This window comes from Mesoplodon bidens (genome assembly GCF_964165515.1).
Source record: "Mesoplodon bidens genome assembly, chromosome: 8".
Classification (NCBI taxonomy): domain Eukaryota; kingdom Metazoa; phylum Chordata; class Mammalia; order Artiodactyla; family Ziphiidae; genus Mesoplodon; species Mesoplodon bidens.
The window spans coordinates 92819429-92889194 of NC_138165.1; the positions used below are offsets into that span (position 1 = coordinate 92819429).

A 69766-nucleotide genomic window follows, 5' to 3' on the forward strand; every position below is an offset into this window, starting at 1 on the left:
CCAGTTAACCCCTCCCACCTCACTATACACCGGGGAACCACCCCCCACCCCTTCCCATTAAGCCCGGTGAATTCCTCCCCCTGCAGCCATCTTCCCAGCTGTGTGAGTGGATGGGACTTGGCACTTTCCTGACCTCATACTGGGGAACTCTCAGCCTCACGAGCGGCAGGTAATAATAGTAGCACGACTATCTGTTGTCGAGAACGGCATGCCAGGCAGAGAGCTAAGGACTTCACCTTGATTATTTCATTCACTCCTTACAGCAGCTCTCTGAAACAGGTACAATTATTATCACCTCCTTATTAGAGATGAGGAAACTGAGGCTCAGAGAGGGGAAGTAACTTGCCCCAAATGACGGAGCCAGGGAGGGGAGGAATTGGACACGAATGCAGACAGCCTGGCTGCAGAGCCCTTTCCCTGAACTCCTCCACCAGCCTCCAGTGCTCATATTCTCATCTGATTCTTTTCCTTTGTGTCCTCTCCATTTGGTCACTTTAGAGTCATCCAACCTGATACAGTAACTTCTAAAGGACAGGGCTACACAAAAGCCTAAGCCAGCCTCTGGGGAGAGGGATTTGGTAAAGATGTTCTGAAGACAAAGATGATGATGGTGATACGGTCAAGTTGTTGCCCTGGTACCTGAGGCTCATTTGGGAAATCATCATAAAGCATGCAGCCTTTGCCTCTTAGAGCACATTCTTCAGTTTTCATATTGCTTGGTGGAGTTTCCAGCCATTGGATCAAAAAAGCCAGAGGTCCTCTTGCCTGTTTATTTTGTTTCAGGCCGTACCGAAGAGGAGGTGGCTGACGCTGCTCTGAGGCAACTCCCAGGGGTATGGATAGAGGGTAGAGGACACTTCCTCTGCTCAAGGAGTACTCCTACCTTTTCTCTCTTCCCTTCCTGCTGAAACAGCAACTAAAACTAAAACCTCCCTAATAAAAAAAAGTGGCAACCCATGCATGCAAGATGATTTTAGGTGCTACTCAAGATGTTTAATCATGATACATGGGCATGACATTACATCACATTATATGACACAATTCCTTTTGAAAATTCCCCCTATTCTATCATTAAAAAGATGCTCAGCTTCTTCAGTCATCAGGGGACTCCAGAATAAAACCACAATCAGATACAACTATGTACCACCAGAACGGGTACATTGAGATACGACAGAAAATGCCAAGTGTTGGGGAGGATGGGGAGCAAGTGGAGCCCTCATAAACTGTTTTTTATTTTTTTTAATAAAAAATTTTATTTATTTATTTATTATTATTATTTTTTTGGTTGCATTGGGTCCTCGTTGCTGTGCGTCGGCTTTCTCTAGTTGCGGCGAGTGGGGGCTACTCTTCATTGTGGTGCATGGGCTTCTCATTGCGGTGGCTTCCCTTGTTGCGGAGCACAGGCTCTAGGCGCACGGGCTTCAGTAGTTGTGGCATGCGGGCTCCAGTAGTTGTGGCTCGCGGGCTTCAGTACTTGTGGCATGCAGGCTTCAGTAGTTGTGGCTCACGGGCTTCAGTAGTTGTGGCTCGCGGGCTTCAGTACTTGTGGCATGCAGGCTTCAGAAGTTGTGGCTCACGGGCTTCAGTTGTTGTGCCATGTGGGCTTCAGTAGTTGTGGCTCACGGGCTTCAGTAGTTGTGGCTCGTGGGCTCTAGAGCACACAAGGAAGTCCCCTCATAAACTGTTGATAGGAGTATAGGTTCATACATTTATTTGGCACAACTTTCTGGCTAGATCTACTAAAGCTAAGCACTGGGCTACTTCATGATCCAGAAATTCCACGTCTAGGTAGGGATGCCACAGAACTGTGTGCCCACACTCAGTAAATGACATGTTCTGGGAGACTAGAAGCAGCTGTGTTCATAGGAGTCAAAAAGTGGAAACTAGCCAAATGGCCATCACCAGTAGAATGGAGAAATAAACTGTGGTTTAGTCATACCGTGGCACACCCCTCAACAAGGAGAAGGAATGAACAACTACATGCAAGATCATGGACAAATTTCACAAGCCTAATGTTGAGCAAAAGAAGCCAGAGACAAAAAGACTACGTATTGTATGTTTTCATTCATGTGAAATGCAAAAACGGGCAAAACTCATCCATGCTAGTAGAAGTAAGGATAATGGTGACCCTTGGTGGGGAGGTAATCAGAAGGAAGTCTTCTGAGTTTTGTTAATGCTCTCTTTCTTCATCTGGTTACAGGGGATGGCCAATCTGAACATTCCTCAAATTTATGATATGTGTACTTTTTTGCATGTATGTTACATTTCAGTAAAATGTTTAAAAAATATTCTTCTCCATCTCCTGATGACTTAATGGAGAAAAATTTCAGCTTGGGTCTGGCTTGCATTTAATACTTCTCTGGCTCGGGCCTTCCCTGGTGGCACAGTGGTTAAGAATCCTCCTGCCAATGCAGGGGACACAGGTTTGAGCCCTGGTCTGGGAAGATCCCACGTGCCGCAGAGGAACTAAGCCCGTGCGCCACAACTACTGAGCCTACATGCCACAACTACTGAAGCCCACGTGCCTAGAGCCCGTGCTCCGCAGCAAAGAGAGGCCACCGCAATGAGAAGCCTGTGCTCGCTGCGACTAGAGAAAGCCCACGCACAGCAGTGAAGACCCAATGCAGCCAAAAATTAAAAAAGCAAAACAAAACTTCTCTGGCTCATCTTTTGTTAACCAGAAGAGTATATCAGCTTCAGAGGCTGCAATAAGCAACAGTATCCAACCTGAACTGAATAACGTTGTTGGTGGTTTTTTTAAAATTAATTTATTTATTTTTGGCTGTGTTGGGTCTTAATTGCCGTGTGCAGGCTTCTCACTGCGGTGGCTTCTCTTGTGAAGCACGGGCTCTAGGAGCACGGGCTTCAGTGGTTGTGGCACGTGGGCTCAGTAGTTTTGGTGCATGGGCTTAGTTGCTCTGCGGCATGTGGGATCTTCCCAGACCAGGGCTCGAACCCGTGTCGCCTGCATTGGCAGGTGGATTTTTTTTTTTTTTTTTTTTTTGTGGTATGCAGGCTCCTCACTGTTGTGGCCTCTCCCGTTGCGGAGCACAGGCTCCGGACGTGCAGGCTCAGCGGCCATGGCTCACGGGCCCAGCCGCTCCACGGCATGTGGGATCCTCCCGGACCAGTCACGATCCCGTGTCCCCTGCATCGGCAGGCGGACTCTCAACCACTGCGCCACGAGGGAAGCTCGGCAGGTGGATTTTTAACCACTGCGCCACCAGGGAAGCCCAATAACGTTTTGTTTTCATTTTGTTTATTTTTATGGTTGCTATCTATACATGGCCATCAATACTGCCTTTCCATTTATGGTAGTGATATAAAATTAAAAAAATAGCTTTAAGTAAAAAGGAAAAAAAAGCAAATTGACTTACATTAAAAAAATATTATGTAGGGCTTCCCTGGTGGCGCAGTGGTTGAGAATCTGCCTGCCAATGCAGGGGACACGGGTTCGAGCCCTGGTCTGGGAGGATCCCACATGCCGCGGAGCGGCTAGTCCCGTGAGCCACAACTACTGAGCCTGTGTGTCTGGAGCCCATGCTCCACAACAAGAGAGGCCACGATAGTGAGAGGCCCGCGCACCGTGATGAAGAGTGGCCCCCGCTTGCCACAACTAAAGAAAGCCCTCGCACAGAAACCAAGACCCAACACAGCCAAAATAAATATAAATTAATAAACTCCTACCCCCAACATAAAAAAAAATATTATGTAAATGATAGTACAGGTGGTACTTAGTTATGGTAAACCATGTGAGGGTGGAGTCTGTGAAACACTTTCCAAATGGAAAAAGGCAGGGATTAGGGGGAGGGGAGAAAACTAGTTTCAACCTGTCCCCATCTCTCAACGAGTCCTTACTGCTTAGTGCCCGGCACAGACAGGGCTCTCAGGCTGAAGGACATCACAGAAGAATTCATGAGAAACGTAAAGGAAAGTAAGCTCCAGGAATGGTGGGCAAAGCAGGGGCTAAAAGCTGAGAACCTGGGTTCATTCAAGATTTATCCAGCCTCTGTGTACCAGGCACTGTTCTAGGCCCTGGGTCTACAGTGATGAACAAAACGGTGGAGTCTCAGGCCAGCCAGTAACCCGCCTGTGGTCTTGGTCAAGCCCCTCCTCTTCCCGAGACTTCAATCCATTGAGGATGTTCTGTGATTGAAGCCTCAGCAGCTGCTGGCCTTTCTGGAGTAGAACTATGAACCTCAGAGTGGTTAGGAAAGGACTTGAAAAAGATGGGGTTGTTGGTGGTGAGTGGATGTGTGTACACAGGGAGGAGGGTTATTCTTAACCAGGGAATGAAGAGAAAGGAATCGGTGTAGGATCTTCAGACTCATTAGAAAGACAAATCTCATTGAGCGCTTGGCATTTGTCAAGTTAGCCTTACTTTGCCTGCTCATCTCCTGGGGTCTTGGCTTAGAAGAAGAACCTTAGGATCAAGAACCTTAAAGGAGACGGAAGGAGAATGCATCTCAGAAGGTAAGTGAGGAGCTGAACGAATGAATGAACGAGTGAATGAATGAATGAATGAGTGAATGAATGAATGCCTCTCCTATCCTCTCAGTAGATTCATGATTCATCCCTAACTTTCATCCCCAGCTGCTGGGCATTGCAATGGTGACTGAGATCGGGGCCCTGTGAGGGGTATTTCTAGAGATAGTACTTTTCATTCATTCATTAATTATTTCATTCAACACATTTATTGAGTGCCTACTAGGTGCCAGGCACTATATTTTAGACCTGTTTCCTGTCCAATCTGGCAGCTACTTGCCACATACGGCTACTGAGTATTTTAATTTTGGCTAGTTCAAACTGAAATGTGCTGTAAGCATAAAATACACCTCAGAGCTTGAGGATTTAGTGCGAAAAAAAGGAGTGTTAAATCTCTCACTAATAGTTTTTAATGTTGACTACACCTTGAAATGATACTTTGAACAAATTAAGTTAAATAAAGTATATATGAACAAATTAAGTTAAATAAAGTATATATTAAAATGGGTTTCATCTATTTCTTTTTACTATATTTTAAAGTGACTACTAGAAAATTGAACATTTCCCATGTGGCTCACGTTTGTGGTTTGCAATAGATTTTTATTGGACAGCATCATGCTAGAGTATCTCTAGTCTGCAGATGCTCAGACTCTAGTGGGTGAGACCAACAGAAACAAATGTTACTGGGCTGGCACAGTATGCCAGGGCACACGGAGGAGGTGTGCCTGGCAGCCTCCTCATGCCTGTCTCTCAGTTCTGTCAGATCTGCACTAGACACAGCTCTAGTGATTTCCAGAAGTCCAGCTCTGTCTTTCACTCCTCTGCCCAAATATGGATGCTGCACCCCCCTGCTCAATTAAATGAAGCCAAATCTCCACACAAGTCAACTGGATTTCCTGCCGGTCCTCCCCCTGCCCCCAAGCCTCCGCTGGCCAAAGTGGACTTCCTCTCTCCAACCTCGCTTTCCCACTTCCAGGTCCTTGATTTAGCTGGTCCCTCTGCTCAGGATGCCCTTGCTATGCCTGCATTTCCCCTGGTAGAATTCCAAGCTTCAATTTCAATTCTGATCTACCCCTGCAATCCCCATCACCTTACCATCTAAATATTTCTCCTCCTCAAAGCCTCTGACAACCAGTTATTTGTTCATTTCACCAAACTCTCACCCATAACAATGTTAGTTCCTTAAGATCAGGAACTTGCCTTCCTGGGGCATCTAGCTCACCTTCAGGGCCAGGTGGCCACTTGGTAAGTTGCTGTTCAGTAGAATCAAATGGCTCTCAGTTTTAAAGTTAGAAAGAGCTGGAGTGGAGGGCCCTGGTGGGGGAAGGGTGGCACGGAGGTGTTGAGAAATTATACTTGGGCTGGAGGTAGCTTAATGGTCCAACCCCCACCAAGAGAATCTCTTTGACAAGGAGCTTTGTTAGGGTCATAGGAGGGGGGTGATAATTAAAGTGGGGTCCAGCCTGGAATTTCCTGGAGTTGGGGACAGCTTGGATCAAAGAATCAATCTGAACAATGAAGGGAGGCCATTCTTGTCCATCTGCATTTATTGGAGAGAGCTCTAAATGACCTTACCCCAGGACATTCTCCCACACCTGGAAGGCTGATCTGACCTGACCCCTGAAGCAGGGTGTTCTGTCCTGCAGCAAATGCCTCGAGATCTGTGGGTGGAGGCCCAGGTCCCCAAGGGATTATTTGTGGGGGGAGGTACAGCAGAGTAGGCGGAGAGGAAGGGAGGTTTCTTAGTGTCCAGAAATTGCATTTCAGGTACTTATATGTTACCAAATGCTTGCAGGGTTGAGAAACTGAAATGGTCTCTAAGAGGGGCTGTTCGGGGTAGGCTGATCTAGAGGAAGTGAACAGCCTCCTGACTCCTAAGTCACTGTCCCAAGCAACACGTCAGCAGTGGGACCCGAGGATGGAGGGAATTGCTGGGAGGGGACTGACATCTACTTGAAGGTCATGTCTGAAGTCCTTTGCATTTCCCTCCAGCAGTGAGCCCAGCGCCGGCCACATGGGAGGCGCGCAAACGAAGCCCTTCCGAATTGAACAGAAAACAGGAGACAAAAGCACCCACTCTTGTCCACTCCCGCGCCAATCTTACCCAAACCCCCAAGTTATTCTCATCCTCCAGGAGTCAGGGAGCCCGGGGTAGAAGGGTGTGGAGGGAGAGAGGCCAGGGGGTGTACGGGACCCAGGCAGCATGCAAGGAAGTGGAGATGGGCGAGTGGGCGTGCGCGCACGCAGAGGCCCGCGCGCGGGAGTGTCGGGGGAAGGGGGTGGTCTCCAAAAGGGGGAGGGGAGAAGGCAGGGGGCGGGGAGAAGCAGGGCCCTTTAGGACCCGGCTGCGGCGGCGGGGGAGGAGAAAGAAGCGGAGGAGGCGGCTCCCGCGCTCGCAGGGCCGTGCCACCTGCCCGCTCGCTCGCCGCCGTCGCGCTCACCGCCGCCAACATGCTGCCGAGACTGGGCGGCCCCGCGCTGCCGTTGCTGCCGCCGCTGCTGCTGCTGCTGCTGGGCGCGGGCGGCGGCGGCCGCGGGGCGCGCGCCGAGGTGCTGTTCCGCTGCCCGCCCTGCACGTCTGAGAGCCTGGCCGCCTGCAAGCCCCCGCCCGCCGCGCAGCCCGCCGCCGAGGCCGGGCCGGCCGGCGACGCCCGCGTGCCCTGCGAGCTGGTCCGGGAGCCGGGCTGCGGCTGCTGCTCCGTGTGCGCCCGGCTGGAGGGCGAGCGGTGCGGCGTGTACACCCCGCGCTGCGGCCAGGGGCTGCGCTGCTATCCCCACCCGGGCTCCGAGCTGCCCCTGCGGGCGCTGGTTCACGGCGAGGGCACTTGCGAAAAGCACGGGGATGCCGAGTACAGCGCCAGCCCCGAGCAGGTTGCAGGTAATGCTGGTTGGGACAACTAGTTCGGAGAAACTTGGAGGGCAGCGGGGGAGCCTGGCTGGCGGCCCTTCTGGAGGGAAGGAATGTGTGGCGGAACCTCTGAGACCGTTTTAGCGGAGGAAGAGCGGAGTCCTGGACCGGCTCTGAGCGATTGTTGGGAGGGGGGACCAGAAAGTCAGGCCCGGGGAGGGGAACTGGAGTTCAAGCGTGCGGAAGATCCCCGGCTACTAATTTGGTGGGGAAAAATGGGGAGAGAGAAGGCATCCCTGTTACCATAGGCTTCCCCGGTGGAATGTACCCTGACTTCTTTTTTTGGAGGGGGGATTTCCTGGGGAGGAGGGTGTCGGTCAGATCGGGGTGAGTAGGAGCTTGAGGCTTATTTGGGGCGCCGCTTGAGCTGGTGACCGCCGACCGAAGGTTCCTGGAGAGGTCCTGGTGGAGGACGCCGCCGGGGGCTGAGGCTGGCGGGTACCGGTGACACCAGGGACCTCTAGTGAGAAGGGGGCGCTAGAAGAAGGCAGCGGCGCCTTGAGGCCCCTTCCTTCTGGGATTGTGAGGTGAGAAGAAAGGACTTGTTGGTACTTCGTAGGTTGGGCTGCCTAGGGGGAAAATTAAAAAGGAACGCTGCTATTTTACAGAGAGGACGAAGAAGGCTCTTGCTTTTATGTCGTGTGGAACGATAAGAGAGGGACGTTTGGGAGGCGAGGAAGAGACCCCATTCGTTGAGTCACTGTAACTTAAGCCGGGTCGCCGGCTGCGGCCCGGGGCGGGGGCAGCCAGGCCGCTCAGTTTAGCATCTGGGCCCCCGGGCGTCCGGCAGGAGGATGCCTGGGCCGGGGCGCAGCTACTCTTACCGGAGCGAGGTGTTGCCCTCCCCCCGCCCCCATCCTAATTGAGGGAGCTCTTCCTGTCCCATAGAATGGGGGCCCTGAGGTTCTTTGTACGGAGCTCGCATACCCCCAAACAAGTTTTTTGGGGGACACAACCAGCCTATAAAGATCTCTCACGTGTTGGTTTTTTTTTTGTTGTTGTTGTTTGTTATTTTTGTTGTCGGTTTTGTTTTTTAAATTACAAAAGCCTCCTGCCCCAGTGGTCTGGAGGAAGCTGTAATTATTTTCTTTCCTCTTGGAGACAGTGGTGAAATGTGTCCACTGCCTGCTGCTGTTGTTTAAAAAGCAAGTTTCTCAAACTTAGAGAAAAAAAAAAAAAGAAGGAAAGAAAGAAAAGAAAAAGTGAAAAATTCTTGCCTGCTTGTCAGCTTCTGCCGTCCTTGGCCCCCTCCCGCCCCGGACACCCCCCGGCCCCCTTCCTTCAGCCTGCTATTGTTTTTTTCCCAGTTCTCCTTGGGAATACAATTAGGAGTCAGAGTTGAAATCTTTTCTTTGTCGCATTTTGACCTTGAGTGCACAGCAAGTTAGGGCTTCCTCTGAGCGGAACCCCTCAAGTCCCTTTCTTCTCACTCCGGCTTGCTTCCCTCCCTAGCCTGCCTCGAAGTTAACCCTTTCCTCCAGCTTCTCTTAGAAAGTAATAGTAAAAGGGAAAAGACTCAGCAAAGGTCCTTTCACTGTGGGTGCCCATCCCCCCAGTCCCGCGTTCCTCCTCCTTCGCCCCCCAGCACCCCGTGGTCCACCGGGGAGGTACTGTGGTTTCTGAACTGAACTCTGACAAACTAAACATCTCCCTCAGCAGGGTGAACTTTTGTTCAAAAGGCCTCCACGTTCATAGAATCGTTTGGATTCTGACTGTTTTAACCAAGTGCGTAGCACATGTCCTTCCTAACCTTCCTAGCCTGGCTGTGTCCCTCAAAAAACTTGTTTGGGGGCATTTTGTCATTCTTCAGTCCTCTCACTCTCTGCCTGAACACCAACTGTCCTGCCTCCCAACCCCCAGAGGCAGGTTAGGGTCTTCAGAAGGGAACAGATGCTGGGAATTCTCCCATTCACTCCTCCCTGGAGTCGCCAGGGGAGCTCGGGGACAATGGGGTGAGTTCATGGGAAGAATGTCACTGTGGATTTTCTGCCTGGTTATGGGACTCCTTTCCGCCAGCCAGCCCCAGCTGCCTCCACAGCCTGCTCCCAGCGGCCAGACAGCCGCCTTCCGCATTTTTCTCCTGTGCTCCAGACTGGGAAGAGGGGACACCAAGGTTGGGGGTGGGCGGAAGCTGAGCTGGTGCCCTGGAAAGAAGTGCTAAGAGCGGGGTGCCTGAGGCGTGAAGAGGGCTGAGGGGAAGGGGGCACTGTGAAGAGGAGAGAAACCTGGGCTGGCTGGGGTGCAGGGAAGAGAGAGAGGGGCGGGTTTTGAGGCTCCTGTGCAGGAGAGGGTCTTGAGCCAGGGCGGGGATCGGGGTGCTGCGTGGGGACTGCGGGGGTCCGAGTTGGGTGGGGTGTGCCGACAAGAACGTGGCCCCGATGAAACCTTAGCACTGAATGCTGCCGCCTCCTCTCCATCTCCCATTTCTCCTCCCCCCTCTGAAGAATGACCCCCCCCCGCCCCATCCCAGCCTGCATTCCTCTTTGAGCAGGTTGCTTTTGAGAATTTTAAACATACCCTCTTATTTCGAGGCAGCAAACCCCAGCAGTTCCGGCTTTGCTGTTAGCTCTTTTGTCTTTGTTCCCTGGACTCAGGGGCTGTGTTGCTGGCTTCCTGGGGATGGCTGGGATGCAGGGGGTGGGGGTGGGCACATCAGCGGGTGCTGAGCCTGCATCCCATGGGGGTGATGGGCTGGGACTTGGTGGTTCAAAGAAACCCAGAAGTCAGACGGAGGCGCAGATTGCGGGGTGGGGGGCTTAGAGTGGGTGGGCCTGGAAGAAAAACAGGAGGGGGACCCTGAGATCTGCGTGAAGTCTGGACCTGAGAAATGCGTGGGTGTGTTTGGTGGTGGCGTGAGCAGAAGTGCCTAGAAACGTTAGGGAAAGGAAAGGAAGCAGGCCTGGGCCAGTCCGGGCCCTTTCAGAATTCAGGGCCTCGGCCGGGCCGGACTGGCTGCCTCAAGCATCTCCCCTGCCTCCTTCCCTTCCGTGTACAATGCCGGGGATTATGCCGAGGGGCGGAGCTGCCCAAGTGGCCGTCTGGCCCGCTGCACTTATAAAGGTGCTATAGAAATGTGCAGTCATTCAAAGTCCCAGGGCCGGCCGGCGGGCGGGCGGGCGGGCCTGGGGAGGCTTTGCATCTGCAGTTGCTGGGGGAGCATAAAGGGGGGCAGAGGCGAGGGCTGATTTACAGTGGTTCAGTGCAGCTTCAAAGAAGGGGGAGAAAAAGCAACGGGACTTCTGGCTCAGAGCGCTGCTTTGCATCTTGTCTTGCATAAATTTGCATACTGAGTTCAAAGTCGTAAAATAGTCTTGGGGAACGAGTGGGACCTACTGTCACTGATTGCTAGCGTCACTACCTTTCCCCACCCCCCACCCTAGACAGAATACCCAGAACGAGCTCTGCTAAGCTGCTCTGCCTGAGTGTGTTGGAAGGGGAGATGGGGGACTGGAGGGCTGCTGCTTCTGCGTCCCTCTGGGGAGACCGGAGATCTGTAGTTCCTTGACTACAGGGATTAAGCAGGGTGTGGCTCTGTGCGCTGTGGCCTTGGAAGCGGGGCTGGTCTGGAGGGTGTGACTCCACAGGTCCCGAACCAACTAGGCAGAGGCAGGCAGTGTTGGAGTCTTTGCCCGTAGTCTCCCTGCTCACCTTCCACTCCCATCCAGAGTGTTCACGGAGATCGTTCCCCATGTGTAGTGATAATGGCCCTGTCTGTTCCTTTGATGAGATATTTGAGGAAGCTTTGAGAAAAAAAAAAATCCTATTAACAGTGTCAAAAGATCTTACAAAAACAAAACCAGAGGTAAGGAGTCTCTGAGTTAGAATAGGTGTTGGAGGAGAGGGGGAAAGAAAAACCCATCTGTTGTGGACATGAGGGTCTATCTATGCAGTGGTTCTTGGCCTAATTGGAGCCTTGAGTTTCCTGGCAGGCAAAGGGAAAAGGGAGGGTTAGATGGTTCTCACTATTAGCTTACCTTAGCAGTGAGCTTTAAAATAAACTTTTCAGGCACATCATTCCTTTGGGGGAAAGAATTCCTACAGAAATGACTGCAAGGTGCCTGAGAGTCGGGATGTGTTCAATCACCAGCTGTCAGACACTGAGGGTGACTTTGAGAGCATCACTGTTCTCTAGCCCATTTATCAGGTTAGCTTCTCCTCGGTTCTCAGATTAGCTATTCTCTGCTGTAGAAAATGGGACACACAATTGCTAAGTTCTGATATGAACAGGTTCCAAAAATTCTTGGTTCTAATGAAATGCAGGACAGGAGTACCCGAGGCGGGGAGGGGTGGGCAGGGCAGGGGCTGCTAAAGGGAATGAGGGAGAAGTAGAAAATGAACAGGCTGTGCCCATGTTTGGTTTTGTTATTGGTCCTCCTCACATACTACAAAACCGTGCCAAAAAAAAAAAAAAAAAACAAGGCTTGGTTATCATTATCATTATTTTTTAAAGAGACTGCCTATCCAGGGACCGCATTTAGTTTTAGTCTCTCTCTTCTCTGTGTTCCCAGCTCCCCTTTTCCTCCTCTGCTTTCTCCATCCTGTCTTCACAACCCACTCTGGACCGTTCTCCTCTCTCTCCCATGCTTCTCCCACTATAATTCTAGCACACCTGGCTGGATGCTAAGCAGGTGGACAGGGCTCTAGAAAATGACATGGGAAATAGATTGGCCCGGCCTTCCTCAGGGATCCAAGTAGATGGAGACCACGTAGATGATTGGGGATTGGCGTGTTTGAACCAAATCTGACCCTTAAATGAGGAGGGCGGTTGGCTGGCAGTGCCGGGGCTGGGCTTCGTGGGCGGGGGTGCCTGCTAGGGCTGCTTCTGCCAAAACCAAGGCACAGAGAGGAGCGAGGTTATACTTCTAATGCGCCAGGGTGCTGGCGATCTGGTTGGCAGATGTTTGGAGCCTCTCTGCTTCTCCTTGCTGTCTCTGGCCAGCATTTGGCTGAGATGGCAGGTAGCCTCCCGTCTGTCCTCATCCTGGTATGAATTACTTCTTTGCCTGCTTTGTCTCCTGTCTTACAGCATCCCTGCAAGGGAGGCTTTTTACCTCCATTCCGCAGGTGTGGACTCGGGGGCTCAATGGAGGGGCCACCTGAGCAGCTAAGTAGTGAGGTGAGAGGCTAACCTGGCCGCCTTTCCTCTGTACCCCTCTGCCTCTGTGACCAAGCAAGTGAGTGCGGGCTGTGGGCAGAAAAAAACTTTGACCCCCGTCAGCCAGAAGGTTTGTTCCTGGACACCTGCCACGTGCAGGTGATGCTTGGGCCACCGTTCAGATATTTGCATTCCCTTGACTCTTTGGAGAGGCCCAAGTCCTAGAACTTGGGGAATTCACAAATGGAAGTGGCCCGCGTGCAGTAGTCAGGAGAGGCAGAAGGGTCCCAGGACGGGCCTCTAGAGAGAAGAGCTGGTGGGCAGTGGGTGGATGTGGAAGCAGCCTGGCCTTTGCTGGAAGATTGACCTGGGTTCCAGTGCAGGCCCGTCTCTGAGAACGTGCGTGATGACGGGCCAGGGTCTTATCTTTTGGTGAAATGGGGATGATTGTATTTCTCAAATGGGGTACATGTGAGGTCAGCTATGATAATGCAGAATGCCTGGCACGTAGTAGGTTCTCTTAGCTGCCTTAGTCTTGGCAAGCGACGTCTCCTCTCTGACACTTAGGCGGCCTTTAAAACAAAGGCCGAACTGGCTGTGTCAGGCAGGCCACCTGTCTCTGAAGGTTGTACCAGACGCTAAGGGGCCTCATCCTGGTGTGACCTGGCTTTGCTTCAAAACGCAATTTCCTACCACTGTACTTGCCACCCGAGGCAAGAGATATATTCTCTCTGAGTCTCAGTTTCCTTATCTGTAAATGGGGACTTGGTAGCGCCAACGTCATAGGGTCACATCTGTGCGTGTGTGTGTGTGTGCGTGTGTGTGTGTGTGCGTGTGTGTGTGTGTGTGCGTACAGATAGATAATACATAAGTCTGTGCACTTGGATGTTTTTCGGTTTTTTTCTGTAATGAGCCACTTGATTTCCATCTCTCCACTTATAAAATGGAAGCATCCATACCTCTGACCCATTTTCACAGACAGACTGTAGTGGAGCTGTTTGTGGAAAAGGTAATGAAACTCTTTCCAATGCAGAAGACACCCAGTTGATAATAAACAGATGGCCTGAGGTCCAAGGCTTGCACGTTTTATGGATAAGTTAGGTGGTGCTCTTTAGGGCTCATGCGCTAGGATCTGGAGCTGACCATTCTTCTGGCAGCTTCACTGTAGTGCCCGAATGGGGGTGGAGGGACTGTAGGGGGCAGAGCGGGCCCCAGAGTTTGACCCTGGGTACTCTTGCTGGCCTTGCTACTCAGAAATGGGACAGGTTGAATTGGACATTAGGAAGAACACCAGCACCCAGAAGCTGAGTCCTGCCTTCACCTGCCAGCCGACCTCTAGGACCCAGCTCTCCAGTTGCTGGAGTTCAGAGGACTGGGGAATCCCTGAGGCCACATCTCAGGGGTGGGCAGCACCTTCCTGCACGGATGGCCTCCACAGGTCACCTGCTAGGACCCAGGCTTTAGCAGAAGAGTGTCAGAACCAGTGTGTACTAACACGTTTGGTACACGGCGTGTGCCGGGTGAGCTGTGTCGTATTGTCAATGCAGCCAGTGAAGACCCCATGGTGCCCGTTTCCGGCCCCAGGAAAGTGGGCTTTCAGGTCCATCCTGTCTGGGCCTAGGGTGCCAGAAAGTTGAACATGATCCTGGCAAAGAAACTGGATGTTCTATCCAAAAAAGCGATGTGTTCTTACTACGCCGTCTCCAGCGTTGACCTCACTCCCCAGTGGAGTGGGGCCTGAGGGGTTCTCAGCAGGCATGGGGGGGTGTTTTCTGGGCCCTGGGGTTCTTCCTGATGTCTGATGCCATCTGTGGTCCCGGAAAGCCCTCTGAATGGCCCGTCTGGCCACGATGACAGGACGCAGTGTCTGTTGTCAAGCATCTGATGAAGTTGAGGCCCCAGGAAGCAGAGAAGCTGGATGCTTGAGTCTTCAGGGGTCAGCAGATGCTTGTGGTGAAACCAGGGACAATAGGGACAAAGCACAGCGTTTGCCACTGGGCATCTGGGGTGGACGGTCTTGTTAAACTCCGAGGACCTTGGTGGTGGGGAGGAGGAGTGGGGAGGAGAGGCAAAGCTCTCCTTACAGAGGGGGTGGTGGGTCCAGAGAAATGTGTTGGCTTTCAGGTTCCAGAGTAACTGCCCCCTCCCTTACCCTCTCCCCGACTCTGAATAGAGTGGATGGGCTCTAGGAGCTTTTTTTTTCCTACTGCAAAATGGACCATCTCCCTCTGTCCCTCCCCCTACTTGGCTTCTGATCCTCGACCCTCCCCTCCCCCTCCTGGGCCACTCCTGTTCCTTAACAAAGCCAAGGAAGATCTGGGCTGGCTCAGCTCCTGGGTGTCAGTCAGGACGCAGAGGGAGACCTTGCTCAGAAAGCCGGCTCCCCCGGAAAGAAATACAGAGTCGACTGTAGTGAGGAATTGTTTCCTTTCCCCTTTTTTTTGGTGGGGGGGAGGGGGGCATTTGGCAGCCCTTGGGGCCCCTTCTGGCCGCCAGCCCCACATCTCTTCCTGGCTCTTGGGAGGCAAGGCAGGAGTGAAGATTGGGGAGAAGGGAGCAGGGCCTGGCAGACCTCCAGCTGCCGGGCTGGGGAATTGGCCCACAGGCCCTGGTTAAGTTGGCCCCGAGCAGAGCCTGGGGAGGTTTCTAATTAGTGGACGGGTGTAGGTGTGTCAGCCTGTGTTCATTCAAGGAACTGAGCTCTGCGGGTGAGGAAGCCCTGTGGGGAGGGGCACTGGCCCGGGGAGGCCTTGGTAAGTTGGGGAGGAGGGGGGGAGGCTCAGGGGTTCCTTCCTGATAGGGGTCGAGGAGATGGGGGCCTTCTAGCTGGAGTGATCTGAGTTGGATTGTAGGGGTGCCGTGAGCAAAGGGTCTGCCTCACAGGGTAAATGACAAAATACAAAAGCATAATTAAAATTGCTTTTTTTCTAGATATTGTCTACTTCTACCCAAATGCCTGTAGTTCTTTGTTTTTTGTTTTTTATTTTTTTAAAAAAATATTTTGGCCACACCGAGCAGCATGTGGGATCTTAGTTCCCTGAGCAGGGATCTAACCTGCGCCCCCCTGCATTGGAAGCACGGAGTCTTCACCACTGGACCGCCAGGGAAGTCTGACTGTAGGTTTTTTGCTTTTTCTAGCTGTTTTAGCCTCAAGATTCTCCCCACTTGACAGGTGAAGAAATCAAGGCCGCATTCAGGTTCAAATGCCAAGGCAAGTACAGACCAGAATGGACGGACCAGAACGGAGTCTGGGTCTCCAGATTCTCGTTCCAGAGCTCCATTCCATCAGACTCAAACACGCAGAGAAGCAGTGAATTATATACTGCTGCTTGGAAAAGCTCCTTTTCCCTGGGAGGTAGTAATTAAGGCATAACTTCTCAAAAATGTTCCTTTATGCAACTCCCCAGGAAGTTTCTTTTAGGTCTATTGTCTTGACTTCTGGATGGAGGTGCCAAGTTGCCTGTGGATGGGGAACTTACTTTCTAAAGTGCCTGAGGCCAAGATAAAATGAAAATGACAGTTCCCCTGGGCCCTGCCCTTGCAATTGCCTGATAAGGCTGGGTGGTTTCTATAGAGACACTGGCAGGAGGTGTGTCAGGCGAGATAAAGGGGGGTGGGGAGGAATGGGTTTACTGGATCCTAAGGGCTTTGTGGGGTTGGGTGGGGGCCGCTGGCTTATGACTGATGGCTTCCTTCCCTGGGAAGATGAGGGAGGGTCCTGTAGAGATGGGAAGAGACAAGGTGATGGGGAACAGTAGAAAGGAAGCCCTGGGGTTACAAGGTCTTGGTCAGGAGTTTACCATGATACCAATGACCAATGCCATTCTGTTGGTTAAGAGCTATGGAGTTAAATAAACCACCTGGGATTTGGTTTTGGCTCTGCTGTTGCTGCTTGATTTTGTGCCACTGACTTCATACCCTGTGGCTTCTTAGTCAAGTGTGAGAGGAGATAAGAAATTATCAACCTCATGTTGTTCTGTACACAAACTACTTAGCACAGGGTTAGAAACTCAGAGAATCAGGTGAGTCGTACTGATGCTGACCCCTCTCCCCTCTCTTCTCCCTCTGATGTCAACACACAGAACAGAAGAAGGCAAATGCTTGTTTTTTAGCTGTTTGCTGATTGGCCAGGTTTATTAAGAAGGGGCACTTAAGAATCCTACAAGGAAGTGTGGCTGCTTCCACAGGGTGTGGCTTACCTGGACAGCTGCCCTTTGCTTTGGAAAGTCCAGAATGGAGTCAGTGGTGGAGGGTTTTCCAGAGGGCGGTCATGACCTTTGGTGCCGTTGTTACTCATTGTGGTTCTGCCATGGCTGACCGCGGACCAGGGTCCATTCATGCCCCTTGAGGGGAGGATTCTTACTTGAGGCCCTGCTAGTTATCTGTGGTTCCTTTGCTTCCTCTAAACCAAGAGAGCATAACCAAGGAAGACAATTGATGTGCTGCAGGTTTATATCAGACAAAATTAGTGAACTTTTAGTTGAAGGAAAAGAACGCATGGTGACCTATTTAAAGACACTTATTTATATTCAAGACACTTCTTGTGCTGGTTTGAGAGTGTGGCCGGCAATCCTGGACATCTTTGCAGGTTTTCAGTTTCTTTTTGCATCCTCTGGGTTCAATTTGTCAGGCCTGGGATAGCTGGGAGACGTCTGGGGATGGAGAAGAATTGGCAGAAGGAGAGGGTGGAAGGAGAGAGGTGAGTGGGACCCAGTGTTTATGGTCCATGGGAGCTGGTCTGTGTGGTGACATCAGAGCTGAGTGGAGGGACAGTTGTTTGAATGTGGGTCCTGGTAGAGGGAAGTAGCCTTCCTCTCCAATTCATGCTTCTGTTCGCTCAGTGCCTTTCTTCTCTCCTAACCACTCTTGCTGCTCTGGGGCTTAGATGGTGAGGGAGAGATCAGAAACATGAAAAAAAGAAGTAATATAACAGGATACTCTAGGCTCTTTGGATAGTCAGCTTTCCTAATGTTTAAACACTGATTGAGCACAGGTACAAGCTATGAGACTGACTCTATACAGATACAGTTATCATACCACCTGTAGCACGTGCTTTTTTTTTTAATTTTTATTTTATATTGGAGTATAGTCGATTAACAATATTGTATTAGTTTCAGGTGTACAGCAAAGTGATTCAGTTATACATATACATGTATCTATTCTTTTCCAAATTTTTTTCCCATTTAGGTTATTACAGAGTATTGAGCAGAGTTCCCTGTGCTATACATATACAGTAGGTCCTTGTTGGTTATCTATTTTATTTTATTCTATTTTTTGGCTGTGCCATGCAGCATGTGGGAGCTTAGTTCCCTGACCAGGGATCTAACCCGCACCCCCTGCATTGGAAACATGGAGTCTTAACCACTGGACCGCCAGGGAAATCTGGTTATCTATTTTTTTTTTTAATACAGATAGCCTTTTCAAAAATTAATTAATTAATTAACTATTGGATGTGTTGGGTCTTCGTTGCTGCGAGCGGGCTTTCTCTAGTTGCGGCGAGCGGGGGCTACTCTTCGTTGTGGTGTGCGGGCTTCTCATTGCGGTGGCTTCTCTTGTTGCGGAGCATGGGCTCTAGGCACGCAAGCTTCAGTAGTTGTGGCATGTGGGCTCAGTAGCTGTGGCTTGCGGGCTCTAGCGCACAGGCTCAGTAGTTGTGGCGCATGGGCTTAGTTGCTCCGTGGCAAGTGGGATCTTCCCCGACCAGGGATTGAACCAGTGTACCCTGCATAGGCAGGTGGATTCTTAACCACTGAGTCACCGGGGAAGTCCTGGTTATCTGTTTTAAATAGAGCAGTATGTACATGTCAGTCCCAAACTCCCAAGCTATCCCTCTCCCACAGCACATGCTGTTTGATCCTGGAGGGGAGCAAGAAAAGCATTTGAAAAAGTTGGATATTATCTAAGAAGAAACCAAGTCAGTAGAGATGTATATACATTTCATGTAAGTAAACGGGTGCTGTTTTAGCCTTTTGACCAGGGCTCTTGGGAAATCTTGATGTGAAATAATGGGACCCCTCTCTGGTGGATAAAGTTACAGAAGGAAAAGAATCTCCAGTCTTGGAAGACGAAAGCTCAATCTCTTTCTTCCAAGAAGGCAAATTGAGCACACAAAATGTCTCCCTTCCTACCCTCCTTTCATGATGTGTACTTTGTTTTACACTCTATGGAAGCTAAGTACAAGTTTGTGTCTTCAAGAAGCTCCCTCCTTTGGAGGAGGAAGGAAAAGCATGGACCCATGGCTTTGTGCCAGCGCACTCAGGCTACAGGGCTGTGAAGGAAGCCGAGTCCAATTACAAGAGTGCTTGGCCCAGGGATGCCCGTCGTCCACTCAATCGAGTGGCCTTTGGACACTTGGAGGCCATATTGTCCATCCTCCTTCCTCTTGAACGATACCAGAGGAAGATGTGTAATTTTTTTCCACCTGCAATTTGTTACTCATTTTAGTTCTTCCTGTGAAACTCGGGTGGCTTCTAACATAGATCTCTCCCATTTCGGTTTAAGGCTGCCACCTCCCTGCTCCTTAGGAAGCCAGAACAGCTGTTTCCCTTCCATTGGGCATGAGTGACCCTTGAGTGTTGATTCCTGCATCTTCCCCTCCTTGACCCTGTGACCCGCTTCCACTCTCTTCGAGTCTTTGCTCTGACTCATTTCCCAGTTCTTCATACTGCACAGACCTGGCCGGGAGCCTGTGGTCAGTCTCCGACTGGCAGGCAGGTGGCTCTTGTGACACTGGCCTCTGAGAGTGGCACTGAAGTTGGCCATGTCACTGTGATTTGGTCCTCCTCCAGCCAGCGGGGTTCAAGGGGCACCCGTATTTACTGATACCCCTGCTTGACAAGGAGGGTGAGAGGTGGATGGAGTGAGTTCCTTTTAAAAGAAAGCTTTAAAAATGCAGAGAAATACTAAGAATGACATAATAATGCCAGTCTGCCACCCACAGCTGGGAACGTTGATATTTCGTTGTCATATTTACTTCAAGTCTTTTTTTTTAAGCTTCCGCTGATGGCCCTCCCCACCAGCCACCTGTTCCCTGGCCCTCCTCCCCAGAGACAACCACTAGCATTATTTAGTGTTTCTCTTTCTTAGCTAAACAGATTTGCTAATGAATGACCAACATTTCAGAGTCATTCTCTGAGATAATGGAAAATGTACATAAAAGGTTTCATTCTGCAACTTTTCCCCCCGTCCACTTTAGGTTTTGAGATCTATGCATGTCGATAGACACAGGTCAGAGCTATACTTTTTTTTTTTTTTTTTTGCGGTACACGGGCCTCTCACTGCTGTGGCCTCTCCCGTTGCGGAGCACAGGCTCCGGACGCACAGGCTCAGCGGCCATGGCTCACGGGCCCAGCTGCTCCGCGGCATGTGGGATCCTCCCACACCGGGGCACGAACCTGTGTCCCCCGCATCGGCAGGCGGACTCTCAACCACTGCGCCACCAGGGAAGCCCCAGAGCTATACTTTTTAACTGCTGTATATTATTCCATTGTATTACCCTACTGATTTTATTTATCCATTCATCTATTGGAAGGCTTTCGGATCCCATTGCTAATAGCTTTTGGCAAGTACAGTGATGCTGCAATGAACGTTTTTGTGCACATGTCAGAGAGAAGTAGAATTACTGGGTCAGGCACACTCTTCCCATAAGCCTTTGGTCTACGTTTGCACCAAAGCACACTCTCCGCTCACTTGGGCCTTCAGCAGGTAGGTCCCCTTGCCAGGTTCTCAGATGGCTTTAGCTGAACCAGACGAGACATGCTGGGGACTCATGGAAAGGAGGGAAAGCTGATCGTGCTGTTGACCATCTTGATATCAATTTCTCTGGCTCTTCAAGGACAGACTGGCTCTCAGAACCCCAGAGGACCGTGGCTGAATTTGAGCATGTTTTTGTTTTCTCAAACTGTCTGCCTCAGCCCTGACCCTCCCTAGGTCTTGGCGATTCCAGGAATGACCCTGGTGTTTTATGAAGCAGTCCTTTGGAGAACGCAGAGGCAGGGAGGCCCTGCGCTTTCTGGTCACTCGAGGGGGAGCCCGCGATGAGAGATGCTCTAGAAAACCTCCATGATGCTTGGCTGAGGAGGGCCCCTGTATGTGCATCTAAGCATATACATGTGTCTGTTTTTGAACCCGCATGTCAGTGGGTGCGAAGAGCTTACGAGGCTTCGTCTTTGCAAAGTGTACATGTGAAGCCGTATCTCTTGCATAGAAGCCTTTTCTCCCATCACCAAGAAATTCTTCAGGAAACCGAGGCAGGAATCACAGAGGAATGGGGCCCTGAGCCGGAAGGTGGTTGTTAAAAGTACAGAGTCCTTGACCGCGCCCCCCCCTTCCCCCCGCCCCAAGGCTTGCTGTCTCCGAAGCTCTGGGGCTGGAGTGTAGGACTTTATTTTTTGCAGGCTCTTCAGACGATTTCTGATGAACAGCTACAATTGGGAACTGTTTGCCTGGTCTAACTCTCTGAATTTACAGCTGAGCACACCGGGGCCTGCACATCTGGAACACCCAGCCTGGCATCATTCAGAATCCCAGGCCTGGCGGTAACATCAGGATCAGAACCTTGGGCCTCTGGCTTTCCGGCCAGTGCTGCACTAGAACCGGATGGCCAAGGCTTCGAGCTCCAGAGCCTGTGTTCCAGAGGAGATCCAAAAAGGGCTCCGAGTGGCGTGGCAGGGAGTCGGCCCTCTCTGCCCTCCTGTTGTCCACCGTCGCCGTTATCTTCAGTAGCGGTTCCTTCCCCGTATGAGGATGGGGCTGGGTGCCTACTGGCCATCCCAGTCCACAGACTTTACCCAGCTCTGCAGCCCTTAGCTAGGTGATGGGCTCGTGGTAGCTGTCGGTGCAGGGAGATGGTCTCAAGGTGAGAAAGGCCAGTTCTCGCCCTTGTGTGATGTGATCTCCTGTGGGACCTATGGGTCTAGAGCATCAGAGGAGGCTGCTTGTTTGCAGCCATTCCCTTATGTTCGGGTGGGCGGCGGGTGTCATCAGAGAGGAGACCTTTTGTTCAAAAAACATACTGAGGAGCCACTGGTCTGTTGCCAAAGGGATTTTTCCCAGAACGAGGTGGCATCTGAGAGACATCAGGTTTGCTTAGCTGGCTCCCTAGCAGGGAGCAGGGGCTCAGAGAATGGGAAGGGAGTTTGGAGTGAAGCTGGGTGTCAGCAGGGCGTAGATGGCCCGTCCAGGAACGCCTTTAGATGGGCTGGAATGCCAACACGTGAGACATCCACGCACGTACTACTCAGGATTCCAGTGTAAGAGGCCGCCGCTGCCTACCCGCCTGTGACAGGCTAAAAAAAGGTGGAGGAAGGCACATGATGTCTCTCACCCAGAGAGACTAAGGGCTTCAGGTTTAACCTTAGCTGAAAATTAACCAATAGGCCCCCTTCCTACCCCACCCATTTCTAACTTCTGCCCCCGACGACGTCCCCCCAACTCCCCCCCCTCCCAGCAAGGCCTGAATCACCCACCCCGGCTTCTGCGTGGGTTGTGCTGTTGAACACAGTGGCCATATGCTAGGTGAAGTTAGGTGAGCACAGTCAGCCATACAAAGGGACTGGCTTCAGAGCCTCTCCAACAAAATCTTCTCCTGTGTGTTGGTGCGTTTACCTGCCTCACCTATGCATGTGCGGCGGTTATGAGACTCTACCTCTCTTTCCTCCCTCTCTCCTCCTCTCCTCTCCCCATTTCTTGCCTTCCTTCCTCCCATCTTCCCTTTGCCTAAATTCTATAAGCAAAGTTAAAGTAATTTTGGCAAATCCACCCTTGCCCAAGGACTTCATCAGATGGCAGAGAGCTTTGATTAGCCACATATGGACTTTATACAATCAACAGAATCAAGCTTTAGAAGAAAGATGTAGAAAGATGTAGATGCAGAACTCTCTTCTAACTCATTTTCCCCCCATGCATTGGCCGTTCTGCAGACCAGGTATCACCCACCGTTCCCCTCTACCAAACAAACGCACCTTTCATTTACTCGTTCAAGAACTAGATCATCTGCACATTGCTTCCAAAGCCTGATTCTGCCCACACTGGGAGTTTGAGTGGTACTAATGCTGTAGCCTATTTAAGTAGCAGCCTTCACTTTAGTAGGGTGAGTATTCTCATTTTTCGGACGTAAGACATTAGAGCTCAGAAAGGTTAAAGGGTTTGGCCAAAATCACGGGTGAATTGTCAGTGGCAAAGCCAGGGTTGGAATTCAGGGCTCTTGACTCCTGGGGTTCTTTGCCCATTCGAGTTTGTAAATGAATTGTCCACTGCCATGGATATTAGTGGAGAAGTTGTCCTGGAGGGAGGAGGAAGATGGTAGATAGTGTTTATTCTTTTACCCAACATATGTCAAGGTTAAGTGCATTTTGGGAGAAATCAACAAAGAAGGAGCCATGTGAGTTCTGTGCCCAGCCAGGGTGGAACCAGGAAAGCAGCCAGCATTCCCCTGGCCTGTTACTTGGAATCCATTCTCAAAGGGCCTGGAATGCTATTACCTGTTGAAGGAGGTGAGTTCCCTGGAGGGAGTGTTGGATTTAGGGTTGGGTTAGATCATCTCTGTGGTGCCCTCAGCTCTTAGATTTCCAAATAATCATGAGATAGACGGAGGAGAAGGTTGGAAAATGGCTAGGGTTTCTTCGGAATAAAGAAAAGAAGAAAGAAAGGAGGTGTATTCACCTCTTGTGAAGATGTGTGATGCTTTTGGGAAGAGGTCTCCTTTTCTCACCAGGTCTGCATGAGGACAAAATGCCTCACACCGTAAGCAGGAGGGGGTAGGGGGTTGCTGTTAGATTCTTAAGGCTTGTTTTCCTCAGAGTGCTCTAAGGTCTCCCGTAGATAGTTGCCAACGTCAAGTGGAGCAGAGGTCAGAGCATCACAATAGGAGAAAGTGAAGTTTCATGAGAGAAAGGGTCTTCATCCGTTGAGTAAGGTTGTCAGTGCTACAATCAAGCCAGATGACACTGCGGGGGAAAGGACTGTGCCAAAATTACGTTTTAAAGCCAGAGTGTCAGTGCACAGAAGTAGGCATCTTTCTGCTCCTGGAGTGTCCCCCTCCGGCTGCCCTGCTTGGCTAGCTTAGTAAGGCCGGGTCACAGGGCAGTGCGGGGACCCCAGGCCAGTCGTGGAGCACCTCTGATGACGGCAGAGACGTTGTGCGTGCTCCTCTTGGACCCAGGCGCTGGTCCTTCTGGGCCTTGGGTTTGCTGTCTGTAAAATAGGACACCTCGTCCATGTCCTCTTGGTCCATCTGTCTCGCATTCAGCTCTCCTCCAGGTGTGTAAGGTGGGAAGGTGTGGCAGTGCCCCTACGGCAGGACGGGCCTTCTCCCCGCCCTTCAAGCCTCCCACAAGGGAGACTCCACTCTCCCTCTATCATCTCCCCGACTTGTCTTTGGAAAAGCTTGACCTTCTGTACATAATTGGGAAACTCCCTTCTTCAGCGTTGACCCATTTCCTGGGTCACTAGGCAGAGAGCAGCTACTGCTTACTAATCCTTACAGGGACATCTCTTCAGGAATCTTGGAGGTCCCTGTCAGTCATCTGTAAGCCCGCAGGCTTTTCCAGTTATGTGATTTGGGTTGCTAAGAACCATCTCTTAGAGTGACCTTTGCACTGTAGCCCATGGAGCTGCATACATAAGTGGTTGCTTAATAAATATTATTCTGAACCGAACTCTCCTAGGCAGAAAAAAAAATGCAACTTGGTATTTCTGTTCTGAGGGCAAATTCCATCTCTAGCTGGAGTTCTCCGTGTGGAATGTTCTCCTGTGGACTGTTCTGTCACCTATAAGGGAACGTATGGGCAGAGCTTGGTAACGTGTGATAATGTCCTTGTCCAGCAGAGCGTGAGGGTGCGGTGCCGTGTGGGTGCTGCCCTGAGTGTGGGACGTGAAGGAAGCAGCAGCTGAGGGCTAGCCCCTTGTGCCGGCCCTGTGTATGCATGCGGCAGCCCTCGGCATCCTCCCTGCCACCCATTGGAGGTGGATCCTGTGTGTGCCTGTTTTACGGATGAGCAGTGAAGGCACAGAGAGCATAAGTAACTTGTCCAGGGCTGCACAGCTCAGTGGTAAAGCTAGGATTCAGCCAGGCAATCAGACTTTGGGGGCTGAATCCCTAAACCTCTTTGGCTGGAATAGGATCAGTCAAGGAATCAAGGCTCTTCTCAGCCTACAGTCCTTTCTTTTTCTTTTTTTTTTTTTTTTGCGGTACGCGGGCATCTCACTGTTGTGGCCTCTCCCGTTGCGGAGCACAGGCTCCGGACGCGCGGGCTCAGCAGCCATGGCTCATGGGCCCAGCTGCTCCACGGCATGTGGGATCTTCCCGGACCAGGGCATGAACCCACGTCCGCTCCATTGGCAGGCGGACTCTCAACCACCGCGCCACCAGGGAAGCCCTACAGTCCTTTCTGATCTCCACCCAGTCAACAATTGCATTTCCCTGTCCTGGGCTTCCACTTCAAGATGTGGGGTGTCAGCACCTGCGTCAGCAGACCAGGCCCATGGATTTCCTCATCTTATTGGCACTTTCATTGGCAATGATGAGATCAATAAAGGAATGGAATGAAACATACCCTTGAACCCAGGTGTCCTCCGTGAGGGTGGACGAACTGACCTTCCGCTCAGAGCCGTCAGGGACATCTCAGGACAGGAAGCCATCTCTCTCCTTCTGGGATAGGACTGCCCACTTGAGCCCTGTCTTCTGGGACCTGGAGTGGGGCTGCATTATGACTTTTGGGGGCACCAGACATGTTTGCCTTTGTGGGCAAACACAGAAGAATTATAAAATCGTATTTTATAACTGCAAACGTATCAGTGTTATATGAAGACATTTGCTTTGACCTAAAAGTTTATTTTTTTCTTTTGATTTTAAAAGAAATGAAAACATTTCCTAGGGCCCCGGGCACTGTGCCCTCTGTGCCTGATGAACAGACCAGCCCTGCCTGGAGCCTGCAGTCCTGAACGTGCATTAATCTGTGTGCCCCTCTCTTCCATCCAGTGTTTCCAGAGCTTGCAGAGGGCCTGGTTCTGAGCGTTAACTGCGGGCTGACCTCTAGGGCTCAGCCAAAGGATGCTTCTTTGGCCCCTGTCAGTGGTACGAGTGCCTGGGAGAGTTAGGGAAGAGGGGTCAGCAGGCTAAGAGTCCTCTGGGGTCCTCACCACCACCACCAAGAAGGAAGGCTCATAGGCCAGAAGTGTTCCTTGTGATGGAACAGTGGTGGAAGGGTCTTAGCTGAGGGAGGGGATACAGTAAAGCTCAGATCTGCTTTATGTGAGGCTGGGAGTCTTCAGCACTGGACCGGGAACTTCAGGCCTCTGGATCAATCCTAACTCCAAACAGTGGTTTTCAACGGGGGACCATTTGGCAATGTTCAAAGATGTGTCTGATCGTTGCAACTTGGGGAGGGTGCCGCTGGCATCTGGTGGGTAGAGGCCCAGGATGGTGCTGGGCGTCTTACACAGGACAGCTTCTAACAAAGAATCTTCTGGTCCCAAAGACAGTAGTGTTGGGGTTGGGAGACCCTGATCCCGAGAATGTTCCAGGCATTGGGTTCTGGTGAGTGGAGCCTTCCCAGACGTTCCTGAAGAGGTCTAAATGTGGGCGCCATCCTGCTCTGTTTCAACCTGAGAACGTGTAATTGCAGCCACAGTGGAGACTGGCTGTCTTAATTTAAGCCTTGGGGCAGGCGGGCAAACCTGCCCCCAAAAGAGAGGAACCCGGTGAACTTCTGAGAGTCACGGGCTTCGTGACAGCAGAGCGCATGGTTCCAGAAATGGTGGGAAATTCCCAGAGCCCTTGTCTAATTACTTTGTGAGCAGAACTCAGGGCGTCGAGTGCAGAAGTGGTGTTGAGGTCTCCATAGATTCTCTCAGGAAGCAGGCTGGGCAGGGCACGATGAGGATGGGTTTGTTGTGCCCAGGGTGAACTCAGGTCCGAGGGGCTGGGCGAGGGCCACCCAGAGGTCCCCATCTTTTTCCCCCTTTGATTCTGCATGGTTCCCAATGCAGCCGGGGAAGCAGGACTTTTCTAGGCGTCTTGCCGTCTTCCTCCTGTGTTCCCCGGGCCAGCACCTGCAGGGATGAGGACAGGGAGCCGCAATTGTGTCACCAGGTCCAGGTGCAGGGAAACAGAGAAGCCTGTAGAAATGGAAATGGCAGACCTGATGGTGAGGATGGAGATGAGCCCCCACCCCCACCCCATTTGTGCCGACATCTACCTTATGCTTCAAGGTTAATGTTAAGCAGAATGGAGGGTTACCTGAATCAGCCCATCCTATTTATCTGCCAGGTCTGTCTCAGACTCTCACAAGCCTCTCCTTCAGCCTTCTGCCCTCTGCCTCTGGTGTCTGAACAGGGAAGGTGGGATCATCTTCGTGGTTGGCCTCAGCTGCCTGACCAGTCCCAGGGGAAAGCTGCAGCCAGTCCCCATTCAGGGGAACCGGGCCGGTAGCTGAGCCAAGGAAGCAGGACTGCTTCTCTTGGGGCCTCTGGGTTTCAGCTTCAGGGACAGAAAGGGGAGGGCAGGGTGGGTGAGGAAAGTTTGGGGCGGGTGACTGTAGAACGTGGTAGATCAGGACTCCCACCCAACTTGGTGGCAGATGCTTCAAATCAGCCTTCCCCTGCAGGTGGTGCTGGGGCTTCTGGAACAGGATCTCTAATCTGCGCTTGGTTTATTTATGATAAAATCTGGGCTACCCGGAGCCCCTGGAGAAATAGCCATTCTAGAGACAAATTTTCCGGGTTTCAAAGGGCTTACTCATTTAAATATTTCAATTTTTATTTTTCTAAAGTTTAACAATTTTGGATAGATATCTTTCTTAATACTGAATACTTGTCGTGTTTACCCCTTTCCTTTTTGGATGCCCCGAAGTCGTACTATCAACACTAGTCTTGTTTCAGGCCACACAACGTGGAAGTTTTCAGGGGTCATCAATGGCTGTGGAGTTGTTTGCTGTGCACTAAATGTCCCCGGGAGTTCTTATGTTTTTTTTTTTTTTTTTTACTGTCCTCTTTCCTCTCTGCCATTTGATACTTCTCGCCACTGACCACGTGCCTCCCTTTTTCTCCTTTTAATTTTGTTGATTTTATTCTGTGGTGGCCTTGGAAACCAGACATGCAGAAACCAGGCTTATCTGACCTGTGCTACTGCGAACTGTCAAGGTTCTTCATGAACTGACTTTCCTTGACTTGTGAGGAAAGCATCACGGCTTTACGATGCGTGGATGTGTGATGACTGCTGTTCTGATGCTCAGAAGCTTATCTTCCTCTGCTTCCTGCTTCTTGATTGGGTTCCACACGGCAGGGGTAGCAGATCACTGAGGCAGCTGTCATCATCATCATCAGCAGCAGCATCATCGTCAAAGTAATCACCACCAACAGGGCGTAGAGTTTCTGCGTTCCACACTGTATCTTAACGGCTTTACCTATAACATACTCTCAGCAGTTCTGTAAAGTAGGAACTATTATTGTCCAGTAGTTTACGGTTAAGAAAAACAGAGGCACAGTGCGGATATATATGCAGGAGAAATACAGCTGGTATAAAAAGTGGCAGAGCTGGAATTCAACTCGAGTCCTCCCTCCTGTCCAGCGCTTGCCAGTCTGGAGATAACGTGCCTGGTTCTAAAGGATGCTCCAGCTAATGAGAACTGACCAGGCATCAGGCCTAGTGCAAAGGGAAGGGATGGGAGTAAACCTCTGTTGAACTCCTCCGTTTCCAGGGACACTGCTGGTGCCTGGTCCCCCAGAGTCTGCTGGAGCATGCTCCGAGGATGCAGGCGCTGGCTCCCTGAGGCACAGAAGAGGGTCCCACACCTTAGCTGGTGAGGGAGTGAACACCGAAGCTCACAATCCAGAGGGGGTATCATGGCCCCCCCTTTTACAGGTAAAGGCCAGCTCTTTCCACCGTATAGCATGCCCAGGACAGCGACCCCCTGAGCCCACCACACTGTGCCTGAATTCTGAAAGGGCTGCCAAGTACTAGGTGCCTCGCCTGAAACCCTTGTGTAGAAATATTGTAAAAGCCATTCGGGTATGTTATCCAGGCTGCAAGTTTTCGGAGGTGCATTAGAGGGGAAGAGAAAATGTGCAAGATTTGTTTGGAAACTCCCCCTGCCTGCTCCCTGAGCCCTGCAGGGGGCCGCTCCAGGCAGCGTGGTCTGAGACCCCGTTGGCCCTGCTGTGTCTGCGGGGGGCTCTTTGTGCCCCGGCCCACCTAGAGCTTGCCAGAAATTGTCTCCCTGGTTAGGACCCTTCCATACCATTCACTCTGTTCCCTGGCTGGACGTGCCTAAGCCTGCATGAGAACGTGGGAGGGGAGGGCTGCTCTCAGGGCCCCTCCACCTGAGCTGTGTGCACCATAGGAGCCGTTCCCTATTGCCCGCTGGCTGCAGGTTTAAGAACGTCGAAAGACTTAGTGGATGGCCCTTGGACAGACATCTGGATGAGGCTACGCGCCCTGTGATAAGATGAAACTACAGCGTGGTCGTCGTTCCTGTTCTGGGGGCTCTCGATGTAATGGGGGGTGGGGCAGCACGCATAGACAGGAGACAAATCGGTCCCGGGATAGTGCTGTAGCAGTCGGAGTGGAGCGTCAGGGCAACAAGTGGAGGAAGCAGACGGGCGGATGAAGAGTGATGGCGGAGGGGTGCTGGACGCTGTGTTCTTCTGGTGGCAGCGTGGCTCTCCACCTCACTTCCCCGCCAGACACAGCCCGGCCCAGTGATCTCTGTGGCATGAGTTTTAAAAGCTCATCCGATCCATGCCTTTTCCGACCAGACCTCATGAAGACTTTAAACAGGGGGAGTTAGTGGCGGGTGAATCTGAGAGGTCTTTCAGGAAGAGTGGTGGACATTACCCGTGCCCTGGTGAGAGCCTTGCCCACGTGGCCATCCTGCGTTTGTGCCCGTCTGCTCCCCCACCCGCATCCTCCCCCTTGACCTCCTGGGGTGGAGGCAGAGCCGAGTAGGTGACCCAGGCATTTTTCTGGAGTCAGAGAGCCTGCGTTCGAATCCTGCATTGTGATCTTGGTCAAGAAATTGACCTCCGTGAGCCTCAGCTTCTCCGTCTATAGAAGTTGGGGGACGTTGCTAATTGTGCTCATCGTTGCTGTGAAACCGACATTGATCATCCACATAAATCACTTAGCACCACTGCTTAGATGTTAGTCATCGCCTTCCTTGTCATTATCAGGGGTCCAGATCGTCCCTGGAGGGCCCACCTCTCTGGAAACTGGACCTGCAGCTCTTCCTCCCTCCCTCTCTCTGCAGACAATGGCGAGGACCACTCTGAGGGAGGCCTGGTCGAGAACCACGTGGACGGGAACATGAACTTGTTGGGAGGTGGAGGTGGTGCTGGCCGGAAGCCCCTCAAGTCGGGCATGAAGGAGCTGGCCGTGTTCCGGGAGAAGGTCACGGAGCAGCACCGGCAGATGGGCAAGGGTGGCAAACATCACCTCGGCCTGGAGGAGCCCAAGAAGCTGCGGCCGCCACCTGCCAGGGTCAGAGCGGGTCGGGTCTGGTTGCAGGGGTGGGAGGATGTGCAAAGGGAGTGTCCCAGCAAGCGGGGATGTGGGCCCCCCCCCCCCCCCCAGTGAGATCCATGTCCTGTGTGCCTGCGGGCAAAGCACTTTCCTTTCTGATTCTGCCACTGACATATTCAGGCTGATCAGTTTCTCTTTGAGGGGCCTCAGTATCTTTGGCTGTGAAATGGGCTTTGCATATGGGTTCTTGAAGTCCCTTCCTTCTAAAATCTCCACGTTTCTGCTTGGCTTCAGGACACAGGCAAAACAATGGATGCTAGAGATATAGATGGATCCACCTGAGCTTGCCCACTCTTGTCGCAATACGCTGCCCTCGCTCAGCTCCCCCTCTTTTTCTTTCCAGCTCAGCTTTGCTCTCCTGGCCCTGGTTGGGTTTATGGAAGGGAATGGAGGTTGGGCCACTGGGTGGGTGTAGAGATACTCTAGAGGCAGCCGCTTGAATTCAGTATTTGCAAGTAGCTCCCATTTTGACCCCTGAAAGCCGTGGACACGGATGGAGGAGAGGAGGGAATACTCACATGCAGGTGACTTTCTTGAGGGGTGCGGTGGAGCAAAATCATGTGGTAGGTAGATTGCTGGGCTGGGTGTCAGAAGTTCCCAGCTCCACCAGCCAGCTGTGTGGCCTTGGGAAAGTCCCTTCAGAAGAAGCACGGGCCTGTTCCCACTCTAAGCACCCTCTCCGCGTGCCTGTGCCCACAGACCCCCTGCCAGCAGGAACTGGACCAGGTGCTGGAGCGGATCTCCACCATGCGCCTTCCCGACGAGCGGGGGCCCCTGGAGCACCTCTATTCCTTGCACATCCCCAACTGTGACAAGCATGGCCTGTACAACCTCAAACAGGTGAGCCAGGATCTCCTTGGCCCCGGACCCTGGGTGTGCCGCCTTCTTGCCCCATCACCTGTAAGCCTCTGAGCGAGCTAACGCTGACTTTTATGTGCGTTTTCCGCCTCACACTACGAGTGAACTCCAGTACACTGGGTCCCCGGCTGGACGGGACCTCCCTGTGGATGGGGGCTGAGTTTTTCCATCACGAGGCATCCCCAGCAGCCTTGCTGATAACCAGAGCACGGTCCCTGGGCCAGCAAGCAGCACCAGCGTGAGTCACGTTGGAGTTTATTAGCCGTGCAGAATTGCAGGCACACCCAGACCTCGTGAACGGAGCCTGCATTTTGGTGAGACCTCCATGTCCTCCTCTTCTGTCTCCTCAGTGCAAGATGTCTCTGAACGGGCAGCGTGGGGAGTGCTGGTGTGTGAACCCCAACACCGGGAAGCTGATCCAGGGGGCCCCAACCATCCGGGGGGACCCCGAGTGTCATCTCTTCTACAACGAGCAGCAGGGGGCTCGCGGGCTACACACCCAGCGGATGCAGTAAACCTAAAGCCAGCCGGTGCCTGGCACCGCCCCCCACCCCTCTCCAAAGCTGGCAGAGCAAGGAGAGCACTTGCGTGGTGGGTGGAGGGAGGATTTTCCAGGAGTTCTGACACGTGTATTTATATTTGGAAAGAGACCAGCACCGAGCTCAGCACACCCCCCCGCCCCCCCCCCCCTGCCTTCCCCCTCCCCAGCTGGAGATGCCTGCACCCTCCCTCCTCGAGTCCCTGCTGGGCAGGAAGCGGGTGGTTGCAGTGCGGAGCTGGGGTAAAGGTTTGGGAGAGGGAAAAAAGAAATTTTTATTTTTGAACCCCTGTGTCTCTTTTGCTTAACATTAAAGGAAAGAAAAATAAAGCACGTGTCTTTTGCCTGAGTCTTTGGGGCCCCCGTGGGAAAGAGATCTCGAGGCTCACCAGCCTCCTTCCCTCCAGCCTTGGCTGGACTCGCGGGGAAGTGGGACAGGCACGGTCTCGGTTTTCCATTCATAACACAGCAATGAGATGGATGGGGTAGGAAGAGGGGCTGTGGAGACTCAAAGTCCTGCATCCAGGTGGAAGCCTCCACTGCAGCCCTAGGAGTCTGGACTCCCAGCTGAGGCTCTGGCCACCTTCCCGCCCTTGGGTGGGCCCTGGGGGAGGAGGGGTGGAGCCCGTGTCTCTTCCTCTCTCTCACATTCAGATGACACTGCAGAGGAAGAAAGGGAGCAGGGAAACGGTGGAATTGGGGTCCTTTGGCCCCTGAAGTCAAGGAGAGCTCCCTTGCCCAGGGGGAGACATCTACTCAGCCCCCAAGGAAAAGGAGTGGGGCTGTTGTGACCTCTGAGAAACCAGGCCTGCTCGCCGATGGGCCTGAGGAGCTGTCTGGCCCCAGAATAGCACGTGTTGACCAATGTGGAGGCACTAGGGAACCAGGCACAGATGTGGGCCCTATTTCTGAAGCACAGTTCTGTGTGAGAGCTCTGCCTGCTTGGTTCTGTTGGCCCCTTCAGCCCCGGCCAGTTCCAGGGGGCTCCTCACTTTGTGGGGGGCATGGGGGAAGGAGTGCACAGTGCTTTCAGACCCACTGTCCACACACGGCCCCATTGGCCCCATGTTTCACGGTGCCACCCGTCTTCTGTGACATCTGACCCCTTCCTGCCATGGAGGAGGGGACCGGAGGCAGCTTTGCCTGATCCACCTCCCTCCTGACCGTCCATTTAGCATCTCAGGAGAGGCAGAGGGATACCTGGGGCCCGGATCAGGGGTGAGATGAGTTTCACTCCTTGAAGAAGAAAAGCAGGTCCCTCAAAGCAGACATCCCCATTCAGAGTATCTAGGCTGGGCCAGTAGCTAGTGGCTGGCCGCTCCGGAAGTGCATTAATTCAGTTAATCATCATGAATCCACAAATGAGGTGCTATTACTAGCTCCACTTCACAGATGAGGAAATGGTCCCTGGAAGTGCCCCACCTCCACCGCCCAAGGCTGGGGCCCCTAACTCCAGAGAGGGGATGCTGCTCAGCCCTGAGTTACACTGCCCCCTGTGGGCGGAAGCAGGGCGGATGCTCGGGGAGAGCCTGGAGGGCTTTGGGCGCTGGTTGGATCTGCAGCCTGTGGGTCACCAGTCCCTACACGAATTTTCTTTCGTCTACTGATGGCTGATCCCACCACCCCACTCCCATCCCCTCAGCTGTAGTCGGCAGCCGGTGGCTGCTGTCCTGGGTGGGGCAGCCGTGCTGGCTTTCCCAGCCAGGGCAGTGATTTTCAACTTGGCTAACATTTGAATTGACTGGGGCGCTAAAAAAAATTTTCATGCTGACGCTGATGCCCCACTATCAGGAATTCTTATCTGATTGGTCTGGAGTGGACTGCAGGCGTATTTTCTTTCTTTCTTTTTTTTTTTTAACATTAATTGCTTAATTAATGTTCTAGTGCAAAGCCAAGGAGTAAGGCAATGAATACTGAAGTTGGAACACCTGGGTTTGAATTGTCCCTTACTATTCCATTGCCCTGGAAGTACGTTACTTGCCTTCTCTGAGCCTCAGTTTTCCTCATCTGTTTAATGGGGATGATTTCAGCCTCAACAGGGTTGATATCTAATATCACCCAATTGATAACAGGGTGGTTATTAATGTGAGACAATAGATGTGAATGTACTTTGAGAACTACAGGAGTGTACCAAATGAAAGGGGTTATTATGGGGCCACTGCTGGGGTCAGCTCTCATGCCAGCCCCCATGCCCCAAGGTTGCTAACTCACTTGGGTCCTTTCTGTAATATTTTTGCAGCGTACTCCTGAGGATGCCACAGTCTCCCTGCCCATTTCCATGTCACTTGCCTGCAGCCTCCTTGTACTCTAAACCCTCTGAAGAGGTGGATTTTATGGGTATGTGAGCAGCTCTTCTGCTGTGGTTCTAGCTACAGGAACCGCACTGACTGATGTATACTGTGACCTAGAAACCTCTTCTGAGGCAAAGCTTAATTGCATCCATGTGGGATGATGGTTGGCTGGGCAGGGATCTTGAAGATGTCAAGCTGATTGCTCACCTTCTGGAACTGTTTAAATTTTAGTTTAGGACGGGCCGTTGACAAACACTGCGGCTATACTGCCACCGTGTGGCAGCATGGGAAACTGAGTTTACACTGTCTCAAAGCGTCATTTGCTTCAGAGGTGGTCCCAGGAGTCCAGAATGAGTCAACTGGGGATGCTTGTTGAACTTGCGAACCACGGGACCTATCCTAGGTTGCCTGTTCTTACGCCCTCGAAATGTGGAGAATCACCGCTGTAGCGCCTGCATTTGTCAGGTGTGTCTGGAATACTAGCTACATGTGATGGGATAATTGAGAGCATGGGCTTGGAGGTAAGGCAGTCTTGGAACAGAATTTGGAGGCTGCTACTTATGACATGTGACTCTGGACACATTTCTCACCTCTGAACCTCATTTGTTTTCATCCTTAAATGTTGAGATAATTTCTCTCTCAAAGAATTGCTTTGAGCATATAAACTCATTTCTGTCGTATAATAAGTGCTGTCTACGGGCAGTTAGTACTGTATCCTGGGCTCAGTGTTAGGGTTTTAGGATATGAAGGTGAAAAAGATTATGGTCCCTGTCCTGAAGGGGCTGACATTCTAGTAAAGGGAAGGAGCCATATAACGGAGGTATGCCTGGTGCAATTAGGAGGAACAGTTGTCTCAGGAGGCGTGTAAGGACAGAGCTGTAAGGAGGAAATAGGAATTTGGGGAAAGGCGTGGTGTGTGTGTGTGTGTGTGTGCGTGTGCATGCACGCATGTGTGGTGGGGTTCAGACAGAGGGACCAGCATGAGCTCACAATGAACGTGGAGACCTGCCGATGGTTGAGGCTGCCTATGGTATGGGAGGTGCAGGGCGAGGAGGGCCCACCAGGTAGTACCTTGGGTGTCTTTTTTTTTTTTTTGCGGTACGCGGGCCTCTCACTGTTGTGGCCTCTTCCGTTGCGGAGTACAGGCTCCGGACGCACAGGCTCAGTGGCCATGGCTCACGGGCCCAGCCGCTCCGCGGCATGTGGGATCTTCCCGGACCGGGGCACGAACCCACATCCTCTGAATCAGCAGGCAGACTCTCAACCACTGAGCCACCAGGGAAGCCCGACATTGGGTGTCTTGATGAAGGATTTTAAGACCGAATGCTCTCAAGAGTCAAGGAAGGAATTTAGGCAGAGGATGACGTGACTGGATCTATGTTTTAGAAAGTGAACTCTGACTGCAATGTCTAGCATGGAGGACACGGGTGGGGATGGAAGGTCCCGGCAGGAAGAAACTGTAGTGATCCAGGTGAGAAGTGAGCGTGGTCTGAACCGGGCAGGGCAGGTGCTGAGAACGGTCAGATCGGAGAGCTGTCAACGAGGTAGCTTATTCCTGAGATTTGGGGACTTATTAGACGTTGGGGGTAAAGGAGGGCTGGGTTTGGCAATTGGGTAGATGCCATTCTCTGAGAGAGCAAAGGGAGGAGAGAGATGGAGAGGGGAGATGAAGAGGGGAGAGTTTAAGAGGGAAGATGAGTTCAAATTTTGTTCGTGGTTTTGAACTGGTGCTTTTAAGGTATAAAGTGAAATAAGACAGGTGAAGTACCTGAGCTCACAGTACAAGTTCAGTTTTGGACACGTTGAACTTGAGCTGTCTGGGGGACTTTGAGTGGAGAAGATATCCTCGACTTTCCCCTCATCCCAACATCCAGTTCATGAACAAGTCCCATCGGCTCTAAACACAAGATACTCTTCCAGACTCTGACAAGTACAGGTTTCTGGTAACTGACTATATGGCTGAACTGAATGAATAAGCATTTTCAGAACTCTAATGGAAAACTGATGAATTCATAAAAGTGCTAACAAAAGATCAAGGTGAAAAGAAATTAATTACATGGGACTGAGTGAACTGATGAGGATGATGATAATTTTTGTGACTTTCTGTTTGAATAAAAAAAAATCCCACAAGGACTCAGAGGCAAAAAAATATACAAATCAATTTTCACTGCAAAGTAAAGGAGCCGTTACACTGGAGGATTACTGGACTGACTGTCAATATTATGACACAGTATGAGTGTGTTTCGTGTTTGGTAATTGCAATCATTGTTGCTTTTGTTGTGGTCATCCATTTACAATGCTTGGTGTCAGTCTATTTATCTCTTGTAGAAGTAAAATACAGTGTGTGTGTGTGTAAAAAAAAAAAAAAAAAAAGATACTTTTCCTACCCATTCCCTTCTCTCCCTCTCCTCTGTTGCCTAAACAGCAGGAGAGGGGATGGTTGATGGAGGAGATGGGGAAGCAGCGGGCAGGGAGAGAGAAGGAAGGGGACTGTCGCTTGGAAACAGAGGAGGACTGATGGGGGAGGTGGGAGAGAACATGACAGAGGTTGACTCCATAGGGGTTGGGAAGAGAAGATAGGACGTTCTCAGAGGCGGGTCTTGGTTTTCTCTGATAGCGAGAAGGCAGTATGAGGAGGAACATGAGTGTGTTGGGGAATGTGGGAGGTTCCCCAGGCAGGATTTGGAGGTGGGGGATTCTGTGGTGGTGTCAGCCCACACGATGCTGGGACTTCCTCCACCAGCAGGGCTCAGTGGGGCTGTGCAGGAGTGACAAGGGGAGGTTTATCCAGGGCCGAGGGGCTGTAGGGCAGGTGGCACCCAGACAAGTAGGTGCTAACATTGGAACCATGGGCTCCAGGATCCCTGGAGAAGAGCCGGGGAGGGTTGATGAATGAAACAGCAGAATAGGGGAGACCAAAAGCTCTCGTTCTCCACTGAGTAAAACGCTGACTTGGCAGCGCCCTCACTCCATTTCTCTCACTGGAATAGCTGACCGTGCTTGGAATGGGAGAGGGAGATCTTCAGATTTTCCATGAGGAACCCTTGAGGGTACCCAGGCTGAGAGAGGGGCTTCAGTGGATGGAGGTGAGACTGTGGAGTTGAGAGTATTTCTAAGAGTGTGGCCTTGGACCAGCTGCCAAACCTGGGGGTAAGGGTGGGACACAGCAGACCCCAGGCCCCAGCCCAGTCCTGCCGGCTCACAAGGCCCCCCGGGTGAACATGTGGTCAGCAACGTGCTATGGGTCCCAATGATGAACTGTACAGGGAGGGGGTGGGACCAGGTGCACAGCAGCCCGGAACCAGGTCCCAAATGACGTGGGTAGCTGAGCGGGATGTCCGGAGGTGAGGGTTGTAGGAGTAGGGGGCATGGTGGAGTGGGCCCGGGGGTGGCATAGGCCCTGAAGTGGGAGCAAGTCTGAGAAGAATCCTGGCCCACTCCCGCCCCCCACCCACCCCAGGCAGTACGTGGATGAGCAGCTGCCAATGGAGAGGCTAGGAGACAGTCCCTCCCGGGGCAGGTGATGCCACATGGCCTGACCTGGACCACACGGCCTTCCTGCGAGCCACTCTTCCTGTCCCCGCCCAGCACAACTCATCAGCACCCCTGCCCAGGAAAGTGAGGAAGGCCGGTCCCTCTCTGGCCTCCCAGCACAGCTGTCACACCCTCCATCTCTGCCGTCACTGCCGGGCGCTGGCTGAACGGCTGCACATCTGCAAAGCTGTGTCTGGGCCCGTGGTCTCGGGGAAGAGAGCTTCAGTGATGCTTCCGAAGGACACATGCCCAATGACAGGCCAGCCCCTTGCCAGGCAGGGACACTCCCAATGTCTCTGCTTGCCATGTGACAGGGCACCGGGGGGGTTTGGGTCGGGCAGAGTGGAGATGCCCCCAACTCCGTCCACCTGCTGTGCCCATGGACGGAGGCCCTTGTTGGGGGTGGTCAGGGAGATGCATGAGAGGCAGTGCCCTGCTGTGGGCTCGCAGATAAAGAGGGGACATGGAGATGAGGAGAAGGGGCCGGAGCAAGGGAGGGTGGGTGGTAGAACAGCGTAGGAAGGGTAGTGCTTATGCCGCTGGGGGGTTGAGATCAGAGTTACCAGCCATTTCATAACTTTCCTCTTCAGCGGGTGGAAATGGCAACGGGGTGCTGGGCAAGAGCAGGAGGTAGGATTCACCTCTGCCAGAGGTTCCCCGGAGTTGAGAGGAGCATTCTAGCAATGCCTTCCTTAAAGTCCTCTCTGAGGAGCAGAGACCCATCGTTTGCTTAGGAGATGATTAAGATCACTTTTTTTTTAGCAGCAGGAGCTGAGATGAGATGGTAAAAATGATAACAGTCCTAGTGATAACAGCTGCTGAAGCTGCAGGACCCCCCCCCTCCCTCCTACGCGCCTTGTGTAGTGAACTCACTGAAAGGGTTTTGGAGGGATGGAGAAGGGGGCACCTGGGTTTGGGTCTGGGGGCCCCTCTGGAGGGAGAAGGCCCTGGTTTTGCCTCCACCTGGTCCTCTCTCCTTCCCTCTGTCCTCTCTCTCCCTTCGCCTACCTTCCCTGGACCCTCGGAGGAAGGTGACGCAGGCTAACTGAATGCATAACTTTATTAAATAAATGCTTTGTCACGACAAAAGACAAAGATCAAGGAGTAACATAAATTATAAGTTGAATAAATAGTATACAGCAATCTTCACTTTTTTAATAAAACGTGAGATCCTCAGGTTTTTTGTTTTTTTTTTTTTGTTTTTTTCGTTTTTTATTTCCTTACGTACAAAACACTAAACAGGAGGCGAGCTCTTCCACATTCAGGTGATTTTTTCCCCCCGCTTTTTCTTTTTCTTTTTTTTTTTTCCACAAACAGGTTTTGTTTGTTGGTTTTTTTCCTTTTCATCCTTTTCACCAGTAAAGATTATGAGCATTTATTAAAAAAAAAAAGTTGAAAACAAAAAAAGAGGAGAGAATAGCGCTATGGTATGTATGTATGTCAAATTATAAAGAACTACAGTAATATGTGCTGTGGTTATTGCTGTCTAAAAAACAAACAAACCGGTAGGCAACTCGGAATCTGAAGGAATCTTGTCTGACAACTGTCTATCCATGTGGGCTACTGTGTGATGCTGGTGGTGGACGGTCCGGGACTCAGGCTGGTGGCCGAGGACCACAGAGGTGGGGTGAATGGGTGCAGGGTGGCTGACCCCCCTCACCTCCCCTTTCTCCCATCCAAAAAAAGTTAAAGAGAGGAGGCCAGAGTCTGTGGAAATGGCTAAACTATATACTCCATTAGAAAACTAAGAAAGTATGTTTATAAAAAGACACCAAAAGCCTATGAGAAAAAAAAAAGTAGAGAATAGTGCAAAATAAGTCTTGCACTTTAGTGGTTTTAAAAATAAAGACAGTACAACGCCCAGGTTGCTGGCCGGTAACCTCCATTCCCTTGGCCCACTACCTCTCAAAATAGAGCCTCCTTTCTCTTGGAAGCCAAATCTGTCCTCTCCGAGAGGAGAGGGTTGCTTCTCCTTGGCCCACTCCTCTCTGCAATTCCCATCTGAGCCGGAGCCCTCTTGGGGGCTGAGCGGATGGAGGGGGGGCACTGCCCCAGTTGGAGGGGGGCTTAGCAGTTGCTTGGTAGCCCTGTGGCTGCTGACGAGCTGGGCAGTGAGAGAGTGGTGGTCCAGGCCTGCCTCCCCAGAGGACGTTGGCCCTGCTGGGTTACCATGGAGACCACAGAGGTGGTGATGGGAAAATGGGCGAGGGGACAAGGAGTGGGACCACACAGGGCCTCCCATCCTCCCCCCGTGTGGGGACTAAATGTCTCCAGGCCTGTCTGTCCAGGCCTGGCTGTCTGAGAAACTTTCGAGTCTCTTCTGTCCCAGATGCCCTGCTTTGCCCGGGTGCATGGGGCAGCTCTAGGGGCAGGGGGAATCAGTCCTGGCTAGGCCTCCCTAAGTGACCTTGGCAGCAGAGGGGGACACAGGTCTTCACTGCCAGAGCGAGGCATGAGTCAAAGGGGGATGGGGAGAGACCTCCTGTTGGCGCAGTGGGCCAACATTTAGACTTGAGGCCATAGAAAACCCAGAGCCTAAGGCCTCTGGGTGAGCAGACAGTGGCCAACAGGCAGCCTGGGGTCAAGAAGGTCCCTGCTCCGGGACTTCACAGCTGGCAGCTCACCACACCTGCTTTCCCACCACCTCGCCCAGGGGAGGGCTCACCTTCCTCCATGTCTCCCTCCCCATGGGCTCCCACCCTGGGCTCAGGCCAGACCTCCCTCTCTCTGAAGGTCCAGCATCCTCTAGGGAGTGGCCAGCTGACCAGAAAGCTTCCCCTGCCCCGTCCTCCCTGCAAGCACTAGAGAGAGACTCACAGGTTTGGGTTAGTCAGCGTGAACTTTGGAGGCCTGAAGAGACGGGTGGCATTAAAGCAGGTCCCAATCCCCTACCTTACGGCTGACGGCAAAGAGCCCATGGAAGGAGCACAGGCCCCTTCAAAGTCCAGTAAACGGCGGGAGGAAAAGACAGCCCCTCTCAGTAACCAGGAACCAGGTCCTGGCCTTGAGGGGTGGGGAGAGGTCTGCAAATCCCTGGTTCAGTCTTTTCTTAGGGGGAATGACCCCCCAGTATCCACTCGGCAGATCCCAGGTAGACGACTGATCCAAAGAAAGAATGGGCAGAAAGAACAGTGAAGTGGGAAAGGCTAACGATACTGGCCTAAGACATTGAAATGTGAGTCGGGGGTTTGGGGACAGTTGCGCAGAGAGATGGGGCACGGTGACACAGCAGGTCAAGGAAGTCCTCACGGCTGCCATCCCCATCAGGCCGTTTGTCCTGCGAAGATCGACTGCCTCTTCCATCCCAGCCAACCGTCCTGGCCGGGGGAGCAGGAGACATCCCCCCAAGTTCCAGAGCTGCAGGCTTTCCACTAGCTGAAATGTTTTTGCTCCTTAGCTGTCCCTCTTCACCGTCCCCAAGTTAGATGCTGGTGTGGTCTCCACGGCATCATGTCATCAGGAAAGAGTGGAGAAAGCTGCGTTCACAGCGAGAAAGGGTCTCCTTTGCCGTGTCCAAGACCCTTCTCCTGGCCGGTGATCTCCATCCTCAGAGGGCAGCCCCGGGGCCGCCCATTTGTTGGGGGGAGTCCGTGGAGGATGGGATTTTTCTTGGTTCAGAATCTGGCTGACAAATGACAGCACCCCCAAAACACACATTCCCCACGTGTCCTGGGCCTTTCTGCCATCCTCCACCCCAGGATGGAAACCAGAACTGGCCAGAGTGGATGAAGAGATTGAAACCCTCTCTGGCCTCAGTCCCTTATTGCAGGGTGAAGGTGGGCAGGTGAGCACATAGGCTTGTCCCTTCCAAACTACGGCTGGTCTCTACCGATCCTTGTTCCTGTCCAGCCGCCACAGTCTAGAACCCATTGAAAGTTACCCACCTTCCCCGGCTCCAAGGCCTGGATTAAGCACATTTCTCTCTTACAACCTGTTCCCCCATCTTCCTCTCTCCTTCCCCTTAAATTCCAGAGGGATTATCAGGTGGGGACCCAGGGAAGTCTCTCTTGGCTTTGTTCCCTTTTCTGTTGCTTCGCTCCAAAGCTAGAACGGGACAGTCAGCCCCCTATCTCTCCAGCTCTCTGTCCCTCACTTCATCTACTCTGGCCTGATCAATCACTTTTACTGTTTCCCCATATTTAAACCTTTCACCTCCATCTCCCTCTTGGCCGTCTCTCGTTTCAGTCTCTCTCCTGCTCTGCCAGTATGAAGGCTGAAAGAGGCTTTCCAAAGGCAGGCTCTGTCCAGATGAAACAAAAAGGCTGGGCAGGACCAGGGGGTCAAACTTGGACCTGCTGTGGACTGAGTGTGGGAGTTCAGAGACAGTGACTTCCCAAGGGTCTAAAGGTGAATGGGATGTCCTGGGGAGCTTGGTGGGTGCACCGCTGGGTGTGCTCATCCACCTGGCTTGGTGGTACATGAACACACACACACGGGAAATCACGAAAAAAATCCAACACTGTGTCCCACAAAAGGTTGAGTTTGCCGCTGCTCATGGGAGGCAGGCATTATGGGTAGTATTACAAGAAGATGGGTTTCCTTGGTTTTCCCAGAATAAGGACGCTCTTCAATGCCCCCAGGGGAACTACTTGGAAAAGTTAATGCAAACCTTTGACAGAAAGGAAGGAAGAAAGAAAAAAATCAAGAAAATAGATTTATATGCCTATATAATACTATATGGAGCCTTGTAGATAAATACAAGCCCACTTTTTGTTTGTCCAGCCTATCCTCCCCCACAAAGGCTGTGCTAGCTGCGAATTGGATGCAATGAAGGGCTGAAACTACAGGCTTCATTCAGCGCAGAGTTTTAGCCACCCTGGAAGGACCCATCTTCCCACTATCGGGGTGTGGATTGATTTCTCAAAGTCTGCAGGGGGAGTGAAATATGCACACATACTTCATATTCATGGATCCACTTAGGAACACCTACCTATCTAATATCACTTTTGCTTTGTGTTGAGAGGAATGGAATGCATTTTAGGTTCTGTAAATTTGAGGGAGAGAGAACACAGTGTCGAGCCGTGCAAGCTACTGGCTGCAGGAGGAGATTGATCCAGGAGACGCACTGACGCCTGTTGTCTTTTCCTTTCTCCCCCTGTGACCCATCCAAACTGGGCAAATTCCAAGTGTGTCATCAAAGGCCACACCTGGGGCTGTACCTGCTCCTGCCCAAACGGCTCCCCACCTCGGGCCAGGGCTGGACATAAAGGTGGCTGCTTCCGGCCCACGCTCTGCTTTTCCTTCTCATGACTACTCATCCTCCCTTCTCTCACACACATCTGCTTCCCTCCCTTTTCTTTCTCTTGTTCTTCCTCTCTTGCCCTCCCTGTTCATTCAACTTGCCTCAAAAAGAAAAACTTTTTTAAAGGGGGAGGTGTCTCCTTAGCTTTGTGCATCTCCGTTGTTGCCGTTTTCAAAGTTGAGACCTTGCCAGAGATTCCGAGGTCCTCAGTTTCTTCAAATAGATAGATATATGTATTTTCTTCCCTTAAATGAGATGAAATGAGTGGCGTCCTGGGGTGGAGGGAGGCACTGGCTGGAGTCGGGGCTGGGGGGTGGGATGGGGTGAGGGGAAGATGGGGAGGGGACGCGTCACTCAACATTGCTGCTGTCGAAGGTGTGGCACTGAAAGTCCCCATCCACATACTCCATGCCTGGCAGCTTCATCCCGTACTTGTCCACGCACCAGCAGATGCCACGTTTGCGGCCACGGGAAGGCTTGCACTGGGGTGGGAGAGTGACAGGCAGTGAGGATGGCTGTAGCCTGAGGCTCTGTTCCTGCCTGGCCCTTCAGCCTCCCTGCCTCAGGACAGATCCTCACCCCCGGAGAGTTGAGGGAGCTGTACCCAACCCTGGGGGTTCTGGTGTCCACACCGCATGGGCGGACGGGGGGAAAAGTGCTGATTTAGGCAGTCTGCCCTTGACTAGCTCCTACGACTTTGTTTTATGTCACCCACTCAGGGTCCTCCAGAGAATGATATAACCTGATAATGATCATGATGATGAAAATGATGATAAATTAAAATTTTAAATAATAGTAATAATAGGCATCACTTGTATAGCTGTATCACATACAAGGCACCGCTTAACATTTACTATATTGTAGGTACTGTTCTAAGTACTTCATAAAGATGAGTCCATTATTCCTCATAATCATGTGAGAATAATAGGTACAATTATTCTCCATCTTACATGAGAAACTGGAGGCAGAGACATTGACTAACTGGGGTAAGAGGACACAGCTAGTAAACAGGAGAGCTAAGCACTCACCCAACGCTGTCTGGTTCTTGACTCCTAACCTAGAGGAGGGGTGCCCTCATCAGAGTCATCTGGGAGGGCATTTGTTAGAAACGCAAATTCTCAGAGTCCGCCCGAGACCTACCATCAGAAACTCTGGGGTGGGACCAGCAATCAGTGTTTTAACAAGACCTCGGGGTGATACTGATGCCCTAGGAAGTCTGAGATCACTACCCTAAGGTAATGTGCACTCCTTAACGGGCTCAGATGACTGCTTAACCAGCCGCAGGGTTGCCCAAAGGGTAGCCTGGCTGCGAATGGGACACTAAATGATTTCAAGTGGTATGTGGTTAAAACATGTTTTAGAGTCATGTATATATTTATGTGTGCCTATCAGAAAATAACACATCCAACGTGTGATGTGACGCAGTGATAGAAAGTTTCCTTTTTAGATGAATTCATGTACGTAAGGTGAATCATTAAAATGTCAGTAGATTATAGTGTAGGAGGGAATGGGGACAATCACGAGTGTGACGGGTGCAAGGATTTTGGAGGTTTGGGACAAAGTGTTGGTAATGACAGAAATCCAGGCATTTAGAGGCGGAGGTTTCTGGCAAGCACCCTGAACTTGGGGCTTGGCACGGGGCGTACCTGCTTTCTCTTGTAGAATCCTTTGCGGTCACAGTTGGGCAGGTACACGGCGCGGGGCACCATGCGCGGGCTGGCTTTGAGCTCCTGAAGGGAGGCCTCCATGTGCCTGCGGCATGGACCCTGTGTGCGGACAGGAGGGGTGAGAGGCATGCCAGGAGCCGCGGGAACCTCCAGGACGTGCAGAAAGCGTGGCTGGGGCATGGGGGGCGTGGTAAAGGGTCTGTACGGAGAGTCACCACCTTCTGTCCCCAATAGCTGCCACCCAAGGTCTCCCTCCGCCTCACCTGCCGCGCCCCCTGGGCGTATTAAGTGCTGTCACGCACGCTCATTTACACGCGGGCTAAGGTGGAAAGCTGGGGCGGTGGCGGAGGCTGCGGGCTGCGGATGCAGAGGGGAATGGGAAGAGAATCCTTGAGACTCACCTGCTCAGACTCCTGTCTCATCTCAGGTGCAGAGATGACCCGGGGGTGGGCGGTGTTCTCAGCTCCCCCCACGAACTTGGACTGGGTCAGCTTCTTTCTGCGGTCCTTCTTCACGGCCTCGGCCTTCAGCTCGGAGATGCGGGTGTGCTTGGGTCGGAAAATCTTGGGCGAGTAGGTCTCCTCCGCCATCTCGGAGGTGGTCGGTTCCTCGTGCTCGCGGGAGTCTCTTTCTGCAGGGAGAAGGGGGCGGAGGATCAGCCTCCGAGGGCTGAGGCTCAACCGTGTAGATAGAGCCCGAGGCTCGAAGGATTGGGGTGAGGAGACGGGCTCTCTGCCCTCCTGGAATCGTCCAAACTGGGGAAAGCAGGGAAATGAGAACCAGGGCACGAGTCGACACTCGTGTAAGTGGTGGGAAATCCTGGGCGACTTCATGGGGTAGGAGAGTGTTGGCAAAGTCAGGCTGATACAGGAGGGGACGTCGGACAGGAGGGAGAGGATATTCTGGGGACGGGGAGGGCGAGGGCTATGGGAAGGGGCTTGCTTGTTGGAGGGCTGGCTAAGTAGATGGGGTGGTGGCCACAGGTGGGGCTGCGATGTAAGAACACAATCTGGAGATCTAGGCTGTCGGGGGAAATAGGCGATGGCCAGAATGTGGACAAGAGGTCAAGTCCATCCTTTTGCTGTTTTCAGAGCTGCTGGAGTTGAGATATATCTGGAGCTGGGAAACCAAGGGCAGGAGGGTCCTGGGGTGTCTGGATGGGCAGGGGGGTGGGGACCACCAGGAGGAACAGGAAGAGGGGAGCCGGGAGAGCCAGAAATGTGGGGTCTGGAGGGGATCAGTGCCGGCGGCTGGGGGTGGGGGACGTGGAAGCCCGGGGCCTTGCTTCCTGCTCAGAGCTGGCTCTGTGCTCTGTGCCCTGGAAGCCTGGGACATAACTCAGCTCCAGGCCAAGAGAGGCAGACTGCTGGCTGCCGGTGGAGCAGTTATATATAGCAGTGACTTGGTGACAGTCTATATTTAGCTGACTTATGACCTTTAAAGAACTAGGACTTTGTTCATTTATTTGCCGATCTGTTAATTCCAGCCCCTGGCCTTTTCTTGGTTCACAGATTTCCATGAAATTCTCATCTCACAGGTGCCCTTCTCTGGGTCCCTCCTCTCAGCCCCCTGATCCCACCAGCCTAGGCAGACCAGGGCAGGAGGTCTTCGATTGCTCTTCCCAGGTGGGCAGAGCGTGGGCAGGATGCCCAGGGTGAGAGCAGGTGTAGGGCAGGGTGGGTGCCGGCAGGGGACCCTGTCTTCGCTGCCCTCTTTTCTTTTCAAATTCTAGAAAAAGAAAATAGGGCTTTGGGGTGACCCTGAATAACTCAGATAGACTGAAGAAAAATCCTATTGTCCACCCTCGCCGCTCTCACTGGGCTGCCCAGGAGCCGAGATGGCAAGGCATGGGTTGGGAAATAGGAGAGGAATCTGAGGACGTGGGGACAAGGAGAGGCACAGGGAGGGAGCAGTTCTGTGAGAAGATACTGTTTGGTGTCCCCGGGGCAGGAGATTTCAGCCCAGGGGAAGTTCCAGGTGTGTGTTAAGAGAGGTATTTGGAGGCCTGGCCTAACCTGGTCAGGATGGCAGGTGGCAGGAAGCACCCAGGCACCTGTTTGTCTCTTGGCTCGGGATTTGTCAGATTTAATCAAATAGGTAATCCAGTCCTTAAGGCCCTGGCAGGGAAGTTCCCCACCCTAAAGAAGCCTCCAGAGGTTTGCAGTGTTCTGGGTGGCGGCTGATTTGGGTATTTACCCACAGGAGAGTAAGGGAAGTAGTTTCTGGAGAAGAAGGTGTGAGAAAGCAAATGACAAAGCAGTGGGCAGGCTCTCCCTGAGCAAAATTCAGTACCAGGATCCCTGTCCCCTTCTGGCCTTTCAGTCCCTCTTCCCACCATGTCCTGCCCTGGGCTCTGACTCTATCAAAACCCACTGGGATGATAAATCAACAAGGTGATGCACCTGGCAGGTGGAATGAAGCCTTCTGGAGATTAGCTAACAGAGTGATGTTTTTTGGCGTAAACCAACTTTTCCTGGTTGTGGGATTAGCTAGGATGGGGGTGGGATGCAGGGTGGAACAAGCTGATTTGGGGGACTCTGTGCAAAGTGAAAGATGAGGGCTCTGTTATCTAGTAATTCAGGCCCAAACCTGAGGCCCAGGTCTTGAGGGAGGGGGTGAGGAGAGGAAAAGCGAACCATTGCCCGGTCACATCTTACTGAGTGACTTGACACTCCACTCAGACTCTCTGGGCGTCCCCAAGCATTCTGATCCTCACTTGAGCAGTGGGGGAGGGGAGAGGGCAAGAGATGGTTGCCATTGAAAGGCTGGGAGCATTCTGGGTGTGCATGGCCACACACCTTCCCCAATCAAGATTGTAACCAGGTGAAGGGAGGGGAGGAGGGTGAGAAGGCTGGGTGTGGGATGCATGCAGGAAGGATGAGAATCTCCTTTGGGGGCTGCTCTGGCCTGGCCCAGAGGGCCAGCAGACTGTCCTCAGGGGCACCTGTGGATCTAGGCCCTTCACTGGGAGAGGTTGCTGGGGCTGCTTACTCCCAGTGGCTGGCTGTTCCAGCTCCCCGAATCCCTCTAATAGACCATCCCTGTGTCCACAAGTACACGCACCCATCCCAGTGGTGCTCTTTCTGGCTCTTAAAGATATCTGGGGTGGGAGTGCCACCCATCTTCTTCTGGTCACCTGTTTTGGGGGCCCCCTGTCCTTTTGGTCAGAGGGTGTGATCCTCCAGATGCCGTTTCACCTTCTCTCACGGAGCTTCTCTCTCTGGCTTTGGTGGTCGTGGAAGTACCTTGGCTAATGTCCACCCTCCCCCAACATCAGCAGCCCTTCTCAAGACTCTTCATATTTTAGGATCTTTGAGAAGTGCTGTGGCTGCCCTTAACCTTGAATCACCCTTCCTGGGAGGAGGCTAGGGCTGTTAACAATGGTTCAAGAAACGTTGGGGCAATTTACTTTGACCTCTCTTGGTCTTTTGTCCAAAAGTGTTAGCTTTGAGACTAAGCAAGGATGATACTGGGGAACGAAATGTAGATTCCTGTGCCTTCGTTAAGGAACTCAAAGTACTTTTGCAAACCCTCTGTCCTTCCCCTGGCCTCACCAAGGCTGGGTTCCTGAGGGCATACCCTCCCCAGTTTTCAGTCTCTTTGGCTGTTTCTGAAGGGCAGACTTAAAGTTTTGATGTGCCTCCCGGGTTTCGGTGCCACTTAACCCCATGGGACCTATTACTTAGGCAGCGGGAGAGTCGAGTATCAAAGATACTAATCAGGGTCTTGTGGTCACCTGTAGGCTCCAGAGAGACAGCGGAAACTTGGAGCGGAGCCAGGGCAGAGCCATGAAGATTAAAGGGCTGGAAAGTAAGACTGGAGCTGGGATGCCGGAGCCAACTAGCCCTACTCAGCTGCTTTGTAGCTGAGTCATAAATAGGCTTGCAATTTTGGAAGGGTTTAAGTTTTAGATAAAACAAGAAGGCACAAGTAGACTGGCAGCTCCTGAGCTGTTTCATCCAAAGAAAATGGAGCAAGGCTGCAGAAGGGATTTAGGTGGGATATAAGGGAGGACTTCCTGGTGAAGTTGCCCTGCACGTGAATAGCAATCTAGGGAACTTAGCAATGCAGAAGGTTCTGGAACCCAGTCGACCAGCATGTCAATACCTCCATATGGCCGGTAGGTGGCGGAGGAGACCGATGGCCGCAGTACACGTCCGTGGCGCTTCCTTGTAGGGACTGTAAACAATTTTAAAATCTGGAATTTGTGTGCCTCCCTCTCCTACTTCTCTGACAAACACCCCAATCCTCCCCTCTTTGTGTGTCTGCAGCATGCATGGAAAGAGTCAGGGAAATGGACATGCACGGACTGGGAAGGACCCCCGGGGGGCCAGGGTGGAGAAGGCAGGTGTGGGGCGGGGGCAATGCTATCAGTGTGTAACCCCCTGCTGTTTCTTTAATCTGCACCTGAAACAGGGAAAAAAGGGAAACAGATCTAGGACCTCCCTTCCTATCTCTAGATGTTATTTTGAAATGATTCTTCAGAGAGTGGGCAAGGGAATGTTCACTGTTGTTCCTTCCTCTGGGAAGCTGTTGAGGCAAGGCCCTTTAACTCCATGATCTATCCAACGACTAAGGAAGCGAGGGTTCTCATATTGTCCCGATATTTATCTTTGGGTAACTATCTGATTCTTTGCTCTGTTCTGCCCCCAGTCCTGCCACCCGGACTCTCTGATGCTCCCAGTCCCTGCCGTGTTAGGGTGGGCAACTCAGTTTCTCCTTCCTTCATAAGGCGCTGTGCATTCACACTGATGCAGCAACATCCACTGAGGCACTCCCCAGGGCAACACGAAAACCTGCTCGAGGACTGTGCCATCCTCATGTCCCAGTGAACCTTTTTTTTTTTGGCCATGCCCTGAAGCTTGTGGGATCTTAGTTCCCCAACCAGGGATTGAACCAGGGCCCCAGCAGTGAAAGTGCCGAGTCTTAACCACTGGACCGCCAGGGAATTCCCCCAGTGAACCTTGAGTGTGTCTGGGTGCAGGCCCAGCCAGTGTGGACCCAGAGGCATCCCAGGGTGGGCACTGCTCTTCACAGCACAAGTGCCAATGCATGCTCCCTCCCCAAGCCCCATCACGGTCTCCAACCCTCCCTCTCACTGTAGTTCTCCTGCAGGGGCAGGATGCTTTAGCAGCAGGACCAGGCCCTTGCTCTTAAGAAGCCTTCTCATCCCCCCTGCTCCCCGAGCCCAGCGATAGGGCAGGTTCAGTTGGGGACCTTCTGCTTCCTGCAATCGAACCTTCCACCCTAGGGCTCTTAGTCCTACCTTGGCACCATTAACAGCCTGGGCCCAGCCTGGTGTTTGTTTCTCACACTATCTTGACCTCATAATCAAACTTAGAGAAAGTGGGTGGACCAGATATTGTGACTTTGCCTACGGAAATTGAAGAAGCTGAGGTGTACTTGGAACTCGCAGCTCAGGAAGGATGTGGGGCTTTGCCAGGCCACTTGGACCTGAGACCAGTCTCTTTTCCTGGCCAGAAGACAAGAGGGGTTCACCCAGAATCTCTCTACAAGGAACGAAAAGGGGAGCTGGGTTTCCACTGCCTCTCATTCTAGCTCCCTCTGTGGAATTCAACAGTAAACTTCTTAAGGGGAGAACTTTGTCATTTATCTTGGTCTCTCCAGCATATGGTCTTCAGTAAATAATCTTTAAATGGAGAGATGCGTGAATCTGCTCACGAGACAGAGTGCAGGAGGTCTAGGAGCAGTTCTGTAATGCCAGCTGCGGCATGTTAGAGCTCAGTGGATGCCCTGAGGGGTCACGTCACCCATGCACCTGCCTTTAAACACAGGAACTGCTGCAGAGGGAACAAGGCGGCAGGGAGGTGAGCCTCACAGGAGCGGGAAGAAGAAGGGTCCCCTGGATTTACTGGGCTTCTTTGATCTAAGACTGTGCCGTCCGATACAGTTGACATGAATAAATATTAAATCAGATTACAAACTCAGCTTCTCAGTTGCTCCAACCACATTTCTGGTGCTCAATAGTCACATGTGGCCAGTGGCTACTGGGTTGGACAGCGCAGATCGACGACACTTCCATCACTGCAGAAAATTCCCCTGGGCAGCTGGTCCGAGGGCACTAATCCATGCCTGGGTATGGCTGGACTCTCCGTGCCTCCTCTCCACTTGGCCTTGTTTCCTAGCCAACCTGCAGCCTCCTGCTCTTTGCTACACATAAGACTTCTGCGAAAATGCTGGATCAGCTGCTCGCTGTTTAAAAAAATGTGAGACATGTCTCAGTCTCCTGAAGTTTGACCATTTCCCAGCTGCAGATGCCAAGAGACTCAATTACACTGTGTGTGCCTTTGCATAAAGAAAAAGGGGATGGGGCAGTAGGCAGGGCCAGAGAGACTTCCAGGGGAGCTGCACTGTCCCGGCTCCTACCCATAACATCCCTGACCAGTGCCTGCCTTGCCCCAGTCTCTCTTGGAAGACTCTGTTTTCTTTTCCTCTGTGGTTAGTAACAGACATGCATGTTCTGGACTCCTCTTCACCTGAATTATGGGCTGAGAAAGGAAGGAGCACTCACTTCCCAAGAGGAAAAGAAACCCAAACGACTGTTATCCTAAGGAACCAGTTGCAAGAAGGGAGGAGTTGCAAAAAGACACTGGAGGGGAGTCTTGCTGACCTGGGGTACATGGCAGAGGCGGAGAGCAGATTCAGAGCGTTAGTGACTGGACAATGAGAGAAACAGGCTTAGCCCACTGAGCTCCTTTACAGCCCCCCGCCATTTCAGGCCAGGAAAACCAACTTGGGTATGTAACATCTCTATCCTGAGCACAGAAATAAAGACACCATAGAGCAAAGCAAAGAAACAGAGTCAGGAGCCAGACTACCAGCACTTGACCTTCAGTCAGTCACCCTTCTTGGGAGGAAGATGGGGCTGCTAACCGTGGTTCAATAAATCCTGGTGCAGGTGTACTTTGACCTCTCTTAGTTGCCTCCTCTCCTCTCCTTGCCTTAGTTTTCTCATCTGAGATATGGGGAGGATGACAACAGCCCCTTCTCCATAGGGCTGTGAGGATTCTGTGAGCTGCTACGTGCTAGTGAACTCTCAGTGTAGGTCTCTGCCTTGGTAGGTATTTGTTGCCTCCCACCTCCCTTGTTCCCATCATCAACTAAAAATCTGGTTGCTGTGATATGTGGCTGACAGGTGTCTACTTGTAGATCACAAGATCTCAGGCGCCTTGGACTGAAGAAAGGTCTGCTGGGAAGTGATGGATCTACCTTCGTCTCTGGGGAGTCTGATTGCCAACCTCAGGTGAGAGGGGCTGTGCCCAAGCACTTCTGAGAACTGGTTGCCACTTAGAGAACTCAGCCTGGGAGTCTGTCCTTTGTCTAATCCCATTCCTTCATGCTGCATTAAGGCACTAGGTCTTTTCCCCTAAAGATGGAGAGAGAAAAGGTGACCCACCACCTTTCCACAGTGTAGATATGGCAGGTGTCAAGTTGGTGGCACTTCCCCAGAATGAAAGGCTGGGGTCCCACTCACACACCCTCCACTGTAAAGGAAGGATCTTCCTCATTTATTCCCCCTAGGGACAAACAAGGATTCAGGGCCGTGACTCTGGCACACATTTCTTGATCCCTGGCCGGCAGCTGGTGATAAATTTACACATAAGAGATACACACTTATGCACAACTCCGAAGATGAGTATATCCAGCCATCCAGTATCTCTCTAGACTTGGGGAAGGTAGAGCATGCTCAGTAGAAACGTCTCTATCTCTTCCCTATATACACCCCAAACCAGAAGGTAATGGAGGGGTGAGGTGGGGAGCAGCCTTTGAATGGGGGAAGGGGAGATGAGGAGAGGGAGGAAGTGAAGGACCATTTCTCTGACCTGGCCACACTCCCACTGGTGACTCATCACGGCCCATTCAGAATAGCACAATTAAGTAGCCAAATTCCCTGAAAAGCCCTGTATGACCAGAAGGGGGCGGTAGGGAGCAGATGGTTTGAACACTTCTTTTCTTTTTTTTCCCTCCCAACCCTGGTTCCCCTAAGAAGAGAGACTTGCTAGGGGTCAAACAAGGGAGTCTGTCCTGTTTGGCAATTAAAGTTCAGACTCTTTTCCTTTTTGACTTTTTTGGGGCAGGAGGAGAGTAGAGACAGGTATGGGAGGGGCTTGCTGGTGGCCTCTGCCCTGTCCAGTTCAGTGGCCACTAGCTATATGTGGCTTTTGGCACTTGAAATGTGGCTAGTGGGACTGAATTTTAAGATTTATTTCATTTAAATTAATTTAAATTAAAAAATTATCCTTGCTTATTGGAAAACTTTTGAGAATATTTAGGGCAACTCAGGTATATGAATCTACTTTTTCAACTGTAAATCTTATGAAAACTAAAAATACAGATCAAGTATTTCCAATGGAAATTTGGTGTTTGAATTGAGATGTGCTGTAAATGTAAAATACACTTCAGATTTCAAAGACTTAATATGAAAGAATGCAAAATATCTCATTATAATTGCTTATTTTGAGTATATGTGGAAATTATAATATTTTGGGTACATTGAGTTAAAACATACAGTTAAAATTAATTTCATCTGTTTCTTTTTACTTTTTTTTTTAAAGTGACTCTTAGAAAGTTTGAAATTACATATGTGTGTGGCTTATATTATATTTCAATCGGACAGTGTTGTTCTAAAGGGTCTGGAAGGAGAGCCATCTTCACTGAGGTGACAGGGAGACTGGGAGCAGCATGCCCAGTACAGCTGTAATGATACAATCTACCCAGTTCGGGATAATAGGAGCCCATGTAAAACATCTCTGCAAACCAGCAGAGGTCATAGGAGGCTAGGTCCTGAGTGCAAATTCAATCTGGGTTTTGCTTCAGGATTTGGTAAGAGAAGGGCTGATCTCTGATGGTTTAGGTGAGGGATCAAAAATAAGATAACCTATTTACTTTAAAACACCCCCCAGGGCTCACCAGGTGGTCTAAGCCAGGGGTCCCCAGCCCCCAGGCCACAGACCGATATTGGTCCGTGGCCTGTTAGGAACCGGGTCACAGAGCAGGAGGTGAGCAGTGAGCAAGCAAAGCTTCATCTGCCGCTCCCCATCACTGGCATTACCGCCTGGACCATTCCCCCTCACCCCTGCTTCCGGTCTGTAGAAAAATTATCTTCCACGAAACCGGTCCCTGGTGCCAAAACTGTTGGGGACAGCTGGTCTAACCTATTGGGAAGACAGCCTTATCTGCCTCCTTCTTAAGAAACCCCCAAAGAAGGAGCTGCGCCAGCATCCGATGTATGAGGATGGCTCTCAGCAATTCCTCAGATCAACGTGAGGCCCCCAGCTGTAATCTGGAGGGCTTCCTCTCCTCTCTTTCTGAAAGAGCTCCCACATACCTGACTATGTTCAAAAACCCGGTGACCTTCTCTCTCTCTTCCTTATCAACTTTTGTGGCATATGGTTTTCTCTCTTTTTCTTCTGATGCGCAAATCCCCCAGTCACTCCCTCACCCTCATCCCACCCCACCCGAGCTCAGATCTCATCATCTTGCTGCCTGGCTCCATGGAAGCCCATGCTGGTGGAGGCTGGTTGCCATGGGAAGCCGGCCACTTCTGTGCCGTGGGCTCCTTAGAGACTGTGGACCGCTGCATAGCCAAGGAGCAGCGAGGGCCTGCCTGCCTGCCTGCCCGCATCAGGACAGCTCCCTGTCATTCAGGAAATGAGGTTTGGCACATGGACCTGAAGTCTGGGCTGAACACACTACCCTCCTTGCCCCCATCCGAAACCACTGGCTTAAGCCAGCCTTGCTTGCAAGACCGTGCAGAAAAAGGGACGGAACGGAGAGGGATTGAAAATAAAGGGGTACTGCCTTCTCCACTTTGGGGACACTTCACTTCTTCCCCTCAAATGGAGCACTCCCAGTTCTGAGCTCGTATTTCATCTTCACAACCCGCCCCGCCCCCCGAGCTCCGCCCCCCACCCCCCCCCACCGCCTGCAAAGCTATGGGATGACAGCCTCAGGTGATATTTGCCAAAGACCTCATTGCAGGTTAGACCAGACTCAGGCCAGAGCCCTAGTGACTTAAGGAAGAAAGCCAGGGAGAGCGGGACGGAGGCCTAGGCTCAACAGGATTCTAAGGCTGAGTTCTAGCCCTGGCTCTGCCTCTAACCCTGCACCTAATTCTGGGCTAGTGACTTGCACTTAGGGCCTCAGCGTCCTCATCTGTAAAGTGAGGGCCTTGACTGCCATGATGCCATGATCACTGCGGGTTCCTTCCAGCTGTAGCATTCTTTGGCCAACACCCAGACAATTCCTGGAGAGACTCTCGGACCTAGCTAAGCTGAGTGGCCAGGCAGGAAAGGTTACTTTGCCTCTCATAGAGATTTCCAGTCACTTCTCTGGATTTATATTTAAGAAGAAGAAGAAAAAAAAGACATCATAACAGATATCATGGCAAGAATTGGAGCTTGAAACAAGAAAGGGGAATTCTGTGGATATGGGGAGGGGACCAGAAGCTTAGAACTGGCTTTTTTTATTTGCTTATTTCTTCCTGCAGATATGTAATAAATCTTATTGTTTTGGAAAACATATGTCCAGATTACACTTGAAGGATGGTCTCTGGGGATTGCAAATTTTGGAGCTACCATAGTAAAAATGCAAAACAAAATCTCAAACAAAACCTCACCAAACAGCCTCTGCCCTCTTCACTTCTGCTTCCAGTGGGACCTCATTGGTACCTGGTCTGTTTACAGTGTTCTTCCAATTTCTGGAGGCAATAGACCTGGAGTGTGGTGGTCCCTTCTCCAAAATTTTATTTTCCATACATTAAATAACTCAGTTTCAAAGACACAGCTCAGGTACAAAGTAAAAACTTTAGATAACAAAAATCACCTTCTTTTCCTGTTAGCACCTTCCCCCTCACCACCCCCCCTTTCCCCATTAAGGGGACCAGGGTTTCTGCTGGCATTCCTGCTCCCATGCCCTTTGCTGTAACCCTCATGGTGACCTCTGGCTCCTAGGTCAGCCTGGTCCTCCCGCTGCAGCTGCAAGCCCACCTGCCTGCTCAAATCCAATCCAAGCCCCAGGACTAACGCACAGCTGCTCCAAGTTAAAACTCAAGCCCTCAGGGGAAGGCCTTGGAGTTGGGGGATGGAGAAGGGGGTGAGATGGGAGGGAGGGATAAGAAAGGGGTCAGGGTGGAGGTGGGGAGGGTAGGGGGAGAAGTGGAAAGAAAATGAGCTCTCACTGTGGCCAACTGTGCTTGCTCTTCCAGTCTGAGCTGACAAAGCAGAAAGAGGGGGAAGGGAGGGGAGGGGGAAGGCAAGAAAAGTCAAGTTAAAAGCACCCTCTCTTGTCTTCCCAGCTCCCATTTTGGTTGGCTCAGGGCACAGCCAGCCTCTTAAAGACTTGTTTCAAAGGGAGGGGATACGGGTGGGAAAGGAATCTGTCTCCTTCAGTTTTTCATGATCTTGTTCAACTCAGACAAAAATTTGGCCAATAAACCTAACTCTGGAACTTGATTTCAACATGGCATTTGGACCAGGCTGGGAATGGAAGCCAGGGTGATGGAGGGCCAAACCCCTCAAAGAAGCAAAGGCTGAATTCATTTTTATTTAGGTACTTTTTCTTTCTTTCCCAGAAGCATATTTTCTGTTCTTCCTCTCTTGTTTCTAAATGACAGAACTGAAACCCAGAAGCCACTTCTCCCTGTATCCCAAACTTAATATCTCACAGGCACAAGAGAGATCTTCCAGACCCGGGCAAGTATGTGCGCCAGTAAAGCCACAAGGCTCCTTCTCCAAACAATGCCCAGAGCAAAGCTCCGTCCTTCCTTGCCTCGACCCAGCTCACCCATATTTATTGAGCTCGGTCCAATAAATAACTCCTGTCTCCCGCCTCCCTCTAGCCCTCACACACATTGCCCTCTGTTTCTATATCTATCTTTGCCCCTGAACTGGCCAGAATAAAATGCAGGGCCCGGAGCGCTCCCGGCACCAGGCTCGCGGGCTGCCACCCTCTCCCGTTGCTCAGCAACGCGCCTAGCAAAACACCAGTCCCCTCCCGCCCTCCGCTCTTCCTCCCAGAAGCTTTGGCTGCCTGCCATCTCGCTCTCCTCAGCTCCCCATTTCTGATTCTAGAAATGCACTTTTTTTTTTGGTTGGAAAAAAACCCTAAATCTCTCTTTCTCTCTCTCTCTCCATATATTTTTTGATATATGTGAATATGTATATTATCATCTATGTCTGTATCTAAATCTGGGGCAAATCCAAGTTCGCACTGTTGGTTTCGGTAGGGAGGAGTGGTGGTGGAGTGTCGGGGGGCAGTAATCTTGGCTAACGGAGCTGACACTCTCCTCCCTCTCTCTGTTCGTTGAGCTCTCTTTAAGTACCGTCGCTGCACCATCTCCAACTTTTGAGGGACCCACCCAGTGGTTTTCGGGCTGAAAAGCTCTAGCCAGGAGAGCCCATTCCCATCCCATCCGTCCGGGAGGAAGGCGTCAACTCCGGCCACCGGTCAAGGGCAGCCATCCAGCGACTACAGTGGGTCAGGCACCTGCTTTAGGCGGGTGGAGTCTTCCAGAGGGATGGGGATGGGGATGGGGGAGGGGAGAGGGAGGAAGGCTGCTCCGTGTTGATCCAGAGGCACCTTGAAGGTGGGGGCTGAGGAAGGGACTGCAGAGAAGTCTAAAAGGCATCTTGCTCGGGACAAAAGTGTGTGTGTGTGTGTGTGTGTGTGTGTGTGCGTGTGTTGGGTTGAACTGGAAAGTTGAATGTGCCCATTTGCTCTCCCAGCAACTGCGCGCGCGGGCACCCTCCACACCAACCACATCACACCGACCACACGGTTGGGCAAATAAAAATGGGGCCAGAATGCAGCTGAGCGATAGCTTGCATGCTTTCGATGTGACCGGATTGTTACCCAGAGCGCTCGCTTCCAATCCAGGAAATCGATTCATAGCCCCCCACCAACCCCCCGTACTAAGCTTTTCCAAATCCACATCCCACAAGATGAAGGCGAGGGGGACTGCCTTTGAAAAGTGGCTCTTAATAAAAATAACTTCACAAACTGGCCTCTGGGGCCTCCGGGGCCTGCACGTTGCTCTCTCTCCCTTTTTGCAGGCTGCAATCTGGAGAAAGACTACCTCTTGCAAAGCTGGAGGGACGGCCTCCTGCGACAGGCAAAACCTGCAGGGTTTGTGGGCATCCAGGTCGAACCCAGGAAAGGTCTCCTGCCTCTCCTCAAGCGCCAAAGCACTCCTTTCCTACATGGCAGTATCTGTAGTGTGCAGTTAAGAAAACTCAGGTTGGGGTGCTCGTAATGGAAGGGGATAGGAGGTAAGAAGAGCATTGTCCCAGTAATAAAATACCACACAGAATAAACATTATTTAGCCAAGTCTGAACCCCTTTGGGAGAGGACCGCTAACGACGTCTCAGAACCCAGACTCTTGTGTAGAGTTCATTAAACTTTTGTTAAAAATTTAAGATCAAGTAACTTTCCAAAAGGAAACCCAGTCTAAGGGGCGCAGAACTGTTCTGATTGAACAAGTAGCTCTGTCAACCTTTTAAACCCTAGACTCCTGGCGCTGAGACTTTGGGGGCGGGCCAACTCGGAGGCGGGGCTACTTGGAGGCGGAGGGGAGGCTCCGGGAGCGTGGCTTTTCCGTCTCCGCCCCCTTGATTTTGCATTCTGCGTTTCCAGGGCCCCTCTTCCATTTACACCACGCCCACTTGTGATCTGGTTTGAGAGCTTGAGGGGCAACGCGGGAGAGCGGGCGATTAGCCCTGGCGGGGGAGCTGTGATGTCTGAATTTCATGTCTCTTCTGGCTTCCCAACCCTGTATCCACCTTTCTTCCTAGGTAAAATCTGAATTGGGGCACGGGAAAAGGAGTTAGATTCGGGGACAAACACCAGCCCTGGAACACCAAACCCTTCCTTCTTATCCCTTTCCATGACTCCCGCCCTCCCCCACTTACCGCCTCCCCACCTTCCCGCCGCCTCTGAGCTTGGCTAAAGTAATCGTTCCCTTCCAGGGAGGAAAACCGGTATTTTGCATTTCAGTATGTTGTAGGATTGACCACAGTCAATCCGATCAAGTCAAGAGCAATGGGTGTGCACTTGGGAGGGGCATCGAAGTCCCCACCCAAAAGGCATTAACTACCAAGGGTGCGTGCGTGCGTGTGTTATGTGTGCATGTGAGTGTGCGTGTGTGTCTGGTGGGGTAGGAGAATAGAAACATCAAGGAGGGCCTGGGGCGGGGGTAGGGGGCTGGGAAGGACAAAGGTGGAATTACCACAGAAGACCGGTGACGCCTCTCTCTCTCCAGGTCCCCAGTTAAAGCAATATTTTAACAAAAGACATTACTTTTTTTCAAGTTCAGGGAAAAAAACCCACAACAAACCCACCCCACAACATATTGGGTAGATGGGGGTGGTGGAGAGGGAGTTAATAATGTAAGGTGTACATTTTCGGACTGGAGATTGAGTACCTGGGGATTTGGACCTGGAGACTGAATAGGATCTTAGAGTCAGTGTTTAGTCGAGGGGGGAGGGGCGGGGCGGAGGAGGTGTGGGCAGGAGCGAGGAAAAGAAGCGAAAACAGGGAGAGCCTCGGCTAGACAGTAACCCGGGTAGCAGGATCGGCCAGGGTTCCAATCCCGAGGGGCAAGGACCCTCCCCGCCCTCCTCCCGGGCTGCACCCAGGCTCTAAGCCACTTGCTGGGCAGAGCGCGCCGGGCCAGCCTGTGCCGTGTCCCCCGTGTCCCCCGCCCGTGCGCAGCGTAGCTGCCTGGCACACTGAGCGTGCTCACCGATCTTGGCTTGCTCGCGGTAGCTCTTTTCGTTGAGGCAAACCCCGCGGCCGTGCAGCAGGGCATGCAGCGGCTTCTCCTCGTCCTGCCGGGGGAGGCAGCGCAGCCCCTGGGCGCAGCGCTCAGTATAGACGCCGCACGACTGCCCCTCGGCCAGGGCGCAGGTCATGCAGCAGCCGCAGCCCGGCTCCTTGACCAGCTCACAGCCCAGGGGGCTGGGGGGGCACATGGAGAGGGCTTTCTCGTCGCAGGGCTCACAGTGCACGAAGGAGCCCAGGGCCTGGGCCGGTCCCGCACAGGCGGCCAGAAGCAGGAGGACCGCGGTGAGCACCATCTTCTCCGAGTCTCCCCCTTTACCTGGGGCGGGGCAGGAGCGCGAGAATGAAGGGAGAAGGGGGCCAAGAGGGCGCGCGGAGAATTGGTTTTTCTTTTTAAAATTTCTGGCTGGTAGAGCAGGTGGCCTCCCCCAGACAACAGCAAAATGTAGGGAGCGATGGAGGGCTGGGGTGCCTGAAAGCAAGTCTCAGCTGCAAAGATTACGGACTTGCAACAGGTAGGGGAAAAAAGAGCAGCGCCAGGTGCACGCAGAGGGATCGGGGGCGGGAGAAACAACCCCTCCCCAAGCCTGACCTGGTCAGAATTGCGGGGCGGGGGTCAAAAATTATTCACCCCCAAATCACCACCGGAATAATGAGATCGGAGGCTGTGGAGGAAGGGGTGCGGGGGGAGAAAAATAGATTCGTCTTCAAAATTTTTGTTTAAAATCTCAAAGTACACCCGGCTCCTTTCTAACCCTCAGCTGCCAGCGGCGCGCGGCTGCCCCGGAACAGGTAAAAGGCGGCGGCTGCAGCCGCGAGGGTGGGGGGACAATGTGGAAATAGAGAAAAAAAAAAAAAAAAAAAAGACCAAATCCAAGCCCCTAACACCTCTTTTCTCCCACTCTGCCAGCACCTCTTCGAAATTCGCAGGTTCTGCGTGAAGCCCGAAGCAGGGTGCAAACGGAGGAGGGGGTGATGAAAAGGAGGAAAAAAAGAAAAGAAAAAAAAAAAAAAAGGAAAAAACCCACACCGCTTTGCAGCTCTTTCCTAGCTCTTTTTCCCCGGCAGAAGTTTCCAAAGAGACTACGGGCTCCGGTCGAGCAGGCGCTTTTAAATAGACGGCTCCTGGCTGCCAGCCAGTTTGTAGCTGCAATTTGAGCTCCCCAACACCCAACCCAGGCAAGGATGCCAAGGAGTACAAACTCACACGGGGTGGGGGTGGGGAGAGGCCTTCTAGACACACGGGGGCTCCCCTTCGCCGCCCGAACAGCGCCCTCCTCTCCCGGAGTGGGGAAAGGGCCGCGGGGGACGGGGCTCGGGCTGCCCGGAGCGGGGAGGAGGCGGGGGGCGAGTGAAGGAGAGTTCTTCGCAGCACGGTGGATACAATACGGAGTAACTCGTCTCCCGCTCCCTCCTACCCCTTAACTAGCCAAGGCCCAGGCTGGAGGGAGAAGTATTTTCTTATTAGCCAACTGGATATATACAGTGTGCAAGAAATTCTTCCTTAGCTTTGGGAAATGGCAGTCTGCTGGTTTTTGAGTGACCAAGTAAGGGGTGTGTGTGTGTGTGTGTGTGTGTGTGTGTCTCTGTCTCTCTGTCTCTGTCTGTCTCTCTCGCGCGCGCATGTATGTGTTGGGGTGGGCGTTAGTGTAGGGTGGCCAGTGATGGGTGGTGACTGAAAAGAAAAAGAAAGAAAAGAAAAACTGAATTTCCCCCCTAAAAATCTGGGGAAGGGGATTTAGTGTAGTGTTTCTGTTGCTGGTGGAGTGACTGTCTTTGGTCATAGGGTGAAGAAGTGGCCACTTTCCTTCAGTTACACTGTTAGCCCAGGGAAGCTGTGTGTGTGTGTGTGTGTGTGTGTGTGTTGTGTGTACTTGCTCGAAGGGACATTCATAGCAGCAGCATTGTAGGCAGCAGTGAGTTACAGAGCCTGGCACTGTGGAAGAATGCTAGGTCTGAAAATCTTGCCTGGAGGCCTGAAGTGTCCTGGTGTGGGGCTGTCAGAGGGAAGATAGGCAGAGTGGAGTCATCCTTCCCCTCCAGGTTCTTTGAAAGAGGTATTTCCATTGGGCAGGGCTGCATCCCTGGAGGGACTGGGTGACAGACCAGAGGGACCCCCTGTTATGAGGGACACTGGTGCCAGCAGGCACAGCCCAGGAATCAGAGCTGACGTCACCACAGGACTTGCTGACCCTGACCAGGAACACTGTTATCCCTTTTGGAACCTCATGTGATCTATGGGGACCCTAAGGACCCTTCTTTCCTAAGTAAAATGAAAGACAGCTGAAGTCTTCCAAGAATGAAGGTGGGGCTTGTCGTTTTCTCCTGCACTTGGCATGGGTGGGTTGTAGACTTCAGAGCCAGATCAGAGAGAGCTGGGCAGCTCTTGCTGCCCCATTTGGGGGAACTTGCGGTGAGACTGTCACCCCTTTACATTTCTCTTCGTCCCTCTGGAAGTGCTCTAACTTCCCTTTGGAGAAGGGGCTGCATTTCATGAAGTTTGCCACTAGACTGCACCCTCATCTATGATAAGAATTCCTTCTGTAGGGCTGCTTTGAAGAAAATATTTCTCTTGCCAGTTTGGTTCAGAAGCATCTCGCTCTGTGCTGTTAACACCCCCAGATCCTGATCTCTCTTCCCACTTATCTACTTGCCGAAAGGCACGTTTTAAAGTCAAGGCAAAAGTTTAAAGTTGTGCTTTTGTTCTAAAGTCAAGGCAAAAGTTTAAAGTTGTGCTTTTGTTCGTATTGCCAGAGAGGCTTTAGGTGTTGGCTGAGAGAGGAGGAGCTGTGTGTAATGATAAAAAAAAAAAAAAAAAAAAAGCAAGGCTCGTTAACATGGCTTCTCCTCTGTGTCTGGGGGCTTGGTAAGGTAGGGGCAAAATTAATATTCAAAACTCTGGTTGGAATATTTGAAGAGTGAGGGAAATCACGTATTACCTTCCCCTTTGTGTCAAGTTCGGACAGTGTGGTGTGTGTGTTCCGGCCCCTGCTCCTATTTCTGCAGCGACTCCGCAGCAGAGCCGGCTAAGGCACAGTGGTAGCATTTCAGATGAATGGGGAGATTGTGGTGCTCCTTCCAGAGAAACATGAGTTGCCTAGTTCCAGCCACCCTCTATTCTGAGGGAGACGGCCTCAGTGACACGTCTTTTTGTCTAGCCGACTTCCAGTGGCTGGAAAATAAAATGTGTGAAGACGGGTAAAAGGGAGAAGGGGATGATTCATAGAGAAGACGAAAAGGGTAGAGAGAAAGGAAGCCAGAGCTGGTCCATGGGGTCTAGCGGCAGGGAGCCAGGGAGAGGGGGTACTCTGTAAGTCTGTAGACATTAAGTGACCGTCTGTATTTCCACTTAGAGACGGGCTTATGTCGTGAGGGGTTGAGAGTTGGCTGATGGGACAGAAGCTGCTGTCCAAGGGACCCTCAGGTAGGCTCCCTGGGAGGGCTTAAGAGAGAAAGAACGCTCAGTAACCTGGGATTGTCTATGGTAATTTGGTCCAAAGATGGGCTCCTGGCTGGATGGGTTTGCCCCTAAGAGCCCATAATTAACGTCTGACAGCAGAGTGGGAAGGTCTGTTCCGGGATGTTGGATTATGGAGGAAGCCTAGGAGCCTTTCTTTATTCCATTTCCCCCTCCCCTCTGTTCTGAAGCCCTAGATCTGTTCACAATCACCTTTAGAAGATTGCTTCTGGAAAAAAAGTAGTTTACATCAGTGAATTTAGTTTGGGGGCTGGGGGTGGCTCATTTATGCCTGCCAGATTCAAACGTCAGAGGCTGGGGTCCCTTCCCTCTTTCTCTGCCACAAGTTTCCCAACTCTGCTTCCTAACTCTGGCATATTCCAGCTTTGATGCCTTTCAACCACATCTTTCTTGGAGAAGTAAGAAGTTAAATATCATCCACTTGTGTCCAGTTCCCCAGAGATCACCCTCTTCCATTCCTTTAAAAGATTAACTGCATATTTCAAGAAATGCAACCCAGTAAAAGATTTGTGCTTTTATATGGACAACTTTTCCAAGGGTACATAGCATTTGTGTTTTATAAAGTGTGAGTCCTTTCCTCTGGTCATTTTCCATGGGTTTCTAAGTGGTTTTTGAGGCCAGGATGATGCCTGATGTGAGAAAGCGAGGCTTTTAATGAGACATAAGATATCATGGATTCCTCTGGTTGGAGAGGAAGAATGTCAGCTAAGGGTCTTGCCTTCATTCACTCCTATGAATGGCTATCCCCACTGTCCTAGACAGATTTGCCTAAACTGTTCCCCACAGTGAGTTATTATTCCATTATAAAGCCCTTTTGAGATTGACCAATCCCTTTCCCAAAGGAAAATACCCTTTCACATTGAGCATCCTAATGCTACGAACTCACCCTGGCCCAAATCTAAGGTACGGTGACCCTTAAGAAATAAAGTACCCAATCGCTCAGGTCCCCCAGCCAAGATTAGGGAAATCCAGCAAGATTGAGGTCTGTGCAGAAGAGCCTTTTAAGGCAGCTTTGTTGTAGTGACGCGGCTGAAGGCTAGGTGGCAGAATAGATACATCATTTAAAACACGCCTCCTTTAGAGAAGGGAAAAGAAGCTGACACTGGTGAAAGTCTGACAATGGGGGTGGGGGGACGTGGGAAGCAAAAGCACGCACGGACGGACACTTCGACGCCCACTGGGTGCACTGTGCACCGTCCCGGCCTTGGCACTGCCCTTTGCTGTGACGGCACCAATCCAGCTGGAGGTGGGAGACCCCCCAAGTCCCCCCTGCGGCTATGTGCGTGATCCTTTCCCTCGGAGCCTAGCAAGGGCCAGGTCAGAACTTGATTACTTGGGGTTCATCAAAGGATGCCCTAAAGCTTCTCTGGTGAATAATTATAATATGGTCTTCAGCCAAAGTGCATAAAAATGTCCTTTTTGTGTTTACATTTTAAAATGTTAATTATGGTATATTTCCAACATTAAAAGCAGAAGATAATGCAACAGATATCCTCTACCCACCTCACACATGTACCACACTAAGATTTCACCATCTTGTTTGAGGTTTTGTTAAAAAGAAATAACAATGTTACACAGAGCAGCTCACCTCCTGCTGCAGCCCATGACTGTCTTCCCTCCGCAGAGGTAGCCATCCTCCTGAAATAGCTTTGTATCTTTTCTGCACAATGTTTTTCTAGGCTTTTTAGGAAGTTTCTTATAGAACAGAGTTAGAACGATTTTGAGGTGAACCCATGTGCCCCTTTAAAGCTCATTTTGTAGCAGGGCTTGCTATGGTGGCCATTTAACTAGCGTCTAAATAGAACTAAGGCTGACTTTTGAAGGAGTTGGAGCCAACTACAGCTCAGAATGATTTATATTTCTATGTGAGCAATATACACATTGATAGTTTTAAGAATTCATGTTTGGGAGGCTTCTGGAGCCATTCCAGAAATATATGGCAGAATAGGAGGGCTCCATTAATACAGTTTCTGGTTGGAGGCCTCCTGTCTTTTTGGATCATGGGACCTCTTATGTCCCGAAAACAGGCAGGCCCAGGGCTGTGTTTGAGTTCTGGAAAAAAATGAGATTAACCAGGAAAAGTGATCTGTTGTGGGTCAGAAGACAGTGTGGATAGATCCAAATCTAGGAGGGATAGCGATGGACTAGGTAGGGAAGCTGGAATCACATGGGATAGGAGGCAATAGAAAGCATTACCTGCTTGAAGCAGGTTTGATGTAACGCATTTGAGTCATGAAAAGGCCAAATAAGATCATGGTGTGCAGTTGGAATAGGTTTCAGCACAGTGCAAGAGGGAAAAGCAGTAAGAGCTAGCTTACCACCGTTAGCTCATAGGACACATTTATGTGAATTAGGAAAAGATGTCCCTCCCTAAGATACCTTGCTTCTATTTGTCAGAAAATTGTTATAACATACAGATTGTATTAGAAAAAAGAAACTTTACTACCCCTCCCAGGAAACCGTCCTAATGAGTGTATATATCTGTGATGTCTGCTGTGTGGCTTGTGCCACTTAGATGGGGCTCTTATCATGCAGTGCCCAATGTGCACAGATGTATGCGGTGGCCCTGTTTGGAAGAGTTGAACCTGGTTTCCAAACCTTCAGGGAGCACTGCATTTCTACTAGTGTGGGAAGGATCGGTCCAGTGACATGGCTTGATCCATTACCAGGGTTGAAGGATGGGCGTGAACCCCTTCAGGGCAGCTGACTCTGGCCGTGTTCTCAGCTGGGCCAATCTACACCTTTGTTCCATTACTTAGAGAAACCATTCTTTTCCATGTCCCCATCGCTTTGCACAAATTGTCTGTTCTTTTTAAAAAAAAATTAATTAAATTTTAGCTGCGTTAGGTCTTCGTCGCTGCACGCAGGTTTTCTCTAGTTATGGTGAGCAGGGGCTACTCTTCATCATGGTGCGCAGACTTCTCATTGCAGTGGCTTCTCTTGTTGCAGAGCACGGGCTCTATGTGCGTGGGCTTCAGTAGTTGTGGCACGTGGGCTCAGTAGCTGTGGTACGTGGGCTCAGTAGTTGTGGTGCATGGGCTTAGCTGCTTCACGGCATGTGGGATCTTCCCGGGCCAGGGATTGAACCCATGTCCCCTGCATTGGCAGGCAGATTCTTAACCACTGTGCCACCAGGGAAGTCCCCAAACTGTCTATTCTGACAAGAATGCCTTTCCCCCTCTGTGCTGACTGGTGAAATCCCAGTCATCATTAAAGACCCGGATGAAATCACACCTCTTTTGGAAGGTTTCCCTGACTCCTATGTGTAATTTCCTAAGGGCATCTAGCTGAGTAGCACCATTTATCCCATGAGGTCCTCTGTGTCCTCATCAGTAAAATGGAGGAATAATATTGCTTATCCCCTAGGATTGTTGTGAGCCTTGAATGAGACAGTTTATATGAACCTCACTAGTGCTTAATTAATATTACCTGTTGTAGCCCTATCTTCCCATTAGACTGAATGTCTTGAAGGACCTGAGGTCTTACTCATCTTGACATCTTTTGAATAAATTTATAAATAAATTTATTTATTTTATTTTTGGCTGCACAGGGTCTTCATTGCTGCATGTGGGCTTTCTCTAGTTGTGGCGAGCGGGGGATACTTTTTGTTGTGGTGCACGGGCTTCTCATTGTGGTGGCTTCTTGTTGTGGAGCACGGGCTCTATGCACGCGGGCTTCAGTAGTTGTGGTGCACGGTCTCAGTAATTGTGGCGCATGGGCTTAGTGGCTCTGCAGCATGTGGGATTTTCTTGGACCAGGGATCGAACCCATGTTCCCTGCATTGGCAGGTGGATTCTTAACCACTGCGCCACCAGGGAAGTCCCTCATCTTGATATCTTATTTCCGCTTTTCCTTCTTCTTTCCTACCTCTTAGCCATAAGCCCCTAGTACAGTTCCTAGCACAGAGGGCACTGAATAAATTATTTTTGAATGAAAATCATTTACCACTCCCTAATTATTCCAACATCTTCCTAAACAATGAGTTTTATCTCTTCATCATTCTGATTATTTTACTCTCCATGTTGATGTGTTTCTACTTTGTACCTTTATATTCTAGTCTGGTCAACCCTTTGTGTCTCAGATGTGAGTAATTTATGAACTCTTTAAAAATTACAGTAAATTCCAGTATACTCCTATTGTTAGACTTAAAATATGTTAATTGTAGTGTAACCTAAACATGTACAAACATATAAAGGTATAACCACCATACGCTTATCTCACTGTAAAATCCAACAAATATGTAAGTAAACTCAGTCAAAACTACAAACCCAACAAAATCCAAAATGACAACATTAATTTAGTGTGTTGTTTGATGTTTGGTTGATGTTTTGCTGGAAATAAATCACTACTCACGTTGTGATTATGGTTTAACTGTTACAGTGCAGGGTTTTTGAGCTTGGCATACACAGGCTCAAAGTCCTATTTGATGATTTAACTCTCCCAATATTTTTGTTTTTAAGCTATAGTGGAGTCATGGCCTATATAGTGGTTAAAGTCAGCTTGATGTACAAAAACTGAGGATAGTCAAAATTACCCATGAAAACCCCTTAAGTCACTTGAAAAACAAAACAGTACTGCAAAACCTTCACTTTTATAACATAGCATCAGGACACCCAGCCTTCAATCAGCTCTTATGCATTGTCTCGGGATCAAATCCACATCTGCTTTTTAGCTCATTAGCAAATGACAATCACAATGAAATTACATGAATCCTATACCTTTGAAAATCGAAAATGTCTTCTAGTGCTGGATGCAAGGCTGAGGTAAGGAACTTACACAACTGGGTGATGAGCTTTGGAGAAAAACAAATTAAAAAAAACAACATGAACAACCTGTACTATTATGGCTGGTCTGAGTGTGTGTGTGTGTGTGTGTGTGTGTGTGGTATATATTGGAGGTTGCACACAAAGAGGGCCTGAAGTCAGGGGGTTTGACTACCAGTTTGTTGGTAAATGAGTCACTACATACAGCGTAAACATCATGACTCACTAGGTCATTCTGCTTATATAGCCTTAGAACAGGTAAAGGCACCAATTTGACCACCAAACATGAAGTGGAGGCATCTTAACCATAAGCCAACCGAAGAGACAACACGTGTTTGGAGCAAGGATTGAAAGGCTGAGTGGAGAGGTGGGATTTACCGAATTAGGGTAGATTGGGTGTGGAGGGCAGGTTTCCCTGAGCCCCAAGCTTTGGATACTTCTGTCCTTTTACATTAAAGCAGCTCAACCTTGGGCAAGTTACCTAACCTTACTCTGGTTCCATTTATTCTGTAAAATGGGCTATAGTATACCTATCAGTGGTTGTTGTGAGGGTTACATGAGATAATCTATGTAAATCGCTTAGCGCAGCACCTATTACATTGTGTGTTAATTTGCTAGGGCTGCTGTTACAAAGTACCACAAACCGAGAGGCTTAAACAACAGAAATTTCATGTCTCAAGTTTGGAGAGGCTAGCAGTCTGAGATCAAGGTGTTGGCAGGGTCATGCTATCTGGAAAACTCCAGGGAAGGATCTGTTCCAAGTCTCTCTCTTAGCTTCTGGGAGTTCCTCGGTTTATGGCGGCATAACTCTGATCTTCACATGCCGTTTCCCTGAGTGTGTGTCTTTGTTCAAAATTTCCCTTTTTATAAGGACAACAGTTATAGTCGATTAGGGGCCCATTCTACTGCAGTATGACCTCATCTTAACTAATTATGTCTGCAGAGACCCTACTTCCAAATAAGGGCACATTCTGGGGGTGAGGACTTCAACATGTGAATTTTGTGGGGACATAATTCCATCTACAACACATAGTAAACACTCCAGTGGTAGTTATTATTATTCACAATGCCTTCTTCAGTCACCTTTCCATGGTGTAGTTTTATAGTCAGAATTTTCAGATCTTCATTTTTATTCTCATTGTCTTTCCTGGCCTGTTTATGTCTAGAAAGCACCCCAAGAGCAGGCGATTGGGCTGTTGTGTTCACCATCGTGTTGCCGGGTGCCTAGAACAGCGATGGGCGCATAGCAGCCACTCAGTGAAGGTTTGTGGATAAATAAATAATGTCTGTTTCTTTCCCATTTTTTTCTTTTTTTGATTTCTCAGTTAGCCCAGACTCTCTCTGTAGTTATCTTTTCTCGATTGCCAAAGTATTAAAGGCAAAAGAAATGAAACCAAACAAATTTTAATTCCCTTTTTGTTGATAGTTATTAAATCCTCCCTAATCACTTGCTCTCTGCAGCCAGTTAGAAACCCAGCCAGATGGCAAAGGGCAGTTGGGGTGCTGGTGGGGGAGGGGTGCAGGCGCCTGTGTTGGAGCCAGCTAGAGTCCACTCGGAGCATTTCCTGGGACTTGATGTTGTCCAGGTCTAAGACTTGGGAATGAAGGGGACCCAACTCTACCCTGAGAGTCTGGGAAGGAACCAGTGAGGTCAATATTGGCTCTAGAGGTTGAAAGTCAATGTCTACACCAGGAGCTACAGGCCAGAAAGGTACAGGGGCTTTACTTGGTCTTCAGAAAGATGCATACTCCCTTTGTCTGGTGCAATGACTCCCTGGTCCACAAACCACCAGCTCAGGCCCCAAAGATGTGACCACCCATGTCAGATGGTTCCCTGGTCTAAAAACCAGGAGTTCTATAAATCTTGAACTCAGGCAGGAGCTGGTGTGTCAAGTACAGGGAGACAATGCTCTCTATTCTAGAGACCCAGAGGTGAGTTGTCATGGGCTAAAAAGAAGTGACTGAAAACTAAAAACACACTAATAATTTACTGATTGACTGGCACCATCTATGCGTATACGTATCTATCCATCTACTTAGCTATTTTCTCACAGCTGTAGAACAGATGTCACAAATGTACATAGCCCTGGTAAGTCACAGGATGCAGGCTGGGTGGGGACTGGGGAGAAACATGGGTTCAACAGGGGATGTTACAATTCACTTTCAGACTATTGTTACCATTTGGGACTATGAAAACAGCATTGCCCCACCCTACTCTGACCTTTTTTTTTCTCCCCAAAGATTTAATTGGATATTTAACTTTATTACAAAACCCTTTTTATTTTTATTGTGGAGACTCTCAAGCATACATAAAAGTAGAGAGAATAGTATAACAAATCCCCACGAGTCCATCCTTCAGCCGGAAACAACCATTATTCCATGGCCATCCTGCCCCCTATACACAGCTCTCTTCACTTCATCCACTTCCACTGACTGAATTTTAAAACATATGGAAAACATAACTCTTCAGCTTCATGTTCACAATTATGTTTATGGAGCCTCTTTCTTTCTTTTTTTTTAAATAAATTTATTTATTTATTTATTTATATTTGGCTGCATTGGGTCTTCGTTGCTGTGCGCAGGCTTTCT

The 69766-nt window shown here is 51.0% G+C and overlaps 2 protein-coding genes across 2 annotated transcripts; one reads left to right on the top strand and one right to left on the bottom strand.

Annotated features, from left to right (window-relative positions):
- Positions 1 to 6833: 6833 nt before the first annotated feature.
- Positions 6834 to 31732, top strand: IGFBP2 (insulin like growth factor binding protein 2). Its single transcript, XM_081242027.1, has 4 exons — positions 6834 to 7363; positions 29735 to 29964; positions 30706 to 30846; positions 31215 to 31732. Exons 1-4 carry the CDS (start codon positions 6937 to 6939, stop codon positions 31377 to 31379), a joined length of 963 nt encoding a protein of 320 aa, XP_081098153.1. The 5' UTR covers positions 6834 to 6936; the 3' UTR covers positions 31380 to 31732.
- A 6537-nt stretch (positions 31733 to 38269) lies between these two features.
- IGFBP5 (insulin like growth factor binding protein 5) lies at positions 38270 to 60103 on the bottom strand. Its single transcript, XM_081241613.1, has 4 exons — positions 58899 to 60103; positions 44538 to 44767; positions 44116 to 44235; positions 38270 to 42951 (listed from the first exon to the last, which is right to left on the bottom strand). The coding sequence occupies exons 1-4, from the start codon at positions 59230 to 59232 to the stop codon at positions 42820 to 42822; spliced, it is 816 nt and encodes a 271-aa protein (XP_081097739.1). The 5' UTR covers positions 59233 to 60103; the 3' UTR covers positions 38270 to 42819.
- Positions 60104 to 69766: the final 9663 nt, after the last annotated feature.

What these genes read in the sequence shown, in the direction of transcription:
- IGFBP5 (XM_081241613.1), bottom strand. Translation starts at nt 59,232, where the DNA reads ATGGTGCTCACCGCGGTCCTCCTGCTTCTGGCCGCCTGTGCGGGACCG. An exon ending in CCGCGAGCAAGCCAAGATCG is followed by an intron (nt 44,768 to 58,898) that starts GTGAGCACGCTC and finishes TTCTCCCTGCAG; the next exon opens with AAAGAGACTCCCGCGAGCAC. An exon ending in GATTCTACAAGAGAAAGCAG is followed by an intron (nt 42,952 to 44,115) that starts GTACGCCCCGTG and finishes CTCCCACCCCAG; the next exon opens with TGCAAGCCTTCCCGTGGCCG.
- IGFBP2 (XM_081242027.1), top strand. Translation starts at nt 6,937, where the DNA reads ATGCTGCCGAGACTGGGCGGCCCCGCGCTGCCGTTGCTGCCGCCGCTG. An exon ending in CAGCCCCGAGCAGGTTGCAG is followed by an intron (nt 7,364 to 29,734) that starts GTAATGCTGGTT and finishes CTCTCTCTGCAG; the next exon opens with ACAATGGCGAGGACCACTCT. An exon ending in GCCTGTACAACCTCAAACAG is followed by an intron (nt 30,847 to 31,214) that starts GTGAGCCAGGAT and finishes CTGTCTCCTCAG; the next exon opens with TGCAAGATGTCTCTGAACGG.